Here is a 58,693-nt window from a genome sequence, read left to right as displayed (position 1 = left end):
TAGAAAAAAAAAGAAGCTTGACTTTGGGGACATTTTTATTGTTAGAACGCTCTAATCATCCAAAAGTTCATTCTTATTTTAAGTTTATGATTACTTTCTTATCATGCCCATTTTACCAACTTCATAGAAGCTATATTAAGTATAAGTCAGAAAGGATAAGTAAGTAAAGAGGCAGTAAGGGCATGAAGGTAGATTTCTGTGGAGTCCAATGAGAACTCTGCATACCTGAGTCAGACAGGAAAGCAACAGCGGAAGTTGTTTTATGTTTTCTTAAATTGGAATTTTCCTTCTCTTGATGAGGTTTAGAGGTCTGGGGTATTCTATTATCCAGCCAGCAGGGGGAGCAGAGAGCTTGAAGTGCTATTCTTTAGTGAGAGAAAGGGCATTCACTCAGCACAGTGGTTAATGAATAGGCTTGCCTTTCATAGATTTCCCATTTGTTTTATTGCTTCTGCTTTTGTTCATCTTGTTCACAGTCAATTAAGCCACAGGACCAAAAGCAAGGCTGTACTGGGGCAGGGGGGAGAGTTCACTTTGGTGATAAAATGGATTTTGTTTAGAATTTGAGTATGCAGTAAATTGCAGCCTTATGAATGCCAGTCTAGATTCCAATTAGGACTGTTAATTCTGGCCAAAATTATTCTTATGTGTTGGGCTCAGAATAACAACAGCTCAGCTTGAGAGCAGCCAGGTGAAGTGGTATTTGGTTCTGTGGGGTTACAACCATTACGGTGCCAGGACTTGTAATCCTAAAAGGTTAAAGCTGTTTTTGAAAAATAGTTAAAATATGCACCTTTTATCTACTGGAAAAAACTCTTGATTGGCAAATAATCACCATAGTTCCAATTCTGACTCAGAAACCCTATGTGTATTAAAGTAGAACTATCCTCAATAGGACTTGCTATTGGTTGACTGGAAGTGGATTTCTGGGACTTTCTTTTTGGGTGTTTCAGGGAGGAATCAAACCTCTAACCTTGATGTTAGCAGCTGAGTGTGCTGTTTTTGCTGTACAAGGACTTCATAATTGTGGTCTACCAACTTGAAAGTTTTCTGTGTACAGACGTATTCTGATATGAAATCCATGAGTCAATTTAGAGTGGTGCTCACCTACTAACTCTAAACCCTCGCTCTCGTCTCCCTTAGCTGGAGGGCCACTTGTAGGAATTTAAATCAGGAAGACTACTGGTGACTGGAGATTTTGGGCTTCATAATCGTGATGAATAGTGTTTGCCCACATGTGCATCATTTTTTCTTTCCAGCAGTCCTGCAAGATTGTTGTTGTTTGACTCTATATACAACAGCATTAAACCCTGCTCTATGCCTTGCCAATCTTATTGTCTCTGACACACCTGTCCCCATTACCCCTGTGGCTGAATCAATCCATCTCATCGAGGGTCTCCCTCTCCTGTGCTGTCCCTCCACCCTTCCAAGCAGGACATCCCTCTCCAAGGACTGGGCCCTCCTTGTAACATGTCCAAAGTCTGCCAGCTGGGGCTTCAGAATCCTTGTCTCTAAGGAGCAGCCTGACTTCACCCTCTCCAGGATGAACTTGTTTGTTCTCCTAACAGTCCATGGTGTATTCAAGACTCTTTTCCAGCAGCAAAGCTCAAAGGCATCAACTCTCCTTCTATCATCCTTAGTCATTATCCAGCTCTCTGATGCATAGCAAGCAATTGCAAAGACCATAGGCTGTATCAGGCACATCTAAGTCTCCAGACTGACATTGTTGCTTTTTAGTATCTTGAAGAGGTCTCTGACAGCAGACTTTCAATTTCAAAGACAATGCAATTTGTCTCTTGATTTCCTGGCTATTGGTACCAAGAGTGTTGATTGTAGAGCCAAGCAAACTGAAGCTGTTGACAATCTCAATCTCTTCACCATCCATCCTGATGCTGTCAATTGGCCCAGTGGTGAGAATCTTTGTTTTCCTGATGTTGAGCTTCAATCCATATTGAAGGCTGCAGTCCTTGACCTTCTGCAGCAAGTGCTTCAGGTCCTTCTCAGTTTTAGCAAGCAGGGTTATGTTGAATGGAAATCAATAGGTATAGTAGGTATGGGAATAGAAATCTCTAGCAGATATGTTAACCAAATTTATTGATGATTGTTTTCTCCCATCTTTTTTTTAAAATAAATTTTAATGAAAGTTTACAGAGACTTTGGATTTCCATTCATTCATTGTTGCACTTTTCTCCCTGCACAACCTCCCTCGCAGTTTGTTCTTCTCTTTGAAAAGTAAAAGAAAAATTCTTTATGGTTATTCAATCCCCCAGGAACCTTTAGCTGGTCAGAGGTGGAGCTTGTAGTCAGTGGCCTTGATTGCTGACTACCACTGATGTGCTGTGACTCTGGATTGCAGGAAAAAGTCAGTCATTACGGCTGTCTGTGGCCTCTTTGCTCCAGTTACCGGTGCTTCCTAGGATCTGGAGTGTTAAGTCCCTGAACAGGGACAGAAGACATATTTTAGCTTTTTGATTGGAGGAACAAGGAAGCTGAGATAAAAATTTAGCATTAGCGCTCTCCTCTTGGTCCCATAATGCCAACATATTTCAGAACAGATAGAGGGTTCACAGATATTTACATCTACGTACAAAGTGATGCATCTAAGAGCTGGACAATGAGTAAGAATGATAGAAGAATTGATGTCTTTGAATGGCGGTATTGGAGAAGAGTACTGACTAACCCATGGACTGCCAAAAGAACAAACAGATATTTCTTGGAGAAGATGCAGCTGGAGTACTCCTAGGAGGCAAAGATGACAAAACTTCGTCTCACATACTCAGGGCATGGTCCTAAGAGAGGCTATTTCTTGGAGAAAGACATCATGCTTGGAAAGGTGGAGAGTCAGTGAAAGAGAGGAAGGACCCTCAACCAGATGGATTGATAGTAACTGCAGCAATGGGCTCAAGTGTGTCTGAGATTGTGAGGATGGCACAGGATAGGGCAGAGTATAGATCTGTTGTCTATCGGGTCACTATGAATTATATTCAACTTGACAGCATCTAACAATAACAACATATACCAAAAAAATATTTACAATAGGTTATTAGATATGAGTTCTGAGGCTGACTTCTTGGGGAGTGCCAACCACGCTTTACTCCCAAATTTCCCCTAGTGCCACTGTCACAGGTAAAATTCTTATCTGGACATATTGTTGTTCTGATCCAAAATAGCACCTCCAACTTTTCTTACTTGTAAGCCATTTTCTTGACTTTTCAGTTATATCAAGTGGAAAAGCATGCCTTTTGACATTAAAGATAATAAATGTGTTCAAGTGTTACCTAGGTGCTTTTGCTCTTTGCCAGTGCATTAGTGCTATTGATTTTAGACTTTTAAATGACCCTTTTTACCAGGCTTGATTAATAGCTCTTTCCTAGCTCTTAACTACTTCTTCAGTCTTCCTGCACCTTCTGTCTCCCAGGGTAATCTTCTGCCCGCTCATGCCTGCACAAGTTGGCGATGGCTGACCTTCATGGAACTAAGGGGTGGGAAATGCTACTTAGTGCCACTTGGGCCTGGCAGTCAATCTCTGAGGAGGGAGCTGGTGCAGGAAGGGTCATGCTGTAGGTTTATTGTTCTGTGTCCATTTTCCTTTTTTTTTTTTTTCTTTCTCTGGCTCAGAGCCTGGGAGTATTCAGAGTGGAACCTCCTGGTTTGGTAAGTCCCAGATTGTTCTGAAATGTGTCTTTTAGAAGCTTTTACCTAAGCAGACAGTTGAACAGAGTCATGATGTCTCTGGCCAGCGGTGCCCAGCACACTGCTCACTGCATGGGACTAGGGATAATTTTGTGAGATTCCCTCTAAATTAATTAGTGTTGTCTCTGTTCTCCTCAGAGAATACTTCCTTTAAAACTTTATTTATAGGGAGCTCTGGTGGCATAGTTAAGGACCTGTGTTGCCATCCTAAGATTGTGTTGACACATTGTTTTCTTCTGTCTCTGAAAATGAACAATGAGATCTTGAGGACTGTGTTACCTGATAGATGTCATCGTATGTCCATCCCCAGAGTCCAGTGGTCTGGTTTGCATATGAGTGATGACCCCTCCCCTTGGCCTTCCTTTCCTTGGAGATGACCACTCTTCAACCAGAGTTATTTCTTCTCATTTGCTTCTTTCTTTTCATAATATTTTGGAAATAAATTTGTCATAGATTTTAAAAGCAGCGTGGAGGGACAGCGCAGGAAGGGAAGACCCTCTATGAGGTGGATTGATTCAGTGACTGGGGTAATCGGGATGGGTGTGTCGGAGGCAATGAGATTGGCACAGGATAGAGCAGGATTTAGGGCTGTTGTATATAGGGTTGCTATGAGTTGCAAACAACTCGACGGCACATAACAACAACAACAACAAACTACATTACTACAAATTTTGAAAATTTAGGCATAAAAAGTAGTCCATCTGACTATACTAGTACAATTACTCTTGACTTTTTTTTTAAAAAAAAGACACAAAACTCTATTTCCCTTGCCTTTAAAAGAAGTAAATAAATTAGATTGGCAAATTTTCATACAGACCTAATGAGAATATACATGAATATTATATTTCGTACATAATGCAATATCCCTTCTTTTGTTCAGTCTTCTTTACAAATGTTATTGGAATGGCAGGATTTATTTAACCACCTTTCTATTGTTATCTATTAGCTATAACATGATTAAGTCTTTCATTGTTTTCTATTAGATGAACTGTAACTTATTTCCTCGTTGTTTTCTATCGAGTATATAATTGTTTATTTAACCATGTCCCTGTTGTCACACAGCTTTAATTAACTGAGTACTAAGCAACCATTGGCTTTGGAAATCTGCTGACTTGGATTAATTTTGACAAGGGCATTATTATCTTGGCCATGGACAGTATGGTTATCTTCCCCCCATCTCTTTCTCCCTCCTTTATAACAATATTGATTCTTTTGCTGTGAGCCCGAGTGTATGGTTTATATTTAATCCAAAGATTTTTAACTGCTCATCATGCAATTAACCATGGCCATTTCAATTAATAACTGTAGGGAGTGCCAGCATTACAATCTCTGAAGTTTACTACTCTTTATAATGTTATTGTGTGCCATTGAGTTGGGACTGACTTATAACTGACCCTCCACTAGATTGACTGCCCGTCTTTCTCCTGTGGAGCAGCTGGAGGATTAGAACTGTGGGACTTTGGGTTGACTGCACAATTCTTTACCACGATGCTACCAGAGCTCTCTTTTTTTTCTCTCTCTCTTATCACACACAGAATGTTAGTGCTAACCTAACTTTGGGAATTGTACTATCCAAGTAGTCTTCCAATTAATGCTCATTAAAACATACTGATCTTTAAAAACAGTGATTTTTTAAGGGTTCTAAAAAACACTGATTCTAACAGAAAGTTTCTTTGCTAAAAAGAGGAAATCTTTTAAGTATCCCAATGATCTGATTCAGATTGTAAAGAGGACCATCATTTGTGGCTACTACCTGGTTAGAAGACCTCTGTAATTTTTTAAGCATTAATGTTAGCTTTTCATGAATATTTGCTCAATCATTTGCTTTTAAAACTAATTGAATCTTGAGAGGACTTACAACAGGAGGCACATATTACAATCACAATTATGTTCTGCAACAGGAAATAAGCACTAAATGAACCTTAACATTTTACTTGACACATTACTATGTTTAAGTGTATTAAAAATGTCATTGAAAGGTGCAGAGGAGGAGAATGAACTTGATTTGTCAGGTAGGCGTTAACGGCACTATTATCCATAACTGTCTCCTCTGACTGACAGCATGCATGGTACCTCGTGGCAGGCAGCACACTTAGCTGCATCAGATTGAAGAGTGTGGCGTTTTCACTATTTGAAATTGTTTTAGGTAATAGTATTAATAGTGCACACTCAACCTTCAACAGTTGCTGCAAAGGGCTGCGTAGATAAAAATCCCACATGTTAAGTGTTACATACACACATGTATATATTTGAATAGGGCAAATATTTAACCATTCTCCTAGTACAGTTATGAAAACTGAGGCTCTAAAAGGGGAAGTACTCAAGAACACTGTAAGGAACTGGGCCAGATCAGAAGTTGATGTCTCCGGGTTTTTTTTCTTTCTGCTCCACCAAAAGGTTTCTTTAGCATGATTACTACAAAGAGGCTCCACAACCAGAAGCTGGTAGAGTTGCTAGAATCCACATTGATGCAAAGAGCACTTAAGCAAGGAATTTTACTCAATATTTTCTTTTGGAAAACCAGACATGCTTTATTTCATTTTTTAACCACAATTTATTTAAACATCTCACATATACAAAACAGGTACAATTAAAAAAAATTTTTTTTCTGCTTGTTTGGAACCACGGGAGAGGATGGAAATAAGACTGGCAGAGAACAAATGCTGAATTAAAGAAGAAAACAACTCTGGGCAAACGATCCACATACTTTTAATTGGGATTAGGTGGAAAATATTGATGCTAAATCAAAAGTGGGGGGGGCAATAGCAATACAACTCAATACAGAGAAGTTTATCTTCTCAAATTCTTCTAGCACCATCAACATTCTTCAAGTATCCGAAATACTATTAAATAGCACCTTTGGTTATGAACAAAACAAAACAAGGACCTCAGTTCGTTTCTGTCTAGGCCAGCACCTACTGTGTGGATCATGCTCGCAGGAAAGAATTTTGAGGTAGTTTAAACCTTTGGAAGTTTGGGTTTTAAACTTCCCTCTGTGGAAGATATTCAGAAGCCACAAGTGGTGCAAATGTTCATGGTTTTTATTTGATTTTTTTTTTTAAATTTTCACTTTGGTTTTTTCTTACAAAGGTTGACATTTTCCACAACAGGTGTAAGGGTATTGAAAAATTTTCCAATCATTTGAGAAGGGAGAGAAGGGGTGGGTTTACGAAATTGTATTGCACACTGCTCTGATCAATGCTTCTTCTCTTTTTGCCCACAATTTAAGCAAGTAGATGTGCAGAAGAAATGGAAGGTTTCAGCTTTCAGTTAAAAGAAGAAGAAGAAAATGGCAAAGAGAGAAAGTTGTTTTTCCAGATTTCTTTTCATGTTTAATTTAGTTTGAGTTCATTTATTTGAAACAGACTGGGCCAATGTCCATACCAAATTCTTGGTCAGCACCACCAATATCCAAAAGTGCAATGTCAAGGATGGGCAGGCGAGATGGCTTATTTGTTCTGTATTCAATGACTGTCTTCCCCCATTCATTTGTCTTCCTCTGTTTAAAAGAGAAGAAAAGTGATACATAAAGCAGTGCCATTTCTAAACCTTGTAACATCTGAGGCTTACAGTGCCATTCTGATAATGTGTGTCCCAGATTGAAAGGTTCATTTTTTTGAAAGAACAGTGTAAAGGGCATCTTTAGGAAGATAGCTTCCCAACCAACCTAATGGTTCATTCCTTAAATATTTCAACACCCATTTGTCCTGATTTACTCCAAAGGTATCCTTTTCTGGTTAAGTGTACCTGGTGAAAATTGGGTGCTACAACAGTATTGCTATTAGTGAATTAATTTTTTTTCAATTATGGAGAAAGCATGAAGAAATAGTTAAATATAAGCCATAATGAAAAGTGGAAGAAATACCTTTGGGAATAAATTATAGCTTAAGCCCTTTCAATGTCAATAATTTTAATTTAGGAGCATATATTTTTATTTACGAGCTCATTTTAAAGAAAAACAACTAATCATGGACATGGTGTGTGCAAAAAGGTTATTTCAGAGGTCAAGTCTGACAAACACATGTTAGCTTTACTGCTGAAATGGAAAGAAATATATTTATGAATAAAACTGAGTAAGGAAGTATTTTATTCACTTGTTAAGTGTTAAACAAGAGCCTGCACCTCCAACCACCTTCCAAAATAAATGTTCTCCCCATATTTCATCCCCCCCAATATTTAACTCATACTTACAGAGCAGCCGTCTACAAGAACAGTGTATGTGAACCTGCTGTTGCCTTCAGCAGAAAGTTCGACATCATTGGAGCCCTGCAGAATGAGAGACTTTTTAAGACTGCCAGTCTCCTCATCCATGTATGCAACACTGTTCTTGCAGTGGTAGGTGATGTTCTGAGAAGCATGGTTGGCCAGCAGGCGCATGAAGGCGAGTTGGGTAGCCATTTCCTTAGCGGTCACTCCTCCTTCATGGTATTCAATCTGCAGGACACAAGATGAGAATTGCAGGTAAGTGAAGGGCTAAGGAACTAGGATCAGACACTAAGGACCAAATAAAACAAAGACAAAGCACCTCCATGCTATATTTAGGGGCTGGTATACCAAACCCAAACAGATAGAAACTCTGCAAACTCATTGCTCTTAAGTCAGAAATAGATCCGAGCCTTCAAACAAGGTTTCCAAGGCTGTAAATAAAAAAGAGAGGAGACTGCCCATCTTTCTCCCTCAAAAGACACTGGTAGATTTGAATTGACAGAGAGGCAGGGCCTTTGGGTTAGCAATGCAACTCCCTCTGGAGTAGGCCATAAGTGATACTAAGCTCAGAATTGAACTTCAGGAAAATGAGATTTTGTGAGGAAATGCAATTCACTCATCATGGATGCCTCAGTTACCTAGACTGGACCCACAATTATGAGGCTGAGCCAAGGTCATAACCCCCCCCAAACAAACCCTGAAGCAGTCTTCAGTTAAATATTTATATATATATATATTTCTTCTTTAGAATAAGAGAACAAAGAAATAGAGTTTCTGATTCATTAAGTTTTTGACTATTCAATTAGGTTGATGAGAAGGATTGATCAAAAAATGTACAAAAACTTCACACTAAAGAATGTGTGTATGTGTGTGCATATGTGTATGTGTATGTGTGTGTGTGTATGTGTTTGTAACCTCGGCGGCTCCTTCAAATGGCATGAGCTGGTTTCTCCAATAACAATCAATTAAAATCTGAATGATCATTTTGAATGACCTGGATATATTAAATCACTGTATTTTAATATGAATCCACAACATATTCAGAATGTGAGAAGTGAGCAAGTTTTGGATAATAAGCTCATGTTTGACAAATAATTTTAACTCAGGTATGTAAAAATGAAAAAGATCTAACAAAATATTGCTTAGAAGGAGGAGGGATGTTTGTAAGACTTCATACCTGGACACCACCGTTAATATTTTCTCCATACCAGATGTGCTTCTTGACATTGGAGTTCCTGTACCAGTTCCTGGCAGGAATGATTTCAGGATTAGCCCGGATGCAGGTTTCACCAGTAGAGAAATCACAGTATACTTTGATAGCATCCATATTGCATCCTTGGTTAGGATCAATCCAGTAGTAGCCTTTTAAGAAAACAAAACTCAAATAATAAACACTCCCACTGAGCAGAGGGCAAGTTCTAATACATACTACTAAAAGACTGACTCTAATAATAAATACTGTTTTTGCTGCATTGGAATATTGTCCACCTCTACATTAAAAGGAAAAGGGTGGCCATTTTCAAAATTTGCTATTGTCTTATCTCCTCTCTTCCTGGAAAAATCAAATCAGGGTGCATATTTCCAGGGAAGGGGCAAAAATATATATTCAGAGAAGCCTGACAACGGTTGTTGGTTGAGAAAAGATAGTGACGCTTCGTTAATTGTGTATGATTCTTTCATGATACAATTTTTTTTTACAAATACATTTTTATTCTAAAAGATTTTTTCAACAGGAACAGATTTTGATAAAACAATGACAAAGTAATCATTTCACCCGAGAAATATGAGCAAAGTTTTTTAAAAAAACCCCAGGGAACAATAAATGCTGGTGAGTGTGTGGCGAGACTAGAACTAGGAATATGAGCCGCATATTTCTCTAATATGAGTAGGAATTTAAAATGTTGCAACTACTATGAAAAAGAGTCTGGCATTTCATTAAAAAGTTGGAAATAAAAACATATTTGATCCAGCAATCCCACTATTTGCTCTCTATCCCAAGGAAGTAAGAGATGTTATACAAATAGGTAACATGGATACTACACAAATAGACACATTTATAGCATTATTTACAGTAAGAAATAAAAACCAACTCAAGAGTCCATCATTGGATAAATGGCTAAAGGAACATTCACATAATATGGCATTAGGCAATGCTGAAGAATGAAAAAGAATTCTTGCAACATTGCAGAACATGGATGATGCTATAAAGAACTGTGCTGAGTGGCCTAAATCTGCCACAAAAGGAAAATAAGGACTGAAGACCAGTACTATAAAAAGAGAAAGAAAGGTTTACACACAGAATAATTCTTGGATAGTTATCAGGGATGATAATGGAGTGAAAAGGGAGAAAAAAAATTAACAGATAAATTTGGTGAAGAGAAAGGCAATATGCAGTTAATTAATTACACTAATAAATTTTAGTTAATGGTATAAAATAAAATGTGTATGTTGTTGTTGTTAATTGACAAGCACGACTCATATTGACCCTATGACCAAAAGACCTGAAGCCTTTCTATAACTATTGTTTCTCAAAGTTCACAGACTTTTCAGAGGCATGGGGTTTAGGAAGTGGATGCCACTCCTGCTTCCAAAAAATATGTATAGATGATAGAATTAAAAGTCAGTGTGATCTGTAAACATTCACACAAATGAAACAGCCACACAGGAGCTGACTATGAAAAGCCCACACTGTAAGGATAGGCAGCCTGGCCTGGGCATCCTAACCTACCGTTGCTCCACTCGGGGTGGCTGAGTCTCAAGTCACGGCAAGTGCGAGCTGGGTTCTTCTTAGAACCTTCAGGAGTAAGAAGGGTCTCAATCTGGTTGTTGAGGGATTTCAAGGTGGCATCAACCTCATAATCCTTGGGCCTGAGAGAAGGTGGTGAGCGAGGCTGGTCAGCTCTGTAGAAGTCTCCATCGTAACCGAAGTCATAACCACCTCCACTTACACCGGGAGGTCCAGGAGGACCAGGGGGACCAGCGGGACCCTGAAGTGATGAAAGCAAGAAAGGAGAGGGTTTTACTTCTCAGCATGAGAGACATCAGTGATGGCAAACTTTCAACTGAGCTTTATCTAAAAGTGTGCCCTAATAAGTACAAGCAAGAAAGTATTTCATGTGAATAAGTAATTTGCTCCAAAGGCACACTTGCAGATATTGGCGTAAAAGGCCTCTTACAATTTTTACGCACTTTAGAAAATACAAGGAAGTTAGAATGTCTTACTATGCTTCTATAGTTGTCTAATTTTAGTCTAAAGAAATAATTTCTCAGATGAAAGTGGTCTTTTATTATTTCTCAGGTAAATACTTACACTAGGACCTTGGCTACCCTGGGACCCACGGACGCCAGCAGGTCCAACTGGACCAGGATGTCCATTGCGACCATCTTTGCCAGCAGGACCGGAGGGACCAGCAGGACCCTAAGGAAGAATGACAACAAGCCTGAGTGAGCCAGTCAACACATCCACATGGGAGCCATGGCCAGTCACAACCTTCTTCTGAGAAAGAAACCCTCTCCTAGAGGGACTTACCCTGGGACCAGCAGGACCCACTGTACCAGGAGAACCTTGATCACCGTGATGACCCTTTAAAGAGAGAACAGGAAAATCACATTTTCAGAACATGTGTCAATACATGGACTTATTTTTTTTCCAATTGAATAATGAAACTTTCGTTTCAGTGGACTCTGGATTGAGAAAATTGAAAATGTAAAGTGGGGCTCTTTTCTCCCATTATATCTATTATAGTCAATTATTTTTTTCCTACAGGCTATTTCAGCAGCACAGTATTAGTCATTCTTCTAATTATATTTATTTAAAGTGGGGTTGAAGGACATCATCTCCAGGAGATTTTAATATATGTACAGCTCCATCTCCTTAACCCTCACCTTTTTTGTGATGGGATGAAACAGCGTATTCTCTGAGAGATGAAATTAGTCAGAGAATGGAAAACGGATATGATGTATGATATTTACAAACAATAAGAAGGCAAGTTTAGGAGGAAGCATTCTGAGTTGAAGGCTGTTACGACTAGTACACAAGCTGGATAGCTGTATTTTACTTACAGCAAGACCAGGAAGGCCCTGCAATCCATTGTGTCCCTTAAGGCCAGGAAGACCTCGGGGGCCCTTGTCACCAGGCTCTCCCTTATCACCTCGAGGACCTAGGGGACCCTATAAAGAAAGAGAAGGGCCAATAAGTCATTTATTTATTTGTTTCTTTGAAATACACTCACTATTCCATAGATGCCATTTGCAAATGGAACTCAAGAGAGCTTTTAGAAAGAAGGAAAGCCATGGGGATGCTATGCCCAACTCTCAGCCTCTCCCCTTCATCTGTTCTAGCTGAGCTGCCTGCAAAGCTGTTTGTGATTATTTAATGCAACTAAACAGAAATGACAAAATACCTCAGTCTTTTTGTGACAACTGTCAGCACGGGCTACATCTATGTATTGTTTCTTTTAATAACGGGAAGTCAGAACCTCTCCTTTCTCTATCTTATTTTGCAAAGAAATCTTCACCATGTACGTACACTTGGACCTCTTGGACCAACAGCACCGGCAGGACCAACAGAACCAGCAGGGCCCTGTAAATTTTAAGAGGAAAACACAAATCATCCACCAAGTCCCATAATCCCATCCTCGTACACTCTAAGTCCCCAGGTGACCAGGAGCTGCAGGAAGCAGTAGCCATGATCACACCACAAAGGAGTGGGGATTTACAAACTTACAGGTTCCCCACGGTTTCCATGTTTGCCAGAGGGACCCACGGAGCCTTGAGGACCAGGAGCACCTGCAGTGCCAACGGGACCTGCATTGCCAGGGTAACCACGCTCTCCCTGCCAAAAGCGGGATGAAGGTTAGCCTGGATTGTGCCTGTACTTTTGTAATTTTTAAACAGAGATGAAAAATGTTTACTTACCTTGTGTCCGGGAAGACCATCACGGCCTGGGGGACCATCACTGCCTGGGTTGCCCTGTGAAGATCCCACATATATGAAGGTATTTACCAGGATCTGCTGCCCACCAGCCCCTCTGTTTTGGCCACCTTGCCTTCATCATGCACCCTGTTCAACAGTGAACTTCCTTTCTGATAGTTTTAAACTGGGAACAAGACACCTGTTAAGCTAGACATTTTGAAGAGGTGTTGTTTTCAGTATTCTGAGATAGTCTTGAAATGTTCTGATAAAAGGCCCATGCCCTAGATCAAGTCAGTTTTCCCCTTTTTAAATAGTAGGAGTGGGCAGTGCATGAGACATTATGCAAAAACAGGATTCTCTAGCACGGAGACAGAGAGCCTCAGGACATACGGTTACACACAGATGAAGTACTGCTCATGCTTTGCTTTCCAGACCAAAGGTTGGACTCACATCACGACCAGCTTCACCAGGAGCACCATTGACACCAGGGTTACCAACAGCACCAGGGGGACCTCGGGCACCAGGAGGGCCAGCTATGCCAAGAGGACCAGGTTCACCCTATAGAAACAGAGAAGATAGAACAGCATTTTTCTCCTGAGTGCTAAACTTATCCTCCAAAACCAATCCTAGCCGAGAGAGTCCAGTTTAAAGAAAGAACGTGAATGCAATGTGAGCTGGCCACAGAATGAAAAGAAGTGTCATCATTAATGATCCCCACTCCAGGCACTTAGATGGTCAGCCTTGTGCAATTATAGAATATTGGTCTGCATAGTGTAAGCCTAGTTTTTCTTAATATCTCAAATGAAACGAATTCATAAAGCTGATAGAGTTTATGGTGAAGAGGTGATTTCTAGGAGCTTCCATGTATCAGGTTTAACGGAATGATTCAGAGATTCCCGAGTTTCTTTCTACAGGATAAATGATGCTGGCATTTCATAGGAGTAAATGCAATTAGAGTGTATTCCATTCTTAAGCATGTGAGAAGAAATAAATTATCCTGCATAATGTTAAGCTGTGTTGTTATAGAGAGTGTCTAAGTAAGGTAGTATTAAAGCTTCTTAGAGGAGTGACATGTGATCTGTATAATGAAAATGTAATGAATTAAAAAAAAAACCCCTTAAGTGAAGGTATTCAGTGATCGATCTGTCACTATTGAAGTGGCAGCTTTTAACATCTTTTATTATGTTAATGAGACTCAGAATGGTGTCAAATACTCACCACAGCGCCTGCCACACCTGGGAGACCACGTTCTCCTCGAGAGCCTGGAAGACCCAGAATACCAGGAGGACCAAGAAGACCCTGAGGACCTGGAGTGCCAGGAGGTCCCTGAACAAGAAGAAAACATTGATGATGAGAAAGCATTAATGATAGGACTCTAGGTAATTACAAAAATTGACATGAGGATGGTGACACTGAGCTATTCTTAATGTAGGAATAATCCAGCAGCTCCTTAATTAGAATATATTCTTGGATATATTTCTCTAGGGATGACAAGGAACTTACTCCTTAGTATGTATGTATATATATATTTATTTATTTATTATTATTTTTTTTTACCTAGTTCTTCCTTGATGCAAATGCTACAAAACTGAAAACTACGTGATTGAAGCTAAGGAATCAGTTGGGGTGGTGGAACAGAAATTTTATAGTATCTCTTTTGGCTGAGTTGGAGTTAATTTGACAACATGCAACAATAACAATATTTCTTTACCAACCAGGTCTAATAAAGCTAAGTTCCAAGCTAGCGATGATACTGGCTAATGGCTGTTAAAAGGAATTGTCAGCTTAAATGGATGAGTTTACAACAGAATGGCCACACCACCAGGATTCTTATGGCAACAGGATTCTGTTCTAACTCTAGTTACAGTATACAGCGTAAGTTGTCAAGAGTAACTTTTTTTTAAAATAAAACAGTGAGTCCCCTCATTTACTGCCATACTCATCAAACACCTTTTGATCATTTGCTCAAAATATTCCATCTCAGTACCTCCTGAATATATTTCTGGGCTCGAGTGAGCTCTACTTGGGGAACTCAACAAAACACACTGCCTGATGATTTGGTTAAGGGCTTTATTTTACTTGAACACAAAGTATTAGTAAAGAGGAGGATGAAATCACTTACAGCAGAACCGGGCTCTCCAGAGGGACCCTTCTCACCAGCAAAGCCTGGAGGGCCAGATGCACCTGTTTCTCCAGTTCGGCCGACTGGACCTTGGTCTCCACGAGGACCACGGAGACCTTCTTTACCAGCAGGACCAGTGGGACCAGGAGGGCCAGTAATACCCTGTGAGAAAATGTACAAGATTATTTACTGTCTATTAGCCATTATGGATCTGGTGGAGTTTCTAGATTTAAGATGCAAATAGTTTGATGCGACAAAATATTAATTGAAGAAATGTTTAGATTTTCCTAAAATTGTTAGTTATGAACCTTTTCCCTTATCCTGAAGCTGTAAGAAGCAAATGATTGAGACAGAGTTTGCAGCAAATTTTTTTGAGATAAAGCAGTGCCCTACTGTTGGCACCCTGGCATACTAGAATCAAAACTATATAGAGTTATAAGGGTTGTAAATGAATGGGATTTAAGGTTTTAGAAGATTGTGGCCCAATTTTTTTAAGAAAGTCAGTAATACTGTTTTGCTCATAAGTAAGGTATCACATAGGCTCTCAAACAAGTTTTAATTAAATGCCTACGGACACTGAAGATTTCTTTGGTGTACCCATAAAAAGGTTCTAAGAAATCAACATCATTGCTATTTTCTTTTCCTGAAATCTTAACTGGAAGACTTAATCCTTGGTAATTAATTAAATTTTATTGAGTCTTGACAGGAGGGTCTGAATCAGAATTAAATTAGAGACCAAACCACTTTTAAGTTCAGCAACAATCATACTTTAGCAGTAGAGGGAAAATGTTGACCAAAAAGGGGAATTAGATATAGAAATTATCTGATGTATGATTAAAACTATTTTGCTTTTTCAAACTTTTAAAAAAGAGCCTATGTCCTTGCAAAGGACCTGTTATCACATGAAGAAAAGCCTCTTATATTGATATTGTAAAATATAACTGTGATGGTTTTGTCTTAAGGTTTCAAGAAATAGGAAGTTCAGGCCAGGAAAGTAACAACAAGTATTAGTAACATGTTCCTATCAAGAGTTTGTTACCAATTTTACATCAGATGCTAGGTTTTTGGCTAGAGTGAATGGAGACACAGGTTCAAAGTGGTTTACTTACAGAAGGTCCAGGAGGACCCGTCCGTCCAGCAGCACCAGGGAAACCAGTAACACCCTAAGAACCAAGAACATAGCACAGTCAGCGCCAATTTCAGGGTTTGAATAAGCTGGTTATTTCTCTTTGGAGAAACTCTTCATATATAGGACTAGGAATGTTGGCAGCATAGGAAATAGGGGATTGTTTAACCAGAAACTGAAAATTCTTAACATCTTCCTGACCAGCAAGCTATTTTACTGTTGCAATGTCCTTAATCTGATTGTCCATTTTGAAAGCTAATATATTATTGGGTGGTTATAAGGGCAAGAACATGACACTCAGCTGTCGAGGACCTCTCTAGAGTTCTGAAGAGCAATGATGTCAGTCTAGAGAATAAGGCAAACCTGATCCAGGCCGTGGCCTTCATATTTACTTGCTACACATCAGAGAGCAGGAAAAAGACTTAAGATGATAGAAGAAGAATTGATGCTTTTGAGTTGTAGTGCTGGAGAAGAGTACCGAACTCCCATGGACTGAAAAGAGAACTAACCTAACAGTCATGTCTTGGGGAGGGTGAAACCAAGATACTCCTAGGAGGCAAAAATTTCGAGGTTCTGCTTACATACTTTGGCCATGTTGCCAGTCCTTGGAGAAGGATATCATGTTTGGAAGGGTGGAGGGACAGAGCAGGAGAGGAAGACCCTGGATAAGATAGATTGACACAGTAACTGGGGTAATGAGGATAGGTGTGTCAGAGACAGTGAGACTGGCTCAGGAAAGAACAGAGTTCAGAGTTTTCAAGCATAGGGTTGATATGAATTGTAGTTGACTCAGTGGCACATAACAGCAACAACAACAACAATGACAACATCATCCTTAAATATTTAGTGTGAATATATGTGTGTGTATATACACATCATATGATATATACCCACATTCACATATTAAAAATTATACATAGATACACACATTCATATATGTTAAAGACTATCTTAACTACTTGGCTTGGTGCTAAGGGAATGGATACTTTTTATGGCATACAAAGACCTAGAGGATCCCAGTGATAGAGAAGACCCCTACTGATACAACAATTAAGCAGTAGAGTGCTGACAGGAAGGAGGTTTAGACCTAGCAACTTCTCAGAGGGAGAAAGATATGGCAATCTGCTCCTCTAAAGATTACAGCCCGAGGAATCCTATGGGGCCAGTCAACTGACTCAATAGAAGAGGATTTGGTGTGGTATTTTATAATGAGAGAAGAACTCAGAAAAGTTCAATCCAGTGAAGTGTGTGTCAGAAAAGTTCAATCCAGTGAAGTGTGTGGCGCTACAAGGTCAGTATGAGAGCACTGGGCATCCAAGTAAAGGATCAACAAAAGCAAAGATGTCACCAAAGAGTAAGTATTTCATAGTTTGACAGCCTGGGTTTACCTTGGCTATTATCTCAAAGTAAGTGGCAGCAATGTGTTTTGAAGTCAAGCCCAGCTGGGATAAATGAACACCCCTTGTACCTACATTTAAATTTAGTATCAGAGTTGTTCTGAGGAGAATGAATCTGAATTTTAAGGGTCTCCTTATCATTGTCCAAATGTACCAAAAATTTCAAAACTTGTTGCCTCTGATGGATTTTGGAGAACTAAAAGGGTTAAAAGTCTGCTCTAAATACTTACAGGGGGACCGCCATCACCACGACCTCCAGCAGGACCAGGGGGACCATTTGGACCCTAAATGGAAACAAAACCGACAGAGTCAAACCTTAAACCAAAACTTTTTAACACATGCTACATTGTTCTTAAAAAAGGCCATTTCCCATTAGAAACAATAAGTGTATCCAGACATTAAAAATCTGTGCCACACAAAGTAGTGTCAGCTTCCTGACAGAGTTCCTTAAGAATGAAAATGAGATAACACCTATTAAGTTTACATTAACTGTAAAGCAGTGTGTAAAGCAGTTATTTTTTGTTTTGTTGTTGTCATTTTATTTTGTCTCCTACATTCTTTGGCACAGCAGACATCTGACTGATGGATGATGAATTTTAAGATCCCAGGTAACTATAAGCTGTGTTGATCTCCAGTGAATTCTACTTACAGCTGGACCTGCAGCTCCAACGGGACCAGTGGGGCCAACAGGACCATTTTCACCTTTAGGACCTTTAGTTCCTCTCTCTCCTTTAGCACCAGGTTGACCAGCAGCACCCTGTTGGAAAGGCACAGTTTTATGCCTAGTATTATGATTTACTCTACTCCTCAAGTGAAGGTGTTTCCAGATTAGCCTTTATTCCGTGATACTCACAGCAGGACCAGCAAACCCATTGGGGCCAGCAGCACCAACTTCACCACGTTCACCCTGGGTGAGAGAAGCAATTGAAAAACATCTCAGCAATGCTTACTGGTGTCTAAGAGAAGAAAGGCATGAACACTGAAAATGACCCATGTTTCTACTTACAGGGCTACCTCGGGGGCCAGCAGGACCGGCAGGACCAGCAGCACCAGGTTCACCCTATCAAGGGACCAAAAAAGAGTTCGCTAAAGTGTCCCAGATGCTTAGAGAGGTAGAAGGGAAAGAAAATAACTGAGCTATTGTCAGAGTTTGCAGTTGCTTCAGAAAAGGAGACTAATGCGCACCTCACAGTGTAAAATGTCTTACTCTTCTTGATGTTTTATGTATTTTTGGAGTTGAAGTAGTACTGCTGTGTACTTGCAAAAATGCTATAAATCACTGCTCACAATAACAGCAGGAGGACATTTTAATTTTTAGGTGGACACAGAGCTGATCTATTTGCTGCAATCTTTTCAATACACTAAATAAGGCCTATTTGGAGTGGACTGTTCGATATGAAATGGCACACTATGTATTTTATGGATTTTTTTTTCTTTTAACAATTGGAGGCCATGAAAATCTCAATGCATCAGGATATAGTTAATGGGCAACAGGAAAAGTCTTTAAAACAAATGACAGTGATTAAAGTATAGATCAGATAAGTGACATACCTACAGGGGAAAAAAAAACACCCTTTAAACATGCAGCATTTGTTTCTTGCTGCCCATCATAATAGCCAGGTATTAAAATAAATTGGCTTTGTATGGAGCCATAAAAAGGAATTGCTGGAGTTCTTTGGAATTAGGGGAGGCAGGAAATTTCAGATGTGGCTATTGGCCCAGAGAGCTGCAATTTGATGACAGTGAGTGCTTACCCGGTCCCCAGTGGCTCCAGCAGGTCCAGGGGCACCTACAGCACCAGGAGCACCCTAGTACCAAGAACAAAACATGTCTTACTAATGATACCCCCATATTACCACCACTCCCCTCCCTTGCTAAACACTTCCACTGTACACTCTAGGTAAGATATGAATGGATAGTTGAAATTTAGCTCTAATTATCAAGAGTAGCCTGTGTTGAGGCGGTGAGGTCATGCTCTTCAGAGGGAGGACTGCCATAAGAAATTATCAGGATTAGTTTGGATTGGAGTGACTCAGTTAGGGAGATGAGGAAAAAAGGACCAACCAATTTGTCTACTACCTAGAAGAGCCATTTAGGTGTGGTTACTTCAAATGGAATTACCTGTAATATCTACACTAGTTAAGAGCTAATGTTTGAGGCCACTCTTGGAGCTCTAAATATCCAGGACATACATTTTCACAAACAGAACATTTTTTAAAGAGGTCCTGTCTTCTTAAAAATGTAAGAGGTGTATTTTTTTTTTAACTTTTCAACTATTTTCATTTAGAATAATCATTTAAAGCTCTTCATGAAACCTAGAGGTTTTTGGTCTATAGCCTGGTAGAGTTAACAGTAGAGAAGAAAAAAAATAGACTATTATTTTTGAAAGAATAACTTCTTTGGGGGTTTTGCTTGGGGACATTTAAAAAATATCATTAGTCACAGACCAAATGGGAATGGCATATGAGATTAGCTATGCTTGAACCCTTCTTCTGTAAGTTCTAGTTTTTGAAAAAAAATTCTCAAATCAAATGGAATGAAATGGGGAAAGGAACATCGCCTAAATACCAGCAAACAAACAACATGTTACTTACACGAGCACCATCCCTGCCAGTGCTCCCCATTTCACCTCGGAGTCCAGTGTCACCCTGGAAGTATAAAACAAGAGCAATTTTTTTTTATTTTCAACCAAATTTTTTTATTAAGAGGTAGCGTGAAGTGCTTTTACAGACTCTGTGATATCATAGTTAAGATCTTGAGCAACATCACTATTCTGTACCATTCTACAGGATGTTGAATGAGGAAAAGAACTCAGCGCCCTTTCTAGATCATTGCTGAACATTTCCGTTCACTTGTATGAAATCTAATCAAGCAAGGTACAAATTCACGTGGGCAGAATGGTAAGGCACCATTACAATGGGCTGCAGTCAGTGCCTGATGACTTTTATGGCATAACTAATGCAGCAGCATGGTTGACAGCTGTTCAATATAGTTTCTTCCCATTAATTAGGGCAGGCTGAGGCATTATTGTTAGTGGCATTAAAATGAGCCTCATGTATTACTCAACACCATCTGTTTGCATGAAATTCCATGGTAGCAAGGAATTCTGCCAGATTAGTGAGTTTAGAAATGCGTAGGTACTAGGTGGCAGAGGGGAATTCAGATAGATAAATATAAAAATGCTGCCATGACACCTGCCAAGAATTGGAACAACCCAGGGCATCCTTGTGCACTGTTTTTTAGCTAGAGTTCACCAACCCTGTGTGTTAGGGTCCCACACCAAGAGGTACCTTTTCTCCCTTGCCACCAGGTATGCCTGCAGCGCCTCTCTCTCCTGGGAGTCCACCAGGACCAGGTGGACCAGCATTGCCTGCAGCACCAACGCTACCAGGTTCACCCTTGAATCAAACACATGTGAAATCAATTATTTCAGTGGCAAAAGGAGAAAATGAAGAATGAGACACTCCAAAGAATTCCAATTTAAGCATTTAAGAGGCAGGATTCTTGCCTGTCTAGAGACACAAAGGGGTGCTTTGAATGGAGGGAGGACATAACAGAGGGAGATGCTATATACGACACTGTGACTGATGAGAAGATGGTAGTGGGAGTGGCTGTGATTCTCCTATAACTTGCTTTCAATCTTTTTAAGTAAGATAGGCACAGAAAAGAAGAGGCTAGGACAGCAGGAGGCAGAGAATGGATAATGTTTACCCACAAATGTTTTTCAAGGATGCCGTAATCCAGAAAGGAAACATGGAAAGACGCCTCATCAACTGGATGAATGTATGCATTCTAGTCTCTTGAAAGACTATGTAACCAACTAAAATGGAGTGCTGGTGAGTCCAACCCATAGTGATCCAATAGGACAAACTAGAACTGGCCCACAGGATTTGCAAGGTTGTAAGTCTTTCCTAAAGTGGATTATCTTATCTTTCTCACATGGAGTGACTGGGGAGTTCAAAGCACTGATCTTGAAGCTAGCAGCTAAGAGTTTTAACTACTACACTACTGAGGAGTCTGTAAGAAATTCCATTTTTTTTTTTTAAAGAAATCCCAATTTGTATTTTCATTTAAAACAATGCAGTTTCAAAGACATAAAACCCACTGACTAGCTTCTGGACTATATCTCTTTGAAAGTACTTCTGTTTTCACAGAACCAAAATTTTCCTTCTTATTTCTTCTCTAGTGCTCAGTTTTTATTCTTTTCTGCAATAATGTCTGTCTACTTATGAAAATAAGATTTCTGCAGATGATTTTTACATCCTCTCCACTCCTTGGTGGTAAGAAGAAGAAGTAATATGAGTTGCACCCTGTTTGTTTTGGTAGCTACAGACAGTTTTGGAACTTTTCAATTTTGTCTCAGGCTTCTGTACTGAGGTAAATATACTCTACAGTTAATATTTATCATCACACATCTTCTCACTATTAAGGTTATATAAACAAATTTACATTTAAATTTGAGGACTATGAAACTTTATTTTTGTGGGATACTGAAAAGGTAAACTTTGTGTTCTAAAATAATGTCTAAATTCATACGCTGCTTTTAGAAAAGATATAAGGGAAAAACCCCATACTCATTGGGAACTCTGACAGCCTTGTGACACGAGTTATGCTGCCAACCCAAAGGCATGTGGTTTGAATCCACCAGCAGCATCTCCTGTGCTATTTATTATCTCTGAAAAACCTGCTGGAGGGTCAGCTTTGTACTGATCTGACTCGATGGAACATAACAACAATAAGAAAACATTTATATTCACAGAGGACTGGGATTCTCCCCCCACACAAGCTTCCGCTGGCATAGCTGACGTTCATGAGAGTGATTGTTATTTATTTAAATGGAAATGATCATAGAACTGGGCATAAACAAAACTATTAAAACCCTTCTAACTGTAAAGGATATATTATAAAGTAGAATGGATCAAACCCGTAGTCACCATGTAACAAAGTTTTTACCTTGTTTCCATCAGGCCCTGGGGGGCCAGAAGGACCACGGCTTCCGATAGACCCAGCAGGTCCAGCAGCACCACTCTGACCTGGGAGACCACGCTCCCCCTGAAATAGAGGTCGGGAATAATGTTACATCATCACTTTCAGACTATTTTCAAACTAGATTTCACACTTGTTAAGCTGTGAGTCTAGCTCTACCACCTGTTAGCAAATTAGAATTTTATTTCCAAAAAAATGAAAGGACAGGATCAGACAATATCTGTTTTCAGTCAGCTATGATGGGCTCTGACTATAAGTCTAAGATTTTTTTGCTTCTAGAGTATACAATTTCAACTTTGGATCAATTTCCTTTTCTTTTTTGTCTTTTCAGATAAAAGATCCAACGACAAAAATAGATGTCAGTTATGTGTAATATTCGAAGAGAAAGACTGTGTCATCTCAGCTGAATAGCAATACTAGCTTTAGATAAAATCAGTAGTCTTATATCTTTATCCTTTTATAATAATCATATACAATAATGATGTAACAGTTACAATGTCCAAGAGTGTACACATACACACACACACACACACACACACACACACACACACACATACATTTTAAATCTTCATCTAAGTATCACTATGACACAGCAGAGTATTTATTAAATTGGTCTGTAATATAATTGGACCTTGTCATCAGTTGGTTCTAAGTAGACCTGGTGGTTTAGTGTGTTCTGTGTTGTGCAGAGAAGCAAAGAGCAAGCGATTTGAATCCATAAGCTGTTTCTTGGAGGAAAGATGAACAGTATCCTCCTGCAAAGATTTATAGCCTTTGAGACCCAATAGAAGGTTACTATGGGTTAGTCAGAGAGTTGGATAATGACTAGGGAGGATAGAAGGAGAATTGATGCCTTTGAGCTGTGGTGCTGGAGAAGAGTATTGAATGTACCATGGACTGCTAGAAAAACAAACAGATTCATCCTGGAGAGGGCTAAACTGGGCTGCTCCTTGGAAGCAAGGATTCTGAAGCTTCATCTGGCATACTTTGGACATGTTGTAAGGAGAGACCAGTCCTTGGAGAGGGACATCATGCTTGGGAGGGTGGAGGGACAGTGCAGGAAGGGAAGGCCCTCTAGGAAGTGGATTGATTCGATGGCTGGGGTAATCAGGTTGGGTGTGTCGGAGACAGGAAGATTGGCACAGGACAGAGCAGAGTTTAGGGCTGTTGTACATAGGGTCATTGGAGTCACAAGGGACTCAATGGCACATAACAACAACAATGGGGTAGAAGTGATTCTCCGAAAGTAGGCTGGGTTTTGCTGTACCTTGGTACTATGATCCAAACCCAAACCCACCGCTGTGAAATTGATTCCAACTCATAGTGACCCTGTAGGACAAAGTGGAACTCTGTTCTGTGGCATTTCCAAGGCTGTAATCTTTAGGGAAACACACAACTACATCTTTCTTGTGCCAAGCATATAGTGTGTTCAAACAACTACCTATAGGGAGCTGTTGAGTGCTTTAACTACGGTGAATAGAGGGGCTACTTTGCATCTGTGTTAATGACATTAAACTTGTTTGGGAATCCTGTCTATATAGAAGCTACTATGTAAAAGAATACATTAGGGATAAATTAGGTATTCTAATGAACAGAGACAAAAGAAATCTATTTAATGTCTTTTCCCTTATAAGATCAGATTTATAATTTCAGCATTAGACTGTGAGCACCGACACATACTACAAAAATGGACTTTCACTCTTAGTGAGATACTATGTTCCCTTGCCTCAGGCTATAGCATTATCATGGTGTGTATAAATCACTAAAATAAACATTTATTAGGTCATTTATCTTTTAGCCATTTGCTTTTCCATATAGGGAAAATGAGCAATTAAACAAAAATGTTGACAAATAAGTTAGGAATCTTATACTCTCTGCAGATTACTTTTTTTAATACAAACAACTATTAGAAATTTATTGCAAGATCATTAGTCGCTTTAAGGAGAAAGAGTTGCTTTTTTAAAAGAAAAAAAAAACAGGCTAGAAATTGAAGAAAGTGAAATGACACTTACTCTTGGACCAGCAGGACCAGGGAGACCAAATTCACCATGGAGACCCTAGGTAGAAGATGAGAGTAAAGGCAAGATGGACTCATTCAGGTTATGATAATGAAAAAAAAATGTTTTGGCAGTGTGAAACAGTCTTTGTCTCCACAGGTACATAGGTGTATACCAACTCTTAAGAACAAGACAATTATCTTGTTGCATATGGAAAATACAAAAATGTAAGAATTCACTGATATTAGAGATATTCCTATTTCCTGGTTATCAGCAATTTGAATCTGCCATTATTTAGTGCAGTGTTTTTAAAAACCTGACAAAATGGCCTATCTCCTTTGATGATACAATAAATAATAATGAACAGTATCAGACATTCCTTATTGTAAAGCTATATAACAGACTGTGTTCTTAATAGAAATTATCATATTCTGCACATTACCTAGTTAATTGTATACCCAAGTGTATCCCCTTTATTACTGACCAGCTGTCTCTTTAATGTGCCCCACTGTTGACAAAGGAAGACTAGGCCACAGAATGTAACTGAATTGGGGCACATTCATCACAATTACAGGGAAAATGACTCAGTGCTCATGCTCTGATTGGGGGATAGCAGTGTCATGTCTGAATGCCAAGAACAACATTAAAAGCAATTTTTCAGGCTCTAGTTTGATGGAAAACCAGTGTATTTATTTTTTGCTCTATGGGGAAGGAAATAATTTGTGTTTTACTATTACCAAGAACAATACAACAAATAAGGTCATTAAATGAAACAGTCAAGGATAGGTTTTACTTTCATGCTGTGATATGGTTCATTCAATCTTTGAAACAAAGTAGTGTGATGGGAAATAAAGAATGTGGCTTATTCTTTCATTAGCTACAACGTTTTCATAGGAGATTATCTGTGAAGTAAGAAATATGAAATTTCTTTTTGGATGTTATGACTGAACTCCAACAGGGCATTATACAAGGGAGCTTTTAAGTTTAAATGAACTTAAGATCACTTGTTTTACTCACCCTTTCTCCTGGTTTGCCAACTTCACCAGCTGCACCTGAGGGGCCAGGTAGACCCTAGATGAAAGCAATAGAAATCTCAAACTCACAGATATATTTCCAAGGATTTACTAATAATTGGGCTTTGGGGCGATCTAGCTAATATCCACATGACCACTTTTTGTTAATTATAGCATTACGCCAATGTTTGTAGTTGGGGGGGAAAAGAATCCTTTACTTCTTTGGTTCTGACATCATGTTCCCATGGTGAGGGGAGAGAGAGACTGTCACAGAGTGGGATGGTCTGATCCAGGGCAGTATTTGACTCACTTGGAAGCCTGGAGGACCAGCAGGGCCTTGCTCACCCTTGCCACCTTGGACACCCTGAGAATGATAGGAAAGAAAGTATAAATAGAGATGCATGCCACTCTTAGTGTCCATCAAACTAACTTTTGGAGGTGGAAAAGAAGAGAATCATTTTGAAGAAGCTGTTACACTTTTGTGTAGAAAAGAACTGGAATGGGAAAACTACTCACTTGTGGTCCAGGAGCTCCCTGGGCACCATTGTTTCCATCAGGACCTGGGGCACCCTAAAAACAGTCAACAGGAAAACATGGTTACCTGAGAGCCAAGAAGGTGCCTAAGAATCTGATACATCATTTCCTTAAAGCAAGCGTGTCATTTTAGCATTAATTTAACTCATTATGGGCCTCCTGCCAAGGCCCAAGTATTGTTTAGCACCTTCTCACATGATTTAAGAGAAATCCACAAATGGAGGACAATTTCCAAGACTCCCGAAATGTAACTAGCATATGCCCATACTCTTTTAATCACAAGAAGAAGAAATAATGAAATCAATCTTTGGCTTAACATACATTCTGACTTGCAAGAGTGTGCACTGCCTTTTAAATGTGTGGTTTTAAAAAAAGACATTTTGTGATAACAAAACAGCCATACGAGATGCTATTTTACAAAACATGGTGAAATAATTTTAGATGGCTTCAAATTACTTCAGTGTGTTTCTGAGATGAGCACAATGTGAACAGCAATGGACAAAACTTAGACTTACCCGAGGGCCAGCAAGACCTGCATGACCTTTTTCACCATTTTTGCCAGGATCTCCCTACAATAAGGAACCACATACACAAAATGAATAATAACCTTACACAATTTTTGAATCTAAATTTCTTCCTTGCTTTTTGTCTTTTTGCAATGCCCAACCATGGAATTCTGGCTTTAAAGGCATGTCTCATTATCAAGTGGCCCGACATACAATAAGATGGGCACAGCTATTATCCCTGGGCCTGCAAACACACTCTGACGAGGAGATTAGAGAACAACTTTAAATGTGGTAAGTTTTTAAACCCACCTTGAAGCAGACTAGACTGGGTCAGGAGGGAAATATTAGAGGATTGCTGAGGTAAGAGAACAGTGCTGAGGGAGAGGAGGTTCTTACAGTGGGGCCTTTGGGTCCAGGGAATCCGATGTTACCAGGCTCTCCTCTTGCTCCAGCAGGGCCAGTTGGACCAGGTCTGCCATCAATACCTGGGAGACCCTATAATCAAAGTTAAAAGCTTACTCAGTCTCATGGCCTGACATGATGCTGCCATGTATGTGGTAAACTAGAACAGTTTTCTAAGTGCATTAAGCTTCTGTAAGTATTACAAAACTGTGGTTTTTCCAAACATGATGGCTGCCTGCATGCATACAGAGAGTTCAATCCCATTTTGCATGTAACTTCCTGCTTTCCTCCTTCTTCCTAAGTCCTTGTCCCCAGCTTCAATTTTCTCTGCCATGTTTTTCTTCTTGCTTCTCCCCTCTCACCCTCACATTCATTTGGACTCTATAATCACAAACTATTACTTTGCATTCCCAGCTTATGTATGTAGCTATTTATTTTCAATGTATTCACATATAAATAACACACAAAATAGACTTGATAAGGGTGCAATAAGTGTCCTTGAAAACACAATGGAAAATGAGCCATACTTACCATAGGACCTTCTTTACCAGCTGGGCCAACATTTCCAGGGGAACCAGGGAGACCCTAGAAGACAAACAAGGATGTTTTCACAGGAGCATGTTAATTCATACACTTGAGGTGGAAATGGCTCATAATCTCAAAAAAAGGACCTTTATCCCTTTCTTTGTTTGTTGTCTAGGATGGGTCAGTAGGGATATTAACCACTAGTTTAAAGGTCTGAAAAGAATACGAAGATATTTTTTATTTCTACTTTTTTTTGGTGTCTTATACTGAATTGTAACACAAGGTCTGTTTACAGACCAAGAAACTATTAAACAGTAAGCAATCTATTCTATGGACCAAATGTGTCATATTATTTGCCTCATAATAGAAAAACTAATACTCCTAGTAAATAATTTTCAGAGTAATTTTTATTGCTATATTTTGGTTCTATAGTACTTGTTTATGGTGAAATTACAGCTGATATTCATCTATAAGAAATAATAGGGGCTGAAAAATTACTCTATTGCTATGGATTAGAGTATCTACGGATCTAAAGGTCATTTCTCCATAGCTAGTGTGGTTTGGAATACATTATAGCACTTTCTGATTGCTAGAAAAATGATATCACTTATGAATCTAATAAACTAATAATGTATAGTCCTAATATATTTCATGAACACCTTATATAAAGCTCACAAATTAAGATAAAAGATTCATGCTGATAGGACAGCCAACCTAATTTGGACATATTAACACAGACCTATTCTTCTGAAAACCTCATAGCCATGGACTCATTAGGAACAAATAGAAAATTTATGAACTAAACAAACACACAAATATATCTACTGAGCTTTAACAAAGTAAAATGAGGAATATAGCCATTAGCAAGCCTACCAGCAAATTTACTTTTGATCTTTTTATTACCTTCAAATATTAAGCAGCTTATTTTACAAAAAAATAAAAAGGAAGCAATGCCAGATGGACCTTGATCAGAATCCATCTGAAACTTACTCGGGGTCCCATAAGACCAGGCTCCCCAGGGCGTCCAGAGTCTCCATTGGGGCCTCGGACACCAGCAGGGCCAGTTGCACCACGACTACCAGGAGGGCCCTGTTTGAAAAAAAAAAAAAAAAAATAAGAAAGGTGAGGCGTGAAGCTATTGGCACCACCTCCCAATCAGAAATATTGAGTTTCCTTTTAGGAAATAAGTGACAGGCAATTTACCATGACACCAGCTCTACCATCAGCTCCAGGGAGACCACGAGAACCAGGAGTTCCCTGTAAGAAAGGGCATGCAAATCAGAGAATTAGATGAGAATCAAACAAAGTAGATTTTATCAAAACATATCATGCTTGTGATAAATCTAGATTCCTCTTAGGGCCTCTCCCCCTCCCCCCCCCAAAAAAAAGAATAAACCAAAGCACTTCTTCATCTAAATCCCAAAGAAAAGTAGACAAGGATTCGGAAAAACTAGTTCAATACTTTTTCCAGACCAGTTTTATACAGAAAGCTGACAGTTACTCATTTAATAAAGGAGATGGGAAGCATAATGCTTCCTTGGCCAAGGAGAGAAGCTCAGTGATTTTGACCAATTCACAGCTGAGGGATTCTATCATCTGTCTCTAAGTACATTGGGGTGTCAGGAGCACTTGGAATGTACCCTCAGGCCAGCAGGTCCAACTGGACCAGCAGATCCAGGTTCACCAGTAGCGCCTCGCTTTCCTTCTTCACCACTGGGGCCAGGAAGACCTTGGGGGCCAGCAGAACCCTGTTTAATGAAAAAACAATAGAAAGAGAGTAGATAAAATAGATTTTTGTACCACATCCAGTGGATTCAAAAGTAGTACCTCCAGAAAATGATGGTTCTTAGAACTACTTACAGGTTCACCCTTGTTACCAGTCTCTCCTTTGGAACCAGCTGGACCAGGCTCACCCTAGGATCCAAAACAAGTCAGTGGTCAGACAACATATGTCAAAACTCTCTGGTAGATAAAGAAATCTCCTGGCAATATTGACAGATCAGAAAAAGAAGAACTCATATTTGCCAAGAAATGTGACCCATTCATATTTAAATGAACCATGGGGGAACGTCTTGATGGAAAGTACAAAATTGATAGTGTAGACCTTTGTATTCTTTACCTTCGGATGATGTTCTAAGAAAGCAAGCGGGGGAGCTGTGTGTGTATGAGTGTACGTGTGTGCATGCATTATATGTGGGTATGTGTGACTTTTACTTGACTCAATGGCACCTAACAACTGCAACCACAACGATGTATGTATATGTAGGAAATATAAAATGAAAATGCTAAGGAAGGAACAAGTAACACTAATACAATTACAGGAAGAAGCCTAAGTGGAGATGAGGTGACACTGCAGAGGTGGCATTTCAGAATGACGAAGGCTACAGCTATGACCACTTACAACAAGTCCTCTGGGACCACTAGCACCAGCAGAACCCACAGGACCAGGAAGACCACGGGGTCCGGGGAGACCAGGAGCCCCAGCAACACCAGGCAGGCCCTGGGAAGAAAAGCAAAGCCTTCATCATACGGTAACTGATTGTTGAGGCAGCCCTTGTTGAAATGCTTTTGAAAACTACAGCAGCACATTCAGCCACCCCGGATACTCACAGAAGCACCCTTAGCGCCAGTAAGACCATTGATTCCAGGGTTACCCTATTAGGAAAAGAAAAGGAGGAAGTATATAGTTAATAGAAATATTTCTGTTCTCTGACCTGATTTCCACTTCCTCGCTGCCTTCCCCACTCTTTTTTATTCCACTTAATGAGGTTCAGAATTTAACAACAGTTACTTACAGGAGGGCCAACGGGGCCAGTAAGCCCAGGAAGACCAATTTCACCACGAGGACCCGCAGGACCAGAAGGACCGGGGTTACCAACTGGGCCAAGTTCACCCTACAAGAAGAAATAACACTGAGCAATTGACCGGGAAATAATGAAACTCCTTGTTCTATTGTTTTGAGGATGCTGGTGGGACTTCTAAAATTTATTCAGGACTGCAGTAATTTCCCTTACCTGGTTTTGTGCTACGCCACCTGAGTCTGATTTTCTGTTTTGCTAATTAGTTATACTGTCTTGTGTACCAATGCCACGTTTTGAAATGGGAGAGACTCTAAATCTCAGCCAGCTAGTCTCAACTTGATTGATGTTACATCCTAGAGGACTTCCACGAAATCAATTTCAGTGTTGTCATCTCCACTGAACTCATAGTGCTCAGTGCACAGAGACAGTCTACATCAAATTGAGGGCATGGGAACTGGTCACCCTATAACCACTTCGAAGAGAGGGACTAGTTAAACTAACTATTCTAGAATAATCTATCCACAAACAGTTACCATATTGCACACTATAATAAAGTGTTTACCAAAGGTAATGACGATGGTCACTATGTGTTTACCTTGGGACCAGGGGCACCAGGAAATCCTGGAGGGCCAGCAGAACCAATGGGGCCCTGAAATCAAAGCAGAAGGTGGTAAGACATTTCCTCCTCACAAACAACAGCAGCTCCAGAAGGCTGAAGTATTTTAGAGAGGCCTGGTTTTCCTAAATACTGACAGAAAACAGACAGCTAGTCTTTGTTACAAGGTTCTTATCAAAAGCAAGACAGTTAGGGTATCTAAAGTAAGGGTATATTTTGCTTTAAACTAACTAAAAATTAGAAATTCTATGGCTAATACTTTGACATAGAATCCTTCAAAATAAGCCTCATAGAACATTTGGTAAGTGTCTGAAGCAATGCATTTTGCAGAGAATTAATAAAGACAAGCTCTTATTCCATGCTCTCAACCCCTCCAAAATTCCCTGGGGTTAAAACTTACAGCAGGACCCACGGGTCCTACGCTTCCATCACTTCCACGGGCACCCTATGAAAAATGAACAGGGAGAATCAAATGAAGAATTCAAGGGCAGGTAATAGTTTTTCAAAGGGATTAAAACAGAATAGAAATGGGAGCACTTACAGCTGGACCAGGGGCGCCGACACGTCCTCTCTCACCAGGAAGCCCACGGGCTCCCTAGAAGCAGAAACATTTTCAATGAAATCCAGAATGCTAATTTTGAAAAAGTCACAGGCATCATTTGGTTTGTCCAATTTCCAATACGCGTTAGAATCACTAGAAACAAATAGGTCTTGTTCTAATTCCAACTAAAATGTAATGGATTTCAATTAAGTATGCAAAAGTCTATTAGAAAAATATCAAAGACTAGAATGCCAAGGGAAATGGCAATTAGCAAAAACATTAAAGAAGTTCCAGCTAGCGAAGAGTGAACACATTCTGTTTTTCCAACAAAGTAACCAATACTTACTGTTTGACCTGGAGTTCCATTTTCACCAGCAGCACCTGGTTCACCCTACACAGAAAAGGGTGAATGAAGTGTTTGATCATCATATGTATAGATTTTCCCCTACATAGTACCATTTTTACTCCATTAATTATCATTTAACTATTTATATATTTTATAATATCTCTTATACATAGATACTGTTTCTCATCAATGTCAAATGTATGAAATTAAAAAAACAACCACCAGCTACAATATGGATTTTTAGATAATGTCAAATATATTTGGTCCTGGGAAGATGTGGTTCCCTCTCCAATTTTTCTCTCATGATCTTTCTTGCATCTCATTTAGATGAAGCTTATATATTAGAAATAATATAAAAGTAAATGGCAGAGGACAGGTAGGCATTCAATATAATCATGTACAATTATTTACAATTATTTTAAACATCCTACAGTTTTGTTTTCAAAAAACGGGAAAAAACAGGGGACCCCCCCCAAAACCCCCTGGATTTTCACAATATTTTTAAGGATTTTTGGTTTTTTATTCACTGTCTATTCTGTTTTGATGTGGGAAATTTTAGTGGGGAAGTAGTACACAACAAAACTTTCCTTCAGAATGATCTGATTTTGATACAGAAAAACATGTTTCAAGAGATCACTGAAGGGTCTTCATTTCCAGGACTCTTTGGGAATAAGCACTACAAAGAGTAGTGTCCAGTCCAGCCTGTTCCTTCCTTGACTACTGGGAGGTATGGCATTGGACAAGTCACTAGCCTTCTCTAACCTCCATTTCCCTCAACCTGCACAATGAAGGCTTCTCCAAGGCTCTCTGCAGTGCTAACATTTTATGATGCTGTGATTAGTAGCCTGAGCTATTATATTAGGCTCCTGGGAGAATGAGTTTGACCTTATCCATTTGTGTGGCAGCTGGAAAGTTAGAACAGATCCTCCATATTCATGTTCATTTCTGGTCCCTCTAGTATTCGTTACTCATTAATTTGTAATTACGTTGGTATTCACTTTAATATCACATTATCTCCTTAATAAGAAAGGGAACATTTTATAGTTGAAAACACTGTCATAGAAGAGCCTAGCCAAGAGATAACACACTTCTGAGACTTTAATTACCTAATTAAAAATTTTTTTTGAGTGTGCACAGATAAATCACAGGAAAGAGGTTGAAAAGAGTGTTGTGACATGAATGTACCTAGCTAATTAATGCATGGCAAAGGTGAATTTACAGTTTAAAATAACACATCATATGCTAATATCTGATCATGTGCTTATTTACTTTTACTCTGGCTGCAGAGATGGATTGAAATTAGAGAAGGAGGAACATAAATGGAGGAAGTAACTCTTATTCATGTCAATTGTTTAATAGGTACTGAATTAAACATATTATGCGTAAATGGTCTTTTGTCACAGACACTCATAGTCCTCGTTACTGAGAGATTTTTAGTAAAGAAGGATGAAGTAAGATGCTTTTTAGAATATATGTTGTTGTACTGTGGATCCTTGAGTCAGAACTGATCCATAGTTGACCCTCTAGAGGCTTTTCAGAGGCAGTTAATCACAAAGGAGGAGACTGCACATCCTTCTCCTGTGGAACAGCTGGCAGCCGGTGATTTTGAACCTCGTGCCTTTGGGTAGTGTAGCTTCTTATCACTGGGCCACCAGAGCTTCCTGTAGGTTGTTCTATTCATATACCTTTTGGTAATAGGGTGTGGGGCATTTAAAGTAATCATTTGAAAAACTTACCTTCACTCCTGGTGCACCAGGCTGTCCCTTCAATCCATCCAGACCATTGTGTCCCTGAAAGGCAAATTTTGATTATTCCCGTACTGTTATACTCCTGTGTTCTGCCACTGTGTAGCTTTATAGTTAATCTCTTCTGTGATGAATCTAGTCTCCATCTCAGCTGATTGGTGTCCCAGCATTCCAGCTCCAGGTAAACTTACTTTTGTTGCCCTAGGGAAGTTCTTATTCTCTCTGCTCTTGTAAAGGTAATTAAATAAGACTAGATGCTCCTTCACTGCCAGTCCTCTTTTAACTATTTTATAATTGAAGGAGGTTGTAAAAACAGATTAAGTCATATTCATTCAATAAGGTTTCTTAATAGGAATCTTCTGACTTATCCTGGGAAACCTCTCCCTATTTGTAAGTAAACTTATTCTTGAACTCTCCCCATCCTGGAACTCTAGGAATTTGAAAGTAACCATGTATCATTCATTTTTATTTTTCATAAAAATAGTCAATATTTTCTCTATTCTGGGGAAATAAATGTGCTCACCCGAATGCCCTTGAAGCCAGGCAGTCCAGGGGTTCCAGGGAAACCACGAGCACCCTTAAAAAGAGGCACAGAAGAAGATGCATCACACTCTTGTTATTAATGAAAAGTTGAGGTTTCACTAAAGTTTTTCTTCTCATCCAACTCTAAGTTTGAAGCAAAACCCTAGGATATTAGATAGAAAGTGGCAGGAAAGAAGGATGAATGGGAACAGAAGCAAAACCCTGGGATAGTAGTCAGAAACAGACAGGAAAGAAGGATCAAAGGGAACAGAGAAGCCAGGGAGGAAGTTGGAAGAATGCTATTACGTTGACAGGACTGCATGCAAAACAGAATGTATATAATCTATTGGATGAAAGCTAATTTATCTGTCATTTTCATGCATACTACCATAAAAATGTTAACCATTTCCCAAAGATCTAAAACATTTTTAAACACAGAGCAGGCAGTGAATATGCTATCATGTGGCTAAGTAAGCCATGGTATCAGAGAGACAAAGTTCCATTGTTTCTAGTATGAATGCTATCATTAATTTTGCATGATTTGCATTAATAAACACTGTATGCATTCATTATTAAGCTTTTTATCATACATCGTCAATTACAGTTCTAGCATGTAGGACATCTCTGCTGTCATGTAGAGAGATGCTCGTTTTAACGATTTGATACTCAGGAGTGCTTCGATATTTGGACTAGATGAAGTCCCTCTGGACTTAAGAAAGGCTCACCTGTGGTCCAACAACTCCTCTTTCACCAGGTCGTCCAGGTTTTCCAGGATGACCCTAAAACACAATGAATCAAAAACTGTCAGATAAAAATGTGATATGTTGGTTTTGACAATAAGAGAAAAAGATCTCACATAAGAATGTGTAGCCAAGTAATATTTAATTAACAACACAATTTCCTTAAAAACAACCAACTGATTTAATATTTCATCACCATGGTATTTTCAATATGTGGAGAGTTACATCAGGCTTGCTTAGCTTTTGGCAAGATCCTTAATGTGAATGTAGAATTTCTTGTTTGTAGTAGGAACATTTAAATGGCATTTTGGAAGAGGTTAGAAATAAATAACTTACATCTTCACCAGCCTTGCCTGGAGGGCCAGCAGGACCACGAGAACCTGCAGGTCCCTAGGATAATGGAAGAGCCATCATTTAGTTAAGGATATATTGAGAAACTTCTTAAAATGTTAATTACAAATGGAAAACAATGGACTCACAGTTTGACCAGGTTCACCAGGCTCACCAGCAGGTCCATGGAAACCTGGGGGGCCCTATAAGAAAACATATCATGTCATATATACTCTAGACATTACTTAATTGTTTTTAATTAAGGAAAGACACAGGCTTTTGGTACTTACAGGGGGTCCAGCTGCACCTGGAGGACCTCTAGGTCCCATTAAACCCTGTAAAGATAATAGGCATAATTAACACTGATTTGTTGCCATAATTTTGATGAGGGTCATAGCTTAGAAGTTCCAAATGCATTTTGTGATAGACAGACCAACAAATCTGCCCTGGTTTTATTTTATAGACTTTGGCTTCTCCCAAGGAAGTGTGTAAGGACCCAACTCTCCTTCACTCTTTCTCTCCCTTTACTTCTCCTTTCTCCTAATTCAGAGCAGCATAGCTCAAAGGTAGTCATAGTTGTTCTAACGTTGTGCTCAACTAAAGATGTTCTAATGCAATGGCATGAGTCTGTCTTTGCACAAGTTCAGCATACACAACTAACTTCTATGTAGCTGATGAAGCTTTTCTATTTGGATTTCTTGATCATCTGCCATCTCCTCATGGCATACACAGCTAAGAAATGGATACTTTTATTGGACAAGGAGCATACATCAAAAAGGATCAGAAGCCTGTCTTAATGCTTAAAGACAGGTTTTCATAACTTTATATTTCTATTAAGGGTTGTGGTGACTGATGAAAATGTAAAAAAAAGTGAATGTCTTGAATAGTGAAGGAAAAAGAAAACATCATTGAAACAGGACCCTAGAAGATTCTATTACATGGTATTTATGAAAAATATGGCCCAAGGGTAGCATTAGTATTCTCATTCTTCTCCATTCTGTAGCACACAAGTCAAAAAGCTTACTGGTGAATGAGCTAAATACCCATTCTTGACTCCTCTTTGCAGTAACCAATTCCTGTGTCCACTCCTCTATGGCTGCCTGACTTCACAGGGTTTAGAATACTGCAAGTATGAATCTGGAGTAATTTTGTTCCAGACACATCAACTCATGGAACTTGGTAGTCAGGTCTGTCCTAGTGTATTAAGGCTTCTATTGAAGTATTAGTAATTTTATTAAAAAATCCTACTACTGGAATCATAAAGTTTATTTGTTAGGTTTTCAAAATTGATTTGGCATTCAAAGAAACTGTCACTTTTCAATCATAATCATTTCAGGTACACATTAAAAATAATTTTCTTTGACATCATGAATTTTAAATCATGTTTGCTCACTGTCTCCCAGAGTGTTGGCAACAATTTCATTTACATAAAAGGTAGTTTATTTTATGGTGGCTGCAAGAAAAAAGATGATTGCTCATTAATTCAGAGAAGAACCCTGCGGGGTTTTATAGTATTGATTTTCTAACATGGAAAACTATTTTAATACTTTATGGTGGCCTCTCTCCCTTGTTTGTGAAACATATATCTGTTGAATACATAGGTCTGAACACATATGTGGATGTACAAATTTGAATTATATCTCACTGATATTTAATTGTAAAATACCCTCCTTTCTCCTCTCCAGAGAGATATGCCAAAATCAGGGAAATCTAAAATTCATATTAATTTTCCAAACTTATGCAGGGCTTTTAAAAAAATACAATTCACTGGTATTTTACTTTCTCTCCAAGTTGCTTCTTAAGATAGAAGTATTACTTTAAAGCTAATGTCCAGCATTAACCGAATTGACCAATTTAAATATCCAGTATAAACAGAGACAGGAAAAAAAAGAACTCCAAACTTGACTTTTTTTATTTCAGACAGAAACATTTTGAATTACCAGAAAATGTTAGGAAATAGAAACTCATCAATTAAAGGTAAATTATTTCTCAAGTGGGAGTTTGAATTTAGCTTTTTGGGGACCAATTATTAGAATATCTTCTTCTGAAGATAGAGCATGGAAGACATTGTCCAGATAAAAATTTCTTTAAAGATTATGTTGACTTTGAGGAGATGAATACTTTTGCAAATATGTATTCCTTCATGTTTCATCAACCTGATATTTTTACCTTGGGTAATTTCCTCCTCTCCTCTACACACACACACACACACACACACACACACACACACGTACATTTACGTTTTGCATATGTATATGAGCTTTCACCATATCTTCTAATACAAATTAAATTTACTTTCTAAAGATCTAATAATATATCATCCTAATAATTTTGGGCATTTTTCTAAATGTTACTCAAACTACAGGAGTATTGCTAGTATTTCTTCTCAGTGATACCAAAGCTAATTTTTAGTCATTTATTTATTTATAATTAAAAGACAAAATTTTATCAAACAGGATAAAAGTATTTGTTATTTGTTGAGAGTGGGTTAGGATTTATCACATTCATTGCTATGTCCCAAATTCATTGTAAGTTTGGAGTACTGAAAGCATTAATATATACAATACACATGTTGAATGAATGAATGAATGTTTACTCAAACACTATATCTGAGCCATGATGTTAAATATCCAGAAATTGTGCCTGGTGGTTAGTTAACCATCTATATGTCCTTTTGAAAAGACACGGATTGCTCTCTGTACAAGAAACAGGATGAAGTCAAACTTGTTAATCCTTTTAAACAATAGAATTTAATAGTTCTGTGTCTCTAAAGAGTTGTTTTTCCAAAGAATGCTAAGTAATGTTTTTAATGAAACAGAGTGGTCACTTTTTGAATTAAATTCCTATGTCTAAGTTCTGGCTATTATAGGATATACCAGAGGCCATTTTTATAGAAATGTGTTTGCTTTAGATATGATATAAGGACCTCTGTGGGCAGAGTCCATAGCACAGAGCTCTGTGAACTCAAAGGATGAGCTTCTCTCGTGCTTGGGACCCACCAGCAATTCCTCAGGAAGATAGGCCGTCTCCTCTCATTGATATTTCCAGGTGTAGTGTCAGAACTGACTTAATTGTGCTGTATTTGGTTTTTTGAGTTTAGACAGAATATCTGATTTGAATACAAACACCTAATGAGGCAAGTGTGTACAAGTAATTGAGCTTCTTCACAGTTACACATGTAGAAAAACAGAACAAGAACTGTTGCTTTTATCTGCTCTCATTATGCAGCTGATAAATAACAATGTACATTGTAGCATGACGGATTCTCCTTTCATACACTCTTTGGTTAAGACAAAAAGATCTAAGCATACCATTGGTCCGGGGCCAGCTCCAACACCTTTTCCATCATATTGAGCAGCAAAGTTCTGGAGGGAGGAGAAAACAATTTCAATAGTTACCTGTCATATAGTACATTTTCTTATTCCATTTGTAAAGATATTTTGTTGTTTAAAAGGGATTTATGTTTTTGATATAAGGGTTTATGAAGAGTATTTTGGAATTAAAGATTGAGAGAAATTCCTCCAAAGTCTGAGTAGATGCAAGTTCTAATTTTACTCCAGACTCACGCTGAAGTGGAGAGAGTACCAGTCTTATTTTGGAAAGCCTTGCTCCCTGTACCTTCACGCAGAGGGGGAAGAGCTCAAGATCAGTGAAGGTATCTTATTAATTAAGCAACATTCCAGAGGTTGACCTTACATTTCCACTGTTGCCTACTGGCCATAAAACAAGGCTAGCTCACCTTTCCTCCCCACTCTCCTCTCCACGCCTGCCCTCGGGAATTTCCATAGGAGTACAAAGAGTTTTCAGGTTTAAAGGAAAATGAAATTAAAATGACCATTGGAAGATGAAAAATTTTAAAAAATAGTTCATAGTAATAACGTTACTGTTAAAGATCTTTCTTATGGGGGTAGATCTATTAAGGAAGGTACTTTTTAATGTGTTTAGTAGATAAGCAATCATAATAAGTTTTTTGAGAGAGAAAGGTCTTATTTCACTGGCATACATTTGGGGATTGGAATCTAGTTCTGATTCATAATTGCTAACCAATTAAGCAAGTATGTTTTCCTTCCTGCAATGAGGCCATTTGGCACTCATATTATTGTTAAAGACACAAAGATAAAAGAAAATATTAATGAAAAAGGGAAATTAGTTTCAAGAAAATTAAACCTAGAACTGCTTTGAATGTTGGTTCAGCAGACGTCAAGTCAAAAAGAATAGACGGGTAGGGTTTTTGCAAAATTGCTGAAGATCAGGGATTTCACTAATTCAATCTAATCAAACTCTTTAATAATGCAACACCTCTTATTTGTGCTCTACTGATAAAAGATATTAAATCCCCAAATTAAATAATGACTGTCAAAGCTGCTGCTACCTTCACTGAACACAAAGACTAGTCCTGTAATTGACAAGGATTCACAAAGACATCGAGTAGACCAGACCTTCGAATGAAGAAACCAAAGATATGAAATAGGATATATTAGATCAAAAATAGCTTATTTCTTTCTTCCAATAGAAATGTAAGAAACTAAAATTAGTTAAAAGTTAATGAGTAAAGACAACTTACCCCGCCGAGACCAGGGGGGCCAGGAAGACCAGGTGGGCCAGGAGGGCCTGGCATGCCGTCCTCCCCATCTTTACCTGGTGGGCCGTCAGGACCCTGCCATATGAAGAATGAAACACTAGGTTAGGGTTAACTACATGAACAAGGCATAGGAGACTGAAGAATATAAATGCCACTATCGTTATTAAGACCTTTCCTAAGAGGGCAAAGTTAAAATGAAATTATGACCTGGGTCTCTATGTGAAGGAAGATCAGCAACTAAGGTGGAAAAAAAACAAAAACCCACAAAAAACAGGATAGAATCATTCTTAAAAAGTTTCTCAGTCACAGTGGAGCTCCAGAATTCAAATAAAAAGAAAAGTTAGAGTTAACATTCATGAGTCTGTGAATGCTGTATGTTTAACTTTGCAGTGTGATGCATTGTGAATATAGATTGCCAGTTTCTGACTGATGAGCTTATTCAGTGGTTTAGGTATATTATGCCTGAATAGCAGATGGGTTAACATAACCATAAAATACTTTCATCAAAGTTTTGAAAGGAAGTTGTGCAGATTTCTCACCTCTAATATTATTTATGTATATATTATTTATATTTATGTAGGGCATTATCTATTTAAAAGGTGGTGTAATTATCTGGATACAAAAGAATCTTAAAAATTTTTTGGTCTTCTGTAGTTTGTAGTATGTGGTTACTCAAATTTCAGTCACGTCCCTTCTGCATACCTTTTCTCCACGTGGTCCTCTATCTCCAGGTGGACCCTACAAAAGACGGAGACAACACAGTAAGAAATGGCTGAGAACTTCCACTGAACACACAAACTGGTCTTCATAATAATCCATTGGTAAGAGAGATCTAGGCACAGTAGTGAGCCACAGTGCTATGAAATTGTTTCTATAGGATGGCCTATGGCCTACTGCATTAAATAAAAATCCTACAGGGGGTGGGGTTTGGGGAGGTGCGGTGGGGGGGATTGTGTACCAATGAGGGAGTTTTTCTTTTGCTTTTCAAGGAGAGGAGCAAACGGGGGGGGGGGCGCGGGGGGGAGGTTGCGGGGGGAAGGGTGCAACAATGAATGAATGGAATCCCAAAATCTCTGTAGATGTTCATTGAAATGAAAAATAAACAACCTAAATTAAAAAAAAAATCTGTATTTTTAAAAGGTAGTATTGGAGGCTTACTCCAGACATTAAGCCTATCTACACAGTGTTATTTTAGTAAGGTAATCATTAGAGATTGACAGGTTTGTTACAGTTACAGAGTATATTTAGCTAAAATCCTTTAAGATAAATTTTCTTTCTCTTCTTGGAGAGAAGTCTCCTTTGCGTAAAAATACACAAGAGGTTCAGCTGTGAATTTGTTCAACTCCACAGCTCTAAGTTATTTGTTTTATTACTGAATACTAGTTTGGGCAATATACTGACAAATATTTTTCTTTTATAATATAATAAATTTTGTTATATTAGAGATAATTTCTAATAATTTAGTATTACTCAGATATCATTGGAGAAGTATAGGACTCTTACCTTTCTTACAGTTGCCTAGAAAGGAATAAGCAAAATATTGTGAGAAAAATGACATATATAAATGTCCCTCTTTTCTGCATGATACATTTACTATCATCTTAATATTCCAAAGTAAATATTTACACTTTAGCCACAAAATGGAATATGTTATACTTTGAACCAAATACATAGATACTTATCTGTAATTATGCCTCAAATTCAATTCATGAACCAAAAATTTGATCCTGACATTCTCGCAAATTACTTCAAAGACATTACAAGATTCTCTAATTTAATGAAGTCCTCTGCTTCATAATAGTTGATGTTCAAATTCAAACCTGCACTGGAATTATTCACTCTCTATTTCTGTGTATACGTATGTAAATTGTCTTATTCAGTAGCTCCACCCATTCAGGAAATTGGGGTGGGTACTTTCTAAGGTTGCCAAAAGGGTTTCCAAGTCCACAATGCTTTACAATTTTCTAGTGACTCCAGATTGGTCAATACCAACTCATCTCAAATATTCTGTAGCCAAAGATATAAAAATAACTTTAAAAAAGAAGAAAAAGAAATAATTTTACTCACCGTTCCTAAAGCTGTAGAGAAAAGGAGAAAGAAGAAAATAATAATTAAAGATTAGAATAATATTTCATTGATTTCAACTTGAAGGCAATCAACAACATCAACAACAGTAGTAGCAAGTAGTGACTAGACTAGCTCATACAGTTGAGTTGCCTAATTAAAGGGCTAAAAATATTTTTTTATTAAGACTATTGAAATAATTTGGAAATTATGCAGGTCAGAAGTATGGCCAGGAACAGCAGGGTGATTCGTTTGCAATATTAATATGTAAATACATTTTGAATGAAAGTGTTAATTATTTACTAATTCATAAATGCCTTGAAATATTAATGTGTCTGAAGGATATTGCTAATTCTTTGTAATTAAGTTGGTAAATTGAACATATGAATTGCTGAATGTTAGGCAAGACTAGTGGACTGATGAGGGAATAATTTTTAATTTGGCTTAGAGAATTTTTAACACATAAAAATCTAAAAAGGTCAATTAAGAAAGTATTAGAACTTAAATAGGACATTGAAACTGCTTAGTACTTCACTGAATTTATACTATTCTTCATGCTTTTTCTCCCCAAAGGTATTATCTTCAAACCATGAAGAAGAAAACAGGTTAATTCAGAAACCTGAATTTGGTGTAAGTTGGTACATTCAAATCAGGTAAGGGCATTTTATCAATATGTATCACTTTCATTCTTGAGAAATGACTTGTTCTGCATAGATACGGATTGTGTGTGTTAAAGAATTTGAAGAAAAATGGTAAACTAAATACATTTTTCCTTTGTCATAATTGCTGAAAGTTCTTAAAGAGTCAATCCCTTTCCTATCAAATAAAAATTATAGGCTAACGTCAGATACAAGTGTAGCCAACCTTGCAAAAAAGACAGCCTACCCTTAAAAATGGCTCTAATTGGATGGTCAAGAAGTGTATCATTTGGAATGAAAAATATCTGTTGCAACAGCAACATTCAACAACAAATTCTGCAAAGTGGCCTATATCCAAAACCAACATTTAAGGACAATCTATGCGATTTACACTAAATTACAAAAATTACATGTTTACTTCATTGCATGCATCAACCGTTGAGTATCATTGAGTTGGAACTGACTCAAAGCTGATCTTTCAGTGCATTTTTAGAGACAGTTAGTTGCGTTGGAGAAGATGGCCCATCCTTCTCCCGCAGAGCAGCTGGTGGTTTCAGATCATGGATGTTTGGTAGCCTACTGCTAAAAATGGCACTGCAAACCCAGTGGCACACGGTTTGAATCCACCAGCTGCTCTGCAAGGGAGAAAGATGGGCAATCTCCTTCTTGTGATTAACTGTCTTGTGGAAAACAGCTAGAGGGTCAGTTATGGGTCAATTTCAATTCAACGGTACACAACAGTACACCAAAAGGAAGAGTAATTATTCCTGGACTTGATTAACAGATGTCTATATTAGTTTAGAGATTTGTTTGCTAATTACTCAGAAATAAGCCAGTTTTTGAAGAACATGTATTTAGTACTGTTTGACCAGATAAAAATTTGAGATTGGCCTTTGTGCCTCCAAACTTCATAGGTTTGAGTGTTCTGGAGGTTTTTTCCCCTAAGCTAATTCTCCTCTGTACCCCTCAATCATCATGAAAAGTGAACATTTGCAATGTGAATACGTTTGATGCAGTTACCCCATAATCGCTATGGACAGGAAAAGTGTATGTGCACATGCGCGCGCGCGCACACACACACACACACACACACACACACACACACACACTCACTTCTAATTCAATAATGATGTAATGGTAGATAGCCTCATTGAGATGTGTGTTTTGGAGTGTTGGGTGTGGTTAGAAGCCATCAAATCAAAATCTCTGTCTAGTAATTAGGTAGACATTTTCAGGACAAAAGCCCGAATCATTTTCGCCATTCTACTTTGAAGATAGAAGTCTGTTCAGAAAACTTTGTGTTGCTACGTAGTCTAATTAGTTTAATTGCATTTTACAAAAGGTTCAGTTGGGTTTGCCCAAGGTTGTGGGTAAACTAGTGGAAATCTTGGGATGCTGCTGCATCTCTTGAGTCTAAGACCAGTGTTTACATTTTCCAACTTGCTGTTTTCCGATCATATGATTATTACTGTGAAGAAGCTGAAGAACTTTGAGGTCCAACAAAGGCACTGATCCTATAATGTTACTCTTTCCCTGACCAGAAAATGAGTTGTAAAGTTAATTTTACTTTCCAGAATGCATACCTCCCAAGTATCATCCATTTCATTCTTATGCTACACTGAGTAACCACCAGGAATTATGCCAATAAGAAATGGACAAAGTCTGTGTAAACCTGTAGAGTCTTCAATGGAGGCTCCATTAAGGCCTGGTCCCTTGTACTTTCATTTTCCACCCTGCAGAGGGCGCCTTATAATCATTATCACTATCACCATCATCATCACCGCCCAGATCAAAGTTCTTAGAGATTGGGGTTTATATTCCTAAATTAAAGGACTGTCTAAAGAAGGCTGTCCATTTTATCAAGTGGACATGATTGAGATTATGGGGGCGGTTGGGCAGACCCCCTTCATTTTATCAATTGTTAATCTCACCTCTTTGTGGAAAATATTTTTGGCTGCATTCCAACTGCACTAAACAGAGGATCACAACAAGTTACTCTCTCCCTTTGTGGCAAGAGAAAAAGTTCCCTAACTTTTGAGAGCTGAGCCTTTTATGTTTCCATTTTAAAAGTCATGTCCATTTTTCTCATGAATCCCTGAGTTTTCCACATGCCAGAGCCTTCCTTCACTCCAAGCTAGAGAAGGACTTTAAGTTTCAGTTTCCTGTCTCAGACCAGGGTGCCCCTCCATCTAACTTCTCTCCCTTCTCCCCAAATAAGTGGAAGGCACTTACATTGGCATGTTGCTAGGCACGAAGTTACTGCAAGCAGCAACAAAATCCGCATGTCCACAAAGCTGAGCATGTCTATCACTCAGACATGCAGACTCCTTGTGTCGCAGAGCCCCTGGGTCACCGGTGGAGGTATCACCTGGCGGGCGCAGGCATGCAGTCGTGGCTTGTACCTCCAACTTAGCAGAAACCTCCTGCCGCCGTGGTGCTAAAATAATAAAGCTTCGATCTGCCCTATTTATACGGCAAAAGTTTCCCTGGCCCGAGGGTGCCTCCAAAAGCGCGTCCACCAATGAGAGAGCTGGGGCCGGGGCCCGGGCAGCCAGGGCTGGGAGGAGACTGCGGGGGCGCAGAGGAGGGAGCGCAGTGGGGAGGGATGTGGTCACGGGGCTGTCTTCTTAAATTGGTTCCATTCTTTTTGAGGACGTGGACACTTTTGAGGCTTGCAAGGGGAAAGTCTGACTCGAAGTCTGCATACCTCCGCCCTCCCCATCCCCCCCGCCCTCCCCCACCCTTCCCCACCCTTTCCAAGTTTGGAAACATTTTTGGACACGTCGAAGCGCTCTGCAGAAACCGATGAGGGGCATCCGCCCCGCCAGGGTGAAGCCCTCCAGGCCGAAAGCTGCGTGCAGGGCCTGAGCCTGGCAATCAAAGCAGGAGCTGTCCACCTTGGGCCTTGCTAGGGGCCTCAGGCAGCCACCTGCAGAGTGGAGGGGCACAGGCCGAGGGACACGAGAGAAGGAGGAGGAGGAGGGGGAGGAGGGGAGACCCGACTGCGTGGCGAGGCGTGCACGCCACCCTCCACGCCATCAGGCCCGCCCTCGACCATGGCCCAGCTTTGGGGCGTGGTGCTCCCACTTTTTCAGCAATGAGGTTTCCTTTTTCTCTCCTCTGGGTCTGGGAGAGAGGGGAGTCCGTCTGTGAAGTTTGGGTTGGATTTGGAGGACGCCTACTGTTGGAGGGTGGGAAGATGGGAGCAGGCTAGCGGTGGCGTGGCACCCAGCAAGAAGGCAGAATGGGCTTCCCTTCCTCCCCACCCCACTCGCCTAAGCCATCGGGAAGTCCTTTGGCATCTTCCCTGGCCTCCGTGGAGGCTGATTCTAAGAGGTGGCTTTGGAGATTGCCTGGCTCTGCTCATGAATGCAACAGTCAAGGAATCCGAAGACCCGTCTTCTGTGCTCGCTTTATCTTTTCTGAGAGTGAGGTGGAGAACCCGCTGCCCTCTGTTCCCTCAGTGCCTCTGGCCTGCTCTCTTTGGGTTTACCAGCTACACCTGGAACCTGGACCCAGATAATATTCGAATGAATTCCCCCAATTCCTCTGGACCTTACTGCTCACTCACTGACACCGTTTTTTACAACCAGAGCCCTAATTGCTCCCTGCTTTGGTCTCAGTTCTTCTTCCCGACCAGGAAAAACACTCTGCTTGAGAGAAGAACTTCGAGGTTGGGAGCTCCACAGCCTTTTCTAGATACATCCCCCACCCACATTAATCGTCTCTGTCCCTGTGGTCACCACTCAAGTTCCACCAAGAAGAAGAGGATCCGGGATGGTGAGGTATTTGACGTGAGAGGCCAAAGATCCAGAGAACTGTGAGATAGTACTGAGTGTAGTTCATATCAGTGGATAACTCTTCCCAAACCCTACTCTTGGGATGTTATTCAAGGCCTGAAGAAATGGCCATCTGTCACTAGGCTGTGCTCCTCTTCCTTACTGTCCCTAGTCAGCAATGAATGGGTTGAGTGCAATCCTGTTTCCAAAGTCAATGCAAAAGGAGTCAAATCTATCTCCATGACAGAAGCTACATGTACTAAAGTGGACTGTGGTTCTTTGCAAATTCTTTTCTCCTCTCTCTTACACATTTTTCTTTAAGAGAGAAAAAGATACTCTTTAACTTCATCAGCAGCTGCTAGAAACAAAAGAAATTGAATGTTCTTAACCTATTTTCTCTAACTTTTAAAAAAGTTAATGGAAAATTAAAGGTACAAGAGAATATCCAAAACTATAACTGATTTAGTTTACTATAATTAAGGGCACTGCCTTGGAAGATAGAAAGCCTGAAATATCCAAGAGTGAGTTTGAAAGGGTGCTTGGTCTTCTCAGAAATTTCATCGTTAAATTTGACTCTGATTAGTCAACTCCTCTAAGTTTTTATTGGTTCTAGCAACATCAACAAAGGCCATCAAGTTTAAGTATATCACAGGAACATTTCTGCCTTTTTATCAAAGCATCACTGTTAAAGAATGATCCAAAAATCTTAAAAGCAAACATCACGCTTATAAAAAAAAGTAAAATTTAACTTCCACACAGTGACATGCTTTTTCTGCATTAACCAGAGTGTTTTTAAAACCAGAGATACTTCTAACCACTTTACAGAATTGTCTTTGCAGAGAACATCACCTATTCATTTGCCCACTCTTTTCTGAATGTCAGATATTTATTAGAAAAAAAAATAAAGTAGGTGAGGAAACAGTTTTATGAAAGAGCCCCTCCCCCAAGAATTTAATATTCGGCCATACTATCTGAGTAGGAGGAATTGGAATAAAGGCTCCCGATCTTGATGGTTTGGTTGTGTATCTTCTAATTGTTGTTAAACTAGATTAAAGTGCAAAACTCTTCTTGGAAATGTGATTATAATTTTAACATTAAAAAACTCCTCAACCAGTTTATGAGACTAAGAGAAACAGAAGTTATAGGAACAGGTTAAAGGAAGACATCTCTGCTAAAGGCAGCAGAGTGAACTGATAACTTTAAAAGCATTCCTGGAAACTGATGCAAATACCAAATGCTGTGGTTCCCTCCCTGCTGATGTGGCAGGGCTTGGAGCAGGCAGGCGTCAGCATTTGGTAGGAGGCTCTGGATCAGGACTGAACCAGGAAAATGGAGAGAACGGAAGGATATATTTTTTTAAGTGGTATGAAGGTTCCCATTCCAGAAGTTTTGATATATAATTTTGTTCTTTTTCTCTTACTAACTCTCACTGAGTACATAATGATTCGTGTTTATTTTAAAGTGGATTTCTTTTTCTTTTAAGGGAAGAATTCCTTCATGCTATCACTGAAACATGTCAAATATTTTTTTTCTTCCAAACATTGAGAAGCTTTCCATGGGGCTAGGGTACAGCTGGGAAGGGAGCTGACCTACAGGTTGAACTGTTTTGGTGAAGGCTGTGATGGGGTCTATGTGCCTAGCAGATGAGGAAAAGTGTAAGGGACGGGATAAGCTGGAGGTTGACAGGAAAGGGATGGACAAAGAGAGACAAAGGAGATAAAAGACTTCTATAACTAGAAGCTAGACAGTGGTGAAAAAAGACTGATGAAAAAAGTCCATTTCTTTAGTTCCCTATACTCTCACTCTAGAATGTGGGCAGATGATTTCAAGCACCCTTGGTGCCCTTCTTCTTTGCCTGCTGGGATTGCATCAGAGTGGGGTGCTGGAGAAGAGTATTGAATGCACCCTGGACTGCCAAGAAAATAAACAGATTCATCCTGGAGAGGGTTAAACCAGGCTGCTCCTTGGAGGCAAGGATTCTGAGGCTTCATCTGACGTACTTTGGACATGTTGTAAGGAGGGAGAGGTCCTTAGAGAGGGACATCATGCTTGGGAGGGTGGAGGGACGGCGTACGAGGGGAAGGCCCTCTATGAGGTGGACTGATTCAGTGACTGGGGTAATCAGGATGGGTGTGTCAGAGGCAGTGAGATTGGCACAGGATAGAGCAGGGTTTAGGGCTGTTGTACATAGGATCACTATGAGTCACAAGCGACTCGACGGCACATAACAACAACAACAACATGGAGCCTTAGAACGGATCCTGCACTGCGGCCTTGGGGACTCCACATTTACCTGGAATACCTTTTCAACCTGTATGCAGAACAGATTATCCAGGAGGCTGGGTTCTATGAGAAGAAATGTGGGGGTCAAGATTGGTGGAAGATCTATCAACAATCTGTGGTATGCAGATGAATAACCCTGCTTGCTGAAACTGAGAAGGACCTGAAGTGCTTGGATTGAGGCTCAATGTCAAGAAGACAAAGATTCTCACCAGTGGGCCAATTGGCAGCATCAGGATGGATGGTGAAGAGATTGAGATTGTTCACAGCTTCAGTTTGCTTGGTTTCACAGTCAACACTCTTGGCACCAGCAGCCAGGAAATTAGACGCATTGCCATGGGAAAGGCTGCTGTTAGGGACCTCTCCAAAGTACTGAAGAGCAATGGGTCTCTTTGGAGACTAAGGTGTGTCTGATACAGGCCATGGTCTTCGCAATCACTTGTTATGCATCAGAGAGCTGGACAATGACCAAGGAGGATAGAAGGAGAACTGATGCCTTTGAGCTGTGGTGCTGAAGAAGAGTATTGAGGGTACCATGGACTGCTAGGAAAATAAACAGATTCATCCTGGAAAAGGTCAAACCAGGCTGCTTCTTGGAGGCAAGGATTCTAAGGCTCCGTCTAACAGACTTTGGACATGTTGCAAGGAGGGACAGGTCCTTGGAGAGGGACATCATGCTTGGCAGGGTGGAGGGACAGCGAAGAAGGGGAAGGCCCCCTATGAAGTGGATTGATTCAGTGATTGGGGTAATTGGGATGGGTGTGTCAGAGACAGTGCGATTGGCACAGGACAGAGCAGAGTTTAGGGCTGTTGTACATAGGGTCGCTATGAGTCGCAAGTGACTTGATGGCACATAACAACAACAACAACAACAACAATACTCTCACTCTCTCATTGCTGTCAAGTTAGAACTGACAATAGCAACCCTGCAGTGGTTTTTTGTTTTTTGGTTTTTGTGTTTTTTTTTTCCCAGAAAACTCACAGGGAAGAGATTGCTCATCTTTCTACTGCAGAGCCTCTGGTGGATTTGAACCACTAGAGAAGCACAACCTTTCAGTTAGAAGGACAATTCTGCATGGGCTCTGCCACCTGCACTCTATAGTCGACAAGGTGATCACACACCTTGTTGAAAGTCTGATAAAGGAATGTAGCCCAGCCTCACAATGTCATGCCAGTTTATACTTTCTTGTGATTAGCCAACTTTCTAGCCTTTGATCAAAGTAAATTTCTTATTCAAACACTTGAGAAATCCTGTCCAAATATTTATTTAGGATCCATTCTGTGGAAAGCATCAATACTACATGCCATCTCCTTCTAGTTGCACTTCTATGTTGCTTGTCAAATAATCTCTTAAAATGCCTCTGATAAGGAAATGAGTGGCTGTAAAGGTTTGTGGACTTCTCTTTAGAATATTTGTTTGGAAGGCATAGCGATTGTAGCCCTTTGTCATACCAGTTGAGTGATTCAGTTCCCTTTGAGTTGTGGTATTAGAGTGGAAGTGCTGAAGATCCTGTGGACTGCCAAGAGAATAAACAAATGTGTCTTGGAGAAAGTATAGTCAAGATGCTCTTTGGAGGCAAGAAGAGTGAAGCCAGAAGAGGGACCAGTCCTTGGAAAAGGACATCGTGCTTGGAAGGGTAGAGGATCGGTGAAAGAGAGGAAGACTCTCAATGAGATTGATTGACACAGGGACTATTAAAATGGGCTCAAACATATTAGAGGTGATGAGGATGGGACAGGAGAAGGCAAGGTCTGGGGCCATAATTTATGGGGTCCTTGTGAGCTGTAGTCAACTAGCTAACAATTGTTTTTTTAGCTAAGGCCAGAAGTGCATTCACCCAATGTTTGGTGTTATGCCAGTCACTGTACTAGTTGGTGGGCATACACTTACTTATGTAAGAGAATGAGAGTCTTTAAGGGGTGTAGAGTTTATTGGAATAGATAAGAGTGTGGTAAGTACTGTGGAATGCATATATAATAGTAAAATATATATAATATATAATAATATATATATTTAATATTTAGGGTGAACCTAGATTTAGATGGATAGAGAAATTCTCAGAGAATGACTCACCTTTGTTCAAGCCTTAAAGAAAAAGACTAGATGAGGAATGATTTAGGCATAACTGCAGTATGAAACTGAGACTAGATGAGGAACGATTTAAGCATAATCGCAGTATGAAATTGGTCAGTCTGAGGAAGGGAAAGCGGTTCAATATGGTGAGATTGGGGAATACCTGGGAGAGATCGTAACTCCTCTAACAGTTTGCTGTACTGTGGGGGCTTATATGGCTATGACACTGGCAGCTATGCCAACACTATTTAAAATATCAGCAAGGTGGTGTCCAACCATGGTGGACAGGTTTCAGTGGGGCTTCCGGACTAAGACTGACAAAGAAGCAGGACTGGCCATCTACTTCTTAAATAATGGATCCTCAAAGGCTCTGTGAATAGCACCAGAACACTGTCAAAACAGTGTCAGAAGATGAGCCCCTCAGATTGGTAGCCACTTTAAAAGAAGTAGAGGGTCAGTGAAGGACAGCAAGACCTTCAGAGATGAACTCTGGCACACTCACTACAACAATTGGCTTGTGCACCCTCTACAACTATTAATGTATGTAAGGCTAGTGAAAAATCAATATTTTTTCAGTGTAGCTTCTCACTGCTAGGCCAGCAAAGCTCCTTTTAAAATATATAGACATAGTCAATTTTGCATAAGACCTTTTCTTCATAGGGTTGCTATGAGTTGTGCTCGATTGGAAGGCGATCAACAACAACAACATAGTCAATTTATTTCATATTTTATTAATCCAAATTTTATCTTCAGTGCCCTATTTTCCAAGTTTAGAATTGTAATTCTGCATGAGTCTGATTATTCTTTGTACAAATTGTATGGGCATAGTTGTTTTATAGTGTCTTCTTCTTAACTATTGTAGGCTCAGTAGTTCAGAGGATATATTAAAACACACACATTTCAGCTTTCAGTGAAGGATATGTTTTCTTTTAGAAGAGATTGATTATGTTTCTTCAGCCAGTTTCAAATCTATCGTTAGATTGAAAAACACCAAAATGCTGATGCATTCTGAAAGTCCTCTCTGGTTTATTAAACTTGAGTGTGTTTTCTCTACTCATATTTTTCAATCCCTTTTAAGTGACTGGAAGAAATAAACTTAATTTTACTCCAGCTGCATAAAAGATGCTGAATGTTGGTAATGAATTGATTGATCTATTAAGTAGACTTGACATACCTACTCTTTTGACTCATATCTTATAAATAGGAAAATAATTCTAAAATCAATTCTCTATTAGAACATTCATAGGATGAATATGAATTTATTTTTCGTTTCAGTTAAAAATAACTAGTAAATTAAGGTAATAGTATTACTGATGAGATATTTAATAGGTTTAAAATTTGATTTTGACCTTTGATATTCTCAATTTCTATGGTTAATCTTCTAGTTAGTTAATGTCGTATCATGACTTCCTAAAATAGATTGTACTAAATACTGTCTTAGACATTTCACATAAATTATTTTAAACCTGTAACACTCTTAACAGACCCTATCAAACAATGTTTTAGATTTTCTAATTTTACAAGAACTTAAACAAATAATGTTTTCTTTCTTTGCTAATTTTACAAGAAAACTGAGGTTTAGTCACAACAAGATAAAAGTAAATAACTCGGTTGCAAAATAGGCACAGGATATGAACAGAAACTTCACCAAAGGAGACATTCAGATAGCAAACAAACAAATGAAGACGTGTTCAAAATCCTTCGCTCTAAGAGGATGCAGATCAAAACAACTATGAGATTATCATCTCACCCTAGTAAGAATAACAAAATTCAGCAGAGCAGCAAACAATAAATGCTGGTGAGATTGTGGAAAAACTAGAACCCTTATTGAGTGTAATATGGTGGAACCACTATGGAAGGCAGTATGGTTCTTTCTCAAAAAGTTGGAAATAGAAATACCATTTGATCCTGCAATTCCACTACTGGGAATATACCCCAAAGAAACCAGAACTGCCACCCAAGCAAATATATGCACATCCATGTTTATTGTTGCTTTGTTCATAGTAGCAAAGAGTTGGAAACAACCCAAGTTCCATCAACAAATGAATGGATAGAGAAGCTCTGGTATATTTACACAATGGAATACTACGCTGCACTGACAAACAAGGAACTTATGAAATAGTATACAAAATGGGTGACCCTGGAGGACATTATGCTGAGTGAAATATCTCAGTCACAGAAGGACAAATAGTGCATAGCGCTACTGTTGTTAAAATGGACTGACATTGGGATTGGGGGGAACCTAAGAAAAGAGGGAATAAATGATGTATATTGCCTTGAAACAGATGAGGGAGAGAACAATTTAAAAGGAATATATGATTAGGTATTATTTTTATGACAAGATTCCAGAAAAAGAAATGTGTAGTAAAGTGGATTGTGGACATTGGGAGTGGGGGATTGTATAACAATGAAAGAATATATTTTTTCTTTTCAAAGAGAAAAAGCAAACTGGGGGGAGGGGTAGGCAGGGAGGAAAATGTACAACAATGAATGAATGGGAAAAACATGAAATGGGAAGAATATGCCGCAAAAAATAGATGTGTAAAATTAAAAAAAAAAAACCCAACCACAAACAACTGAGGTTTAAAAAGCAGATATGAGATGTTTAAGGTTGCCTTAGAGTCTGTCAGGTCTTTTTGGAAAAAAATCACTTTTCCAAAATGGCCTATACTTGTAATTTCTGGTATTTGTGACAAGACTGATAAATTAATTAAACGAGTCCATTGTTTATGGTTGTTATTATTATTAGGTGTTTACTATGACTTACAGCAAAACTATGAACAACAGATTGAAACCCTGACCTATTCAGCACCATCGTCACAATCTCTTTCAGGCTTGAGCCCAATGCTCCATCCACTGTGCAAGCCCATCTTGTTGAGCGCTTTCTTCTCTTTCTCTGACAATCTACTATTCAAGCATTATGTCTTTTTCCAAGGACTTGCCCCTCTTGACAACATCACTTAGCATGGCATAATTGGGGAATGTGACATTTAAATGTAAATAACAGTTATTTTCTTCACTGAGGTTTTACTATTTAATCTATTCATTTTTATTTCCTTTTATTGATAGAATAGTAATTAACATATAAAATGTCTGAAATAAAATAAAAATATTTCAACAAACAGATGCCGCCCTGGATGTGCTCACTAAGTGGTGCCGGGAAATCTGGAGGACATCCAGCTGGCCAACTGACTGGAAGAGATCTGTATTTGTTCTCATTCCAAAGAAAGGTGACCCAACAGAGTGTGGAAATTATCGAACAATATCATTGATATCACATGCAAGCAAGATTCTGCTGAAAATTATCTAAAAATGTTTGGAACAATATGTCATCAGAGAACTGCCAGATGTGCAGGCTGGATTTAGAAGGGGTCGTGGTACTAGGGATATTATAGCTAATGTAAGATGGATCTTGACAGAAAGTGGAGAATACCAGAAGAATGTCTATCTGTGCTTCATTGACTATGCAAAGGCTTTTGACTGTGTGGATCACAATAAGCTATGGCTGACTCTGAGAAGAATGGGAATCCCAGAACATGTGATTGTGCTAATGCAAAACCTATACTTGGACCAAGAGGCAGTCATCAGAACAGAGCAGGGAAACACTGCATGGTTCAAAATCAAAAAAGGGGTCTGTCAGGGATATATTTTGTCTCCATACCTTTTCAATCCGTATGCAGAACAGATCATCTGAGATGCTGGGCTGTATGAGGAGGAATGTGGCATCAGGATTGGTGGAATAATCGTCAACAACCTGCGTTATGCAGATGACACAACCCTGTTCAGTGAAACTGAGGAGGACCTGAAGCGCTTGCTGCAGAAGGTCAAGGACTGCAGTCTTCAGTATACATTGAAGCTCAATATCAAGAAAACAAAGATTCTCACCACTGGGCCAATTGGCAGCATCAGTATGGATGGTGAAGAGATTGAAATAGTTAACAGTTTTCGTTTACTTGGTTCCACAGTCAACAATCTTGGTAATAGCAGCTAGGAAATCAGGAGACGAATTATATTGGGAAAGTCAGCTGTGAGGGACCTCTCAAGAGTACTGAAGTGCAACCATGTCAGGCTGGAGACTAAGGTGTTCCTGATCCAGGCTATAGTCTTTGCAATTACATGCTATGCATCAGAGAGTTGGACAGTGAATAGGGATGAGAGAAAGAGAATTGATGCCTTTGAGTTGTGGTGCTGGAGAAGAGTATTGAATATACCAAGAGGTACTACGAGAACAAACAGGTTTGTCCTGGAGAAGGTGAAGCCAGAATGTTCCCTAGAGTCAAGGATTCTGAAGCTTTGTCTGACATACTTTGGGCATGTTGCAAGGAGGGATTGGTTCTTGGAGAGGGACATCATGTTTGGGAGAGTGGAGGGACGGCTCAGGAGAGGAAGACCCTCGATGAGATGGATCGAGTCTGTGAGTGGAGTGGTGGGAATGAATGTGTTTGAGACAGCAAGATTGGCACAGGATAGAATGGCGTTTAGGGCTCTTGTACATAGGGTCGCTATGAGTCACAAATGACTCAATGGCACATAACAACAACAACAACAACAATATAAAATGTATTTGACCAATATATGAATGTATTTTAGTCAATTCACCCAGTGTCACCTAATTATTTTTTAGTATCTCAAAACATTTTATATTATTATGTCACATTTATGAAGAAAAAAATTAAAGTATTGGAAAAATATTTTTGAGTTAGAAGTCAATTTAGAAATCATCAAAATAATAATCCCAAATGTGTGGAATCAAGATTTGTTTTTCTCATATTCTACACTTACATCTCTCATCCAGGCCAGGTATAGTTAATCACATGAATTAATGTATTTTATAAGTTAAAGTCTTTTGTAAATGAAAAAGCTTGAGTAGAAAGTTTATGTGACTAGTTTGCTAGAACTGTTACCAAGAGGCCAGTTGCCTGATCCTCTCCCCTTTATGTAAAAATAATATCTAGCATGTGCCTAAATTTATGCACCAACCACCAATGCTGAAGAAAAAGAAAATATTTTTTTAAATTACCTTTTGAATTTTGAATTGGATGAAACTTGTTATCAAGATGCATTGATAATTACTGGTGCCTTTAACGTGAAAGTTGGAAATAAATGAGGATCAATAGTTGGAAAATATGGCCTTAATGATAGAAATGAGCCATAGTATTGTAGGACAGACTTTTCATAATAGCAATAGCACACTAGGCAAGGCATTTGACTGCTGATCAAAAGACTGGTGGTTTGAATACAGTAGACTCTTTATGAGAAAGAGGAGACAGTCTGCTTCCATAAAGTGTACAGCCTCGGGAAACCCATGGGCAGTTCTATTTTGCTCTAATAGGCCTCAAGAAGTCAGAATTTAATTGATAGCTGTTGAATTTAATGACCTATGCATTGGAAATATTTTTTATTCAACAACACAAATTGTGACAATACACATGGGTCTCAATTGTTGGAATATTTGAGAGTCAAAACAAATTCATCTGTGGAAATAGATGATGAAGAAGATCTGACTATGGAACAAATCATCAAATAATTAGCATGCAAGTTGAACTGAGCATGAAAAGGAAACCAAAGTATAACTTGACAATTTCTCACCTGAATTTAGAAACCATATTATGAATATATTTGACACATTGAACTTAAGACCAGACAAATCATAGCATAGTATCAAGAACATCACACATGGAGAGAGTGAAAAGTTAATAAAGTGACAGGAAAGAAAGAAAAAACAAAAAAAATTGATGTCCTAAGAGAGTCTTTATTTTTATCTTGAATGTAAAGTAGCTAAAGCAAATGGAGGAAATGACGATGTAAAGGGGCTATACTGAAAATTTCAAAAGAGAGCTTGAGAAGACAATGTATTATAATAGGATATGCAAAGACCTGGAGTTAGAGAACCAAAAAGTGCTCGACATTTTTCAAACCAAATAAACTGAAGCAAAAAAATTCAAGTATCAAATTGCATTATTTTATGTGAAAATACTGAATGATGCAGAAAGCATCAAAAGAAGATTGAAGTAATTGTACAAAAACACACAAAAAAATTAACTTAATGTTCCACCATTTCAGGAAGTAGTATATGATTAAATATCAATGGTTTCAGAAGAAGTCCAAGCTGCATTGAAGGCAATTTGAAATGATAAGTCTTCAGGAGTTGATGGAATATCAATTGAAATGTTTCAATAAACAGCTATAGACCAGGAAACACTCATTATTTTACGTCCAAATATTTGGAAGAGAAACCACCTGGTTGTTACTGCTTAGAAGAGATCTATGTTTGTTCTGTTTTTTAAAAAAATCCATCAGAATGTGGAAATTATTGTAAAAAGATCATTAACATCTTAGAACACTGAAATTTTGCTGAAAATAATTCAAATGTAGTTGCAGCATTAAATTGACATGGTACCATCAGAGATTCAAGCCTGATACAAAAGAGGATATGGAATGAAGGTGATCATTACTGTTATCTGAGGGAAATGAAAGCTAAGAATATCAGAATGTATCCAGAATTACCCATTAAATTACTAGATTTGACATTGGTCTCTTCAACAGAAAATGAAGATGATTTGAAGCACTTACTGCAGAAGATCAAAGACAACAGTCTTCAATATGGATTGTATCTCAACATCAAGAAAACAAAAGTATTCGCCAATGAACCAACAGGACACATCATGAAAGACAGAGATAAGATTGAAGTTGCCATGGATTTAATTTCACTTGGATCTTCAATTAAACTATAGAAACAGCAGTCAAGAAATCAAGATATATTGCTCTGAACTGCAAAAGACCTCTTAAAGGTGTTAAAAAGCAAAAAGGTCGTTTTGAAAGCCGATGTCCTCCTGACCCAAATCATGACATATTTAATCACCTCATATAAATGCAAAAGCTGAACAATCAACAAGGAAGGGCCCAAAGAATTGAATCGTGGTATTGGCAAAGAACATTGGCTGCCAGAGGAACAAAACTGTCTTCGAAGAAGTACAGACAAAATGGTTCTTAGACATGAGGCTGGCGAAACTTTGGATATGCTGTCAGGATCAAGTGAGTCCTTGGAAAGACCGGTGTGCTTGGTAAAGCAGAGAGTCAATGAAAAAAACAAATAGCAAAGATGATGCAAAATAGGGCAGACTTTTATCCTGTGTCCACAGGGTTGCTTGCTACAGGTCGAAATGACTCAACACCAACCACAACAGTCTATGTCTGGAATATTTTTGAGTATTGAACTTTTACAACTATGTTAAAAGCTTTAATTATTTTACATAGGAGGAAACTGAGGCTCTCTCCACAATGTTAGAGGTTTTTTTAATGTAGCAATTGTGAACTCTGCACCAGAATTATCAGCATCATTTTAGAACTTATTAGAAAATAGAAATTCTTACTTCCACTTCAAACATACTACATTAGAAAGACTTATCCAAAGCAGTTATTACATTATTATTATGTTTTAGTAAGTCTTCTGGATGTTTTGTTTATGCTAGAGTTTGAGAAGCATTAGTCAAAAAGCAAATGACTTTTATGATTAAATTTGAATTTAGAAAAATAGACCTGATTGCACTACAGAGGATAGATTTTACAAGACAAGAGGAAAACAATGCGAGATTCTTGTTATAATTTTATTTTCTTTATTTCTTTTCTCTCCTTTCACTTTTCTATTTTTTTCTCTTATATACAGATGTACTACTTCTTTCCTTGTTTTACCTGGTTCAAGGAGATGGGAACCCAAAAGTGGCACCTTTCAAATATCTTGACAGGCTATTAATTTTTTTATGCTTACAGTATTTGTAATAAATACAATTTGAAAAGAATACTAATTTTAACCTATCTTTGATGATTCCAACTGCCACTGATTCTGTTTCAGCTCTTAGCAAACACATAGGACAGAGTGGAAATGTCTCATGGCTTCCAAGGCTGTCAGTTTTGATAGGAACACACTGCTTTTTCTTTCTCCTACAGAGTAGATGATGGATTAAAAATAAATGGCCCCTCAGAGCCTTAAAGAATAGACTCCTCAAAGTGAAAGAATAGTTCTCCCTATTGAGAACTTCAGACTATATAAGGTGTTGGGGTAAAGCAATTATAGAGGTCACTTTAAAAAAAATGCCGATATGTTCTTGCTCATTTTTCTTACATCTTACCAACTGTGATCATTTATATATATACCTATATACCCCACTGCTGGCTTAGTTGATTTTTTTAAAAAAAATAATTTTATTTTTTATT

General features: G+C 38.9%; 1 protein-coding gene across 1 annotated transcript; it reads right to left on the bottom strand.

Moving 5' to 3' along the window:
- Nucleotides 1-7,045: 7,045 nt before the first annotated feature.
- On the bottom strand, nucleotides 7,046-44,648 carry LOC102850881 (collagen alpha-2(I) chain-like). The gene is made up of 50 exons (XM_006891475.1): nucleotides 44,541-44,648; nucleotides 40,347-40,382; nucleotides 39,627-39,719; nucleotides 38,374-38,427; nucleotides 35,353-35,397; nucleotides 35,212-35,265; nucleotides 35,069-35,122; nucleotides 34,718-34,771; nucleotides 33,994-34,047; nucleotides 33,462-33,515; nucleotides 31,726-31,770; nucleotides 31,380-31,433; nucleotides 31,239-31,283; nucleotides 30,818-30,871; nucleotides 30,217-30,315; nucleotides 30,032-30,076; nucleotides 29,823-29,921; nucleotides 29,282-29,335; nucleotides 29,062-29,169; nucleotides 28,625-28,678; nucleotides 28,412-28,510; nucleotides 27,428-27,481; nucleotides 26,891-26,989; nucleotides 26,504-26,557; nucleotides 25,971-26,024; nucleotides 25,765-25,818; nucleotides 25,459-25,512; nucleotides 24,457-24,501; nucleotides 22,412-22,510; nucleotides 20,749-20,856; nucleotides 20,053-20,106; nucleotides 19,213-19,266; nucleotides 18,465-18,518; nucleotides 18,312-18,365; nucleotides 18,108-18,215; nucleotides 17,689-17,742; nucleotides 16,045-16,098; nucleotides 14,936-15,097; nucleotides 14,032-14,139; nucleotides 13,264-13,371; nucleotides 12,817-12,870; nucleotides 12,626-12,733; nucleotides 12,428-12,481; nucleotides 11,962-12,069; nucleotides 11,429-11,482; nucleotides 11,210-11,317; nucleotides 10,628-10,886; nucleotides 9,077-9,261; nucleotides 7,885-8,127; nucleotides 7,046-7,192 (listed from the first exon to the last, which is right to left on the bottom strand). The coding sequence occupies exons 1-50, from the start codon at nucleotides 44,646-44,648 to the stop codon at nucleotides 7,046-7,048; spliced, it is 4,113 nt and encodes a 1,370-aa protein (XP_006891537.1).
- Nucleotides 44,649-58,693: the final 14,045 nt, after the last annotated feature.

The sequence above is a fragment of the Elephantulus edwardii genome, unplaced genomic scaffold (genome assembly GCF_000299155.1).
Source record: "Elephantulus edwardii isolate Elephantulus edwardi_28Jun2011 unplaced genomic scaffold, EleEdw1.0 scaffold00098, whole genome shotgun sequence".
Classification (NCBI taxonomy): Eukaryota; Metazoa; Chordata; class Mammalia; order Macroscelidea; family Macroscelididae; genus Elephantulus; species Elephantulus edwardii.
Note: the sequence above shows the minus strand (reverse complement) of the source record. Positions and strands in the feature narration are given on the sequence as shown.

Excerpts from the sequence above, each read along its gene's own strand:
- LOC102850881 (XM_006891475.1), bottom strand. The coding sequence starts at position 44,648 with ATGCTCAGCTTTGTGGACATGCGGATTTTGTTGCTGCTTGCAGTAACT. Across the intron at positions 20,857-22,411 it reads CAGGGCCTGATGGAAACAAG|GGTGAACCTGGTAGCGTTGG; the intron begins GTAAAAACTTTG and ends GTTTGATTCAAG. Across the intron at positions 12,070-12,427 it reads TTGGTCCAAGAGGTCCAAGT|GGTCCCCTAGGTCCTCGAGG; the intron begins GTACGTACATGG and ends CTTTCTTTATAG.